The 72,089-nt window shown below is 42.7% G+C and overlaps 2 protein-coding genes across 4 annotated transcripts; both read right to left on the reverse strand.

The window, feature by feature from the left end:
- Positions 1-5,888: 5,888 nt before the first annotated feature.
- On the reverse strand, positions 5,889-8,612 carry LOC139553835 (akirin-2-like). 3 transcript variants are annotated; one of them, XM_071366565.1, is made up of 6 exons: positions 8,212-8,612; positions 7,891-8,089; positions 7,261-7,395; positions 6,821-6,970; positions 6,636-6,707; positions 5,889-6,472 (listed from the first exon to the last, which is right to left on the reverse strand). In XM_071366565.1, the coding sequence occupies exons 2-6, from the start codon at positions 8,063-8,065 to the stop codon at positions 6,462-6,464; spliced, it is 543 nt and encodes a 180-aa protein (XP_071222666.1). In that variant the 5' UTR covers positions 8,066-8,089; positions 8,212-8,612; the 3' UTR covers positions 5,889-6,461. The 3 variants fall into 3 exon arrangements, with proteins under 3 accessions (XP_071222666.1, XP_071222667.1, XP_071222665.1); XM_071366566.1 differs by having other exon boundaries at positions 8,334-8,561; XM_071366564.1 differs by having other exon boundaries at positions 7,891-8,580.
- Positions 8,613-12,597: 3,985 nt separating this feature from the next.
- Positions 12,598-15,490, reverse strand: LOC139553836 (cannabinoid receptor type 1A-like). Its single transcript, XM_071366567.1, has 2 exons — positions 15,295-15,490; positions 12,598-14,147 (listed from the first exon to the last, which is right to left on the reverse strand). Exon 2 carries the CDS (start codon positions 14,101-14,103, stop codon positions 12,706-12,708), a length of 1,398 nt encoding a protein of 465 aa, XP_071222668.1. The 5' UTR covers positions 14,104-14,147; positions 15,295-15,490; the 3' UTR covers positions 12,598-12,705.
- Between the last annotated feature and the right edge of the window lie 56,599 nt (positions 15,491-72,089).

Here is a 72,089-nt window from a genome sequence, read left to right on the forward strand (position 1 = left end):
TTTGTTTGCAATCCCAAGGGTCCCAGCTACAACATGAATGGTAATTTTGTTAGATAAAATCCTTTCCATCCCAAAATGTCAGTTTAGTTGGCGCCATCGATTTCAGTAATCCACTCGTTCAATATGCAGACAAAGGAGTCCAAAAACCTATTGCTAAACTTTGTCCAAACAAGTCAAACAACGTTTCTAATTATTCCTCAGGTACTCTAAAATGTAAAAAACTATAATATTTCATACAGAAAGTAGTATGTTCAATAGGAAAGCAAAATTAGTAAGTGCGCGCACTCTCCCTCGCGCGCCAAAAGACTGATATTGTTCCGGTGCTCTTCTCACCAAAACTCCAAATTCTTGCTTGTTTTTCAAAAAACAAGCCTGAAACCTTGAATAAAGACTGTTGACATCTAGTGGAAGCCATAGGAATTGCAATCTGGGAGACAGATTTACATAGTAACAATAGGTTTCCATTATAAGAGCCTGGGACCTAAAAAAAAAATAAGAATTCCGGCTGGTTTTTCTTCGGATTTTATTCTGCCATATCAATTCTGTTATAGTCTCAGACATTTTTTTTTTAACAGTTTTAGAAACTTCAAATTGTTTTCTATCCAATGCTACCAATTATATGCATATCCTGGCTTCTGGGCCTGAGTAACAGGCAGTTTCCTTTGGGCACGTCAGTCAGGCGGAAACTAGACTATCGCTAAGAAGTGTTAACAGTTGGTCCGCCATGCTATGTGTACACGTCCTGGTAATCTGTCTGGCCTGGCGGATTTGTGAATGTTGACCTTTTTAAAGGTTTTGTTCATATCGGCTACCTAGAGCGTTATCACACAGTCATCCAGAACAGCTAGTGCTCTCGTGCATGCTTCAGTGTTGCTTGCCTCGAAGCGAACATAAAGGCATCATAAAATTAGCTCGTTTGGTAGGCTCGTGTCATTCGGCAGCTCGCGTCTGGGTTTCCCTTTGTAGTCCTTAATAGTTTTCAAGCCCTGCAATGTCCGACGAGCGTCAGAGCCGGTGTAGTAGGATTCAATCTTAATCCTGTATTGGCGCTTTGCTTGTTTGATGGTTTGTTTGATGGTTCATCTCAGGGCATAGCGGGATTTCTTTTAAACGTCCGCATTACTCTTCCGCTCCTTGAAAGCGGCAGCTCTAGCCTTTAGCTCGATGTGGATGTTGCCTGTAATCCATGGCTTCTGGTTGGGGTATGTACGTACAGTCACTGTGGGGACAACGTCATTGATGCACTTATTGAAGAAGCCGATGACTGAGGTGGTGTATTCCTCAATGTCATTGGATGAATCCTAGAACATATTCCAGTCTGTGCTAGCAAAACAGTCCTGTAGTGTAGCATCCGCGTATTCTGACCACTTCCGTATTGAGCTAGTCACTGGTACTTCCTGCTTTAGTTTGTGCTTGTAAGCAGGAATCAGGAGGATAGAATTGTGGTCTGATTTGCCAAATGGAGGGCGGGGAGAGCTTTGTATGCATCTGGAATAAAGGTGGTCTAGGATTTTTTTCCACCTGGTTGCACATGTGACAAGTTAATTGCAGTTTCAAAGCTAATTTCCTGCAATTCTACACATTTTGCCATGGGGCAGAGAGAAAATATGCAGTTTTAAAGCAAATTTCCTGCAATTATACACATTTAGCCTTGTTCTTATGCTATATTAGTGACTCAAACATAACAATCAATGGGGGCCCCATGCCATTTTTTGGTGATTGTCAGTTCTCAAAAATGTTGTTCCATTTAAAAATAATTGCTCCATTATCTGTTCTACATATTTTATCTGGTTTTAGTCGTTTAAGTTTACACTGAAAACATTTTACCATCCCAAATATGTTTTCAACAATTAAATGTTGTTTTGCTTTGTCCCCTTTTCTTTAAAGAGCCACTGCACATGTCGATTGGCGTGTTTTTCTGTTGCTCATTAGAAAAAAACGAGATGTCAGTCTTGAAGGTGTGTTTCCTGACCGATTCTATGTTTGGTTAATGAGGTTTCACCTCAAATGTTATTGGTCACATACACATTTTTAGCAGATGTTATTGCGGGTGTAGTGAAATGCTTGTGTTCCTAGCTCTAACAGTGCAGTAGTATCTAACAATTCACAACAATACACACATCTAAAAGTAAAATAATGGAATTAAGAAATAATACGGTACCAGTCAAAAGTTTGGACACACCTACTCATTCAAGGGTTTTTCTTAATTTTGTCTATTTTCTACATCTACATTTTCTACATTGTAGAAGACATCAACACTATGAAATAACACATGGAATCATGTAGTAAACAAAAAGGTGTTTAACAAATCAAAATATTTGATATTCTTAAAAGTAGCCACCCTTTTCCTTGATGACAGCTTTGCACACTCTTGGCATTCTCTCAACCAGCTTCATGAGGTAGTTCCACATATGCTGAGCACTTGTTGGCTGCTTTTCCTTCACTCTGCGGTCCAACTCATCCTGAACCATCTCAATTGGGTTGAGGTTTGGTGATTGTGGATGCCAGGTCATCTGATGCAGTGCTCCATCACTCTCCTTCTTGGTCAAATAGCCCTTACACAGCCCAAAGGTGTGTTTTGGGGTCAATGTCCTGTTGAAAAACAAATTATAGTCCCACTAAGCGCAAACCAGATAGGATGGCGTATCGCTGCAGAATGCTGTGGTAGCCATGCTGGTTAAGTGTGCCTTGAATTCTAAATAAATCCCTGACAGTGTCACCAGCAAAGCACCATCACACCTCCATGCTTCACGGTGGGAGCCACACATGCAGAGATCATCTGTTCACCTACTCTGCGTCTCACAAAGACAAGGCCGTTGAACCAGAAATCTTAAATTTGGACTCATCAGACCAAAGGACAGATTTCCACCGGTCTAATGTCCACTGCTTGTGTTTCTTATTGGTGTTTTTTAGTAGTGGTTACTTTGCAGAAATTCGACCATGAAGGCCTGATTCACGCAGTCTCCTCTGAACAGTTGATGTTGAGATGTGTCTGTTACTTGAACTCCGTGAAATGTTTATTTGGGCTGCAATCTGAGGTGCAGTTAATTGCTGATTTCTGAGGCTGGTAACAAATGAACTTATCCTCTGCAGCAGAGGTAACTCTGGGTCTTCCTTTGCGGTGGCGGTCCTCATGAGAGCCAGTTTCATCATAGCGCTTGATGGTTTTTGCAACTGCACTTGAAGTTCTTGACATTTTCCAGATTGACTGACCTTCATGTCTTATAGTAATGATGGACTGTCGTTTCTCTTTGCTTATTTGAGCTGTTCTTGCCATAATATGGACTTGGTCTTTTACCAAATAGGGCTATCTTCTGTATACCACCCCTACCATGTCACAACACAACGGATTGGCTCAAACACATTAAGGAAAGAAATTCCACAAATGAACTATTAACAAGGCACACCTGTTAATTGGAATTCATTCCAGGTGACTGCCTCATGAAGCTGGTTGAGAGAATGCCAAGATTGTGCAAAGCTGACATCAAGGCAAAGGGTGGCTACATATAATAATCTCAAATATAAAATATATTTTGATCTGTTTAACACCTTTGGTTTACTACATGATTCCATATGTGTTATTTCATAGTTTTGATGTCTTCAATATTATTCTACAATGTAGAAAATTGTACAAATAAAGAAAAACCCTTGAATGAGTAGGTGTGTCCGAACTTTTGACCGATACTGTATATATTAGGACAAGCAATGTCGGAGTGGCATTGACTAAAATACAGTAGAATAGAATACAGTATATACATATGAGATGAGAAAAGTAGTATGTAAACATTATTAAAGTAACTAGTGTTACATTATTAAAGTGACCAGTGATTCCATTTCTATGTATATGTATATAGAGCAACAGCCTCTAAGGTGCAGGGTGGAGTGACCGGGTGGTAGCTGGCTAGTGTTGGCTATTTAAGTGTCTGATGACCTTGAGATAGAAGCTGTTTTTCAGTCTCTCGGTCCCAGCTTTGATGCACCTGTACTGACTTTGCCTTCTGGATAATGGCGAGGTGAACAGGCTGTGGCTCGGGTGAGGGATGTCCTTGATGATCTTTTTGGCCTTCCTGAGACATTAGGTTCTGTGGGTGTCCTGGAGGGAAGACAGTGTGCCACCGGTGATGCGTTGGGCAGACCGCACCACCCTCTGGAGAGCCCTGCAGTTGTGGGAAGTGCAGTTGCCTTAACAGTCTGTGATACAGCCTGACAGGATGCTCTCAATTGTGCATCTGTTAAAGTTCGTGAGGGCCTTAGAGGCCAAGACAAATTTCTTCAGCTTCCTGAGATTGAAGAGCCGCTGTTGCGCCTTCTTCACCACACTGTGTGGGTGGACCATTTCAGATGGTCAGTGATGTGTACGCTGAGGAACTTGAAGCTTTCCACCTTCTCCACTGCAGTCCCGTCGATGTGGATAGGGGCGTGCTCCCTCTGCTATTTCAAGTCAACAATCAGCTCCTTCATTTTGTTGACGTTGAGTGAGAGGTTATTTTCCTGTTACCACTCCGCCAGGGCCCTCACCTCCTCCCTGTAAGCTGTCTCGTCATTGTTGGTAATCAGGCCTACTACTGTTGTGTCGTCTGCAAACTTGATTATTGAGTTGGAGGCGTGCGTGGCCAAGGAGTCTTGGGTGAACAGGGAGTACAGGAGGGGGCTCAGCATGTACACTTGTGGGGTCCCTGTGTTGAGGATCAGCGAAGTGGGTGGTGTTGTTTTCTACCTTCACCACCTGGGGGCGGCCCATCAGGAAGTCCAGGATCCAGTTGCACAGGGCAGGGTTCAGACCCATTGCCCTCTAGCTTGGTGGGTACTATGGTGTTGAAGACTGAGCTATATTAAATTAACTGCATTCTTACGTAGGTATTCCTCTTGTCCAGATGGGTTAGGGTAGTGTGCAGTGCGATTGCATCGTCTGTGGATCTATTGGGGCGGTAAGCAAATTGCAGTGGGTCTAGGGTGTCAGGTAAGGTAGAGGTGATATTATCCTTACTAGCCTCTTAAAGCACTTCATGGTGACAGAAGTGAGTGCTACAGAGCAATAGTCATTTAGTTCAGTTACCTTTGCTTTCTTGGGTACAGGAACAATGGTGGACATATTGAAGCAAGTGGGGACAGCAGACTGGGATAGGGAGAGATTGAATATGTCTGTAAACACTCCAGCCAGATGGTCTGCGCATGCTCTGAGGACGCTGCTAGGGATGCCATCTGCCTGGCGAGGGTTAACACGCTTAAAATGTCTTAGGTTGGCCACTGAGAATGAGAACCCACAGACCTTGGGAGCAGGCCGCGTCAGTGGCACCGTGTTATCCTCAAAGCGGGCGAAGGGAACAAGACGTCAGTGTCTGACTCCCAGAATGAATTTAAGAGAACTCAATCTGTAATTAATTTTGACATTTTAGTAGCACAATTTTACATTAACTAAGGTGTTTGGTGCAGTATTTCTCAAGTAAAAAAAGTGTGCAACATGTTGTCTTATGTAAACAGTTGGAGCTGCTGTGCAGGTCTTTCATACTGTCTATGCTATTGGATAGAGAGCCATTAACACAACTGTTCACCCCATGTTAGTGGGCAAATAGACATCGTCAAATCAAAATCTAACCTTAATTTACCCGGTGTGGCGCACAGATGTTCCAAACTCCCGTTTTAGACGAGACTTTATGACCAAATGATCCTATTTACACGTAGTCTTTGGATCTAGAATAACGGTTTCTGATTAATTTCGAGGCCACGTTGGCCGTTTTCAAAGGCATTCATGGTTTTAAAGACAGTTGCACTTTAATTTGCAGTGGCGTCACAATTTAGCAGCGGCGGTGGGCCGTATAGGGGAAACACTGGTAGTACTTGACTTAGAGCATTACCCTGTTGTGACAGCATGAAACTTTGAAATCATAAGCCTTAAAACATTTTATTGTTTGCTTTTCCACTAAGTACATAGGTTTGAAAGTAATACCAGGAAAACAAAAATGATAAAATAAACATTTTGAGAGAAAAAAATAAAAATAAAATTTGTATGGGACTTTACAGTGTGACTGGTGCATCCGCATATTCTCTCCAAACTGTACTAACCTGCATCTTCCACTTGCTCATAGATTGACCAGCAAACCTTACATGGATTTCTACATTGCTTTATCATATATACATACATACATACATACATGTAACAAAGAAATAAAACGATGAATAAAGTTTGGAAATCCTTGTAAGAGTGAGGCCTTATCAATACAAGTACAGCAGGAGAAATGTAGGCCACTGGTAGAGGGCCTATACATTTACATTAGGAAGCACCTAGCTGCTTGCGAGGGAGAGTGATAACCACTGACAACGGCTTATAAACCTTTGCCCAAAGGAGAAATATGGCACAGTAAGAAAAGTTTCAATAAACCAAATGAATCTCTTGTGGTGATTTCCCAAGATTTAAACTCGATAGCTTGCAGCAACACGTCACCTGGCAGACTGGGACGCTTTCAGGAAACATCTGGTAAAGGGATAAAAATAGATAAAAACAGAAAAGCAGCCATGTTACCATAACCTTTAGAGGTTTTCCATTCAGGTGTAACGGTAGCCTTCTTGCATTCAACAATGGGATGGTACATGCACTGAGAATCTTATATTAAAAAGGAGAGAAAAATAAAACTCACAGCTTGCAGGTTGCTCTCCAAATCTTCGCATCAACTGGTCATGTGTAAACTTCACAAAAGTGTCATATTGTTCTGTAATAGAAACGTGGGAGGAAAGGGAAGGAGGGGTTTAATAAGTCTAACTGTAAAAATCACATACCATCTTATGTTGCACTTTCTGAATCCTGTATTTTGACAGTCCACACCTGCCAACTTGGAAGTCATGGTCTCCTCATATTCCTCCCGAACTTTATCTTCACGCTCCTTCAGTAGACGTTCACAAATAATTCCAACTTGTCTAAGAGTAAATAAGGGCTGTTCTTTCCTTGATGGAGAAGAACCTCCAGCCGATGTGCCTGCAGAGGACACGAGGTGAGAAATTAGGTCATTTGCATGTTGAGGGGGGAGGTCTAGTTCATCCTGCACTCTGGGTCTCCCCTCCTCACCAAGGTTTAGGGTCTGATCTGTTCAATTCCGGTCCTGGAGGGCCGAAACACTTCTGTTTTTTGTTTCTACCTGGTAGTTAATTGCACTCACCTGGTGTCCCAGGTCTGAATTAGTCCCTCAGAAGCAGAAGATGAAAACAAGAAGTGTTTTTGGCCACCGACATTGAACCTGGCTAGGCTAACAGTACACTACAACAAACCTGGCATACTGGATCCACCGAGAGGGGGTGGAGACTCTGGGGAGTAGCAACCCTCTGTCTGTTGGTAAACTCCATCGATGTGTTTTCTCTTCTGAATGCGCTTGTACTCCTGCTTGATGTTGTTCAGAATTTGCTCTTGAATGAGATAGTACACAGCATGAGTCAAAATCATTCAGGGTCGAAGTTAGTCAAACAACTTGTCACATCTAATGGAGGCCTCACGTTATAGTGCAATCCTTATAGCTCCTCTTATGGTGTGTAACACAAAAAGGGCCAAGATGACACCATGGGAAGATCTCACTTGCATACACCTAGCGTCCTCTCTCCTCAAAACCCATTGGATGAGAAAGTCTGCGGTTTCAGAGGTTGCAAGAAGTATGCAATTGACATCTTCCCAATGTCAACATGCTATGTCGACATCATGTTATCTTTTCAAGATAGTTACTCATGTTATTGCAGCATATCTACCTAACTATTGGCTAACATCTAGTGTGGTCTTGGAAAATAGTATGCTAAGTTAAGGGTTAGCTGGCAATGCAGAAAGCTAGCACACTGGCCTGGGTAGCTAACATTGGATGTATGGTACCAAATTGGGTTTATCCGGTAAATTAGTTAACTAACGTTAATTACCAGCTGATAGTCTTGACGACACCTCTCCAAATGGTGACGGCTCCATGCGAAGGTATTTCCGTGGGGATGAGGAGGATGATGGGGAAACCGGGATACACCTTCTCCTTTTAGGCGACGTCGGACTCATCAATGGATCAAACTCCATGGTTCTTTTCAGGGTCGCTCCACACGCCATTATTTTAATTTAAGGAGGGTCCAGCTACAAAGAACGAACGAGTAACAGTGTATAGTAGCTAATGCGAAACACAAAAGAAAATGGCTTTCGAGATAGGAAGGAGCTTATTATCCTGATTATGTCTTTTCAGCTAGCTGGCTAGTTACCTAGCTTTGCAACTTCGACAAGTCCAGGAAGGAGTCTTGCGACTGTTGTTGGCTAACGTACAGTAACGTTATTAGGTTAAGCTAGCGTTAGCCAACCAAATCAAATGAAAACAAATCCCCACCTTTCCGGGAAAAGTTGCCCTCCGTTCCTATCCGACGCTCGTGTATCTTTGACGTTTGTTTCACTTATATCTTACCTCTATTTTAATGTCCTTAGCTACGTTATAAATTCAGACGAAGCTATAACAACCTGCCTACCAGCTTGAAAGCCAGCTAGCTTCTTGTTTTTGATCTCCGAGCCGTCTGGTTCTAGGGTTGAAGACGTCAAAAAATTAGAGCTCATGCCGGTGGGCATGCGCTGATGATGGTGGGATTTGTAGTGCAGTCAAGACAGAATTGGTAGTTTGTGTGGTTCGGAATAACATTTCATCATTTTCGCTGCTATAATTTTTTGGTGCTGCCATGATTTTGCGCTGCTATATCTATATACATTAGCAGTAGGCCTGTTCTTCATTCACATTATTGTTACATTCTTGGAAATTAATGTATTATGTTAGCCTTTGCCACTTTATTTTGTTCTGCAAATGCATGGGCCCATAATGTAAAATTGATTGTTACACTTATACGTTTTTTGCCTTTTCTGTTACAGTTTTTTCACTTGGGGTAAAAATGTTGTGGTTTTTACCTTTCCAACCAGCCCCATCATACTATACTCTGATTCCACAAGAGGGCAGTACACAACACACGGCACATCGTCCCATGTGCCACTGCCACCTCTTTCTCCTCCTCCAGAGACTTAAAAACCTACCACCAAAGCCCATATCTGATATAAGGGAAAGGGGGATCCTAGTCAGTTGTACAATTGAATGCCTTCAATTGAAATGTGTCTTCCACATTTAACCCAACCCCTCTGAATCAGAGAGGTGCGGGGTTGCCTTAATCAACATCCACGTCTTCGGCGCCCGGGGAACAGTGGGTTAACTCATGGGCAGAACGACAGATTTGTACCTTGTCAGCTCGGGGTTATCCTACATGCCTTATGAGTATTGTGAAAATTTGACTTCATTCAGAAGCTTGGAAATCAAACCACACACAGATGTTTGAATGGGGAAACCACAATACCTTTCAATATAAATTATACATGCAATATTTGCTCATTTTAATCTTAGCAGCGACAACTGAAAAATTCCAATTCCTCTGGTTCTATACTTACTTAGAGATCTTCTGTTGATTTGACAGTTCTTGTTTGGTGAAACACTATATATACAAAAGTATGTGGACACCCTTTCAAATTAGTGGATTTGGCTATTTCAGCCACACCAGTTGCTGACAGGTGTATACAATCAAAGAGCTCAGTGATTTTCAACGTGGCACCATCACAGGATGCCACCTTTCTAACAAGTCAGTTTGTCAAATTTCTGCCCTGCTAGAGCTGCCCTGGTCAAGTCTAGGAGAAACAACGAGAAGTGGTAGGCCACACAAGCTCACAGAAGAGGACCACCAAGTGCTGAAGCGTGTAGCGTGTAAAAATCATCTGTCCCCTGTAAATTGTCTGTCCTCGGGTGAATCAGAAGCAACATCAGCACAATAACTGTTTGTCGGGAGTTTCATGAAATGGGTTTCCATGGCCGAGCAGCTCCACACACAAGCCTAAGATCACCATGCGCAAAGCGTTGGCTGGAGTGGTGTAACGCTCACCGCCATTGGACTCTGGAGCAGTGGAAACCCATTCTCGTTCTCTGGAGTGATGAATCATGCTTCACCATCTGACAGTTCAAAGGATGTATCTGGGTTTGGCGGATGCCAGGAGAACGCTACCTGCCCGAATGCATAGTGCCAGCTGTAAATGTTGGTGGAAGAGGAATAATGGTCTGGGGATGTTTTTCATGGTTCGGGCTAGGCCCCTAAGTTCCAGTGATGGGAAATCTTTACACTACAATAAAATTCTAGACGATTCTGTGCTTCCAACTTTGTGGCATCAGTTTGGGGAAGGCTCTTTCCTATTTCAGCAAGACAATGCCCCCATGCACAAATCGAGGTCCATACAGAAATGGTTTGTCGAGATCGGTGTGGAAGAGCTTGACTGGCCTGCACAAAGTCCTGACCTCAACCCCATCGAACACCTTTGGGATAAATTGTAACGCCAACTGCAAGCCAGGCCTAATCGCCCAACATCAGTGCCGACCTCACTAATGCTCTTATTGCTGAATGGAAGCAAGTCCCCTCAGGAATGTTCCAACATCTAGTGGAGGCTGTTATAGCAGCAGAGCCCCCCGACCAACTAAATATTAATACCCATGATTTTGGAATGAGATGTTCGAAGAGCAGTTGTCCACATACTTTTGGCAATGTAGTGTAGATGATGCCATTTTTGCTGTAAGTACAGCTGCAATAGAAGACAATGGCTATTGTTTTTCTATTGATGTGTTCAGATGAAAGCATTTGTACATACATTTCTTATTGCTAAATTAGTCTGGTCTTAAATAAGATGAGTAGCTACACAAATACAATATGTTTTTTCTCTCTCTGGAGATTCATGAGATAAGTTCACAAGGTGCTTTCCTGAATATTTTTATTTAATTAAAACAGAAATTAAGATGTTCATTCACAGAAAAATACTTAACATATATGAAGAGATGGAGGGGGGGGGGATGTATTTAATACATTACATGTCTTTAGGGTTGCTGTTCTTCTTTGGGGAAATCTGTCTCCCTGTTAGTTGAAATAATGTGAATCATTGAAAAGATGTACATTATCTACTCTTGTATGGAATAACATGACCCTCAATTATACATCATTCAAAAAATAAGGCAATCAAAACAGTTTCACAAAACATACTTTATGACAAGAGCTACAAACCATCACAATGTACTAATTTACAGTATAATTTACAGTGGAAAGAGCAGCCAATTTCACCTAGAAGCATTTTAACGGCTCAAACCATACAGTCAGGGCAGATCAGCATGACACTAAACACACAACTGTACAGTTTAACAATGCGTATTGTCACTATTTCCCTATCAAAATAAATTAATGAAGTGGTTCTGAAAACATTGAATTACGCTGAACAAAAATATAAATACAACATACAACAATTTCAAAGATATTACTAAGTTACAGGTCATATAAGTAAATCAGTCAATTGAAATAAATAAATTAGGCCCTAATCTATGGACTTCACATGACTGGGAATACAGATATGCATCTGTTGGTCACAGATGCTTTAAAAAAAAGGAAGGGGTGTGGATCCGAAAACCAGTCCGTATCTGCTTTGACCACCATTTGCCTCATGTAGAGCGACACATCTCCTTCGCGTAGAGTTTATCAGGCTGTTGATTGTGTCCTGTGGAATGTTGTCTCACTCCTCTTCAATGGCTGTGCGAAGTTGCTGGATATTGGCAGGAACTGGAACATGCTGTCGATCCAGAGCGTCCCAAACATGCTCAATGGGTGACATGTCTGGTGAGTATGCAGGCCATGGAAGAACTGGGACATTTTCAGCTTCCAGGAATTGTGTACAGATCCTTGCGACATGGGGCCGTGCATTATCATGCTGAAACATGAGGTGATGATGACTGGCATGACAATGGGCCTCAGGATCTCGTCACGGTATCTCTGTGCATTGAAATTGCCTTCGATAAAATGCCATTGTGTTCGTTGTCCGTAGCGTATGCCTGCCCATACCATAACCCCACCGCCACCATGGGGCACTCTGTTCACAACGTTGACATCAGCAAACCGCTCTCTCACACAACGCCATACATGCTGTCTGCCATCTGCCTGATAAAGTTGAAACCGGGATTCATCCGCGAAGAGCACACTTCTCCAGCGTGCCAGTGGCCATCAAAGAAGCCGGATGTGGTGGTCCTGGGCTTGCGTGGTTACACGTGGTCTGCGGTTGTGAGGCTGTTGGAAGTACTGCCAAATTCTCTAAAACAACGTTGGAGGCAGCTTACTGGCAACAGCTCTGGTGGACATTCCTGCAGTCAGAATGCCAATTGCACGCTTCCTCAAAACTTGAGACATCTGTGGCATTGTGTTGTGTGACAAAACTGCACATTTTAGAGTGGGCTTTTATTGTCGCCAGTACAAGGCGCACCTGTGTAATGATCATGCTGTTTAATCAGCTTCTTGATATGCCACACCTGTCAGGTGGATGGATTATCTTGGCAATGGAGAAATGCTTACTAACAGGGATGTACACAAATTTGTGCACAAAATTTGAGAGAAATAAGGTTTTTGTGTGTATGGAAAATGTCTGTGATTTTTATTTCAGCTCATGAAACATGGGGCCAACACTTTACATGTTGCATTTATATTTTTGTTCAGTATAATAATCAACATTATCTTATGCTACAGCTACATATACTTCAAAGCTCAATTTAAAGTTCATGGTTGGCAAAATTTCTGGGCAGCGCTAATTGGGGTAGTGTCTATTCTAGATAAATTCTTCACAGTCGATACCTTCACAGACACATGATAGCAGACAGCTTCTCAGACCATCTCTGCGGAGACCGACAGGGTGACTTTGGCCACTTTTACAGTGGTGTTTGCACAGCTAGCCGTGGATTTGTAGGCTGTGCCTTTGATGCTCCTGCTATGGCAATCGGACTCAGCGCTGTTGTCCAGTGGTTGAGAAGTTCCCCTGCACGTCCGGCAGATGTTAAGGAAGGCCCGGCGCAGGTCCTTACTCCTCAGTGCATAGATGACGGGGTTGACGGTGGAGTTCAGCAGGCAGAGCATGCTGCAGAAGGCAAAGACCGTCTTGATAAAGTTGTTCATCTTCCAGAAGAGGTCGTAGACCATGATGGCCAGCACAGGGCCCCAGCAGATGATGAGGACCACCAGGATCAGCACCAAGGTCTTGGCCAGGCGGATGTCCATGCGGGTCTGCTCAGGTCGCATGGTCTGCGCCTTGGTGCCGTCTGCCGTGTAGACAATGATGCTCTTCTGGGAGCTGCGGCTCATCATGCGCACAGTGTGGTGGTGGGCCTTCCACAGGATGAACATGTAGGCGTAGATGATGAACAGAAGCAGCACACTGGTCATCCCTATCCAGAACATCAGGTACTTCTCGTCGATGAGCGGGAAAATGTCTGAGCACACCGAGTTCAGTTGCTTACAGTTCCAGCCCAGTAGGGGGAGAATCGCAATGACGATGGAGATAGTCCACATCATGCAGAAGGCAATGACAGCCTTGTTCTTGGTGACGATCCGCTTGTAAGCCATCGGCCTGTGGATAGAGATATAGCGGTCGATGGCCGTGAGAAAGAGACTGCCCACAGAGGCAGTGAAAGAGGCGATAACTCCACTGAGTTTAAATAGAAACACATTGGGGCTGTCCTTCCGGTGCAGAACATGGAAGTCCAAGAAACTGTACACAAATATGACACTGCCCAGAAGGTCGGCTACAGCCAGGCTTCCTATGAAGTGGTATGAGGGCCGACAGCGCAGGATGTGGGAGTGGAGGATCACACACAATACGATAAGGTTCTCCAGCACTGTGAAGGTTCCCAGGGTGAGTGCCATGACCGCTACTACTAACTGCTGACTGGGGGTCAGAATCATGAAGCACTCCATGTCCACAATGTTCTCCCCGCATTGGAGAGAACCCCCGCCCTCCCATCGGGTCCCATTGCCAAGCATTTCAGAGAAGTTGGTCGGGTAAATGGAGTTGCCATTATAGATGAGCTCCTTGTCCCCAGGTACTTGTACAGGGAAGGAGTTACTAAGTGGGGCAGAGTGAGTCTTCTGTAAGTGGAATCCAGTCTTGGCGAAGCCAGAATCAATGGATGGGTCATCATAGCTCACATCGTTGGAGCCAAGATACTGCAAACCAGTAGTCATTGTTCGGAAAGTGGTGTCAGCTATTCCATCCAGAGCAGACTTCATGGCTACTCAGCTGACTGGTAAAGGATGTAGCATTAGATGCGTGTCTAGACAGAAAAGAGAGTTCAAGAACATTTTGAAATCGTTAATACTTTCTTTTATTTGGTCAGTTTAATTGTGACAGATGTGGGGGTAGGCAAATGTGTATGTATTTAACTGTGGGGGATTGTAACTGTGGGTGATATGGGAATGTTGCTGGGTGATATTATTGGCATCCCTGTACCAGCCAGCTGACTCTACAGCAGATGTGTCTCAGACAATAGTGAGAGAATTAACAGTCAATGACAAATGATTGAGACCCATATCTAACCTTCTGTGCTGCCCCCAGGACAAAAACATTGCATTAAGTAGCCAATGTAGGTCAATCTTTCCTATTAATTAAGGGGTAATACAGGATTAGGTTAAAACAATAAGGATTAAATGAATGATGCATCAAAGGAGGTAGTTATATTCTCTCAAGAGAAGAGTGAATTGATTTTGTAGAATCAATCTATAGATTTTTACATTAGTATTTTTTTCTCTCAGACTCTTATTATATGGCTCAGTTTATACACTGCCCCCATCCCCAATACAAGAGTAAATATTGGACTATAACTTGTGCCTTCCTGTAGTCTATTATACGTATGCTAAAATGTTTATCCTATTCTACTGAGCTATTTACTTTTTGTTCGTATTCTTATCTTTTATTATTTCTTATTGTTTTTGCATTGTCGAAAGGGAACCTGCAAGTAAGCATTTCGTTGGACGTTGTATACCATGCGTATCCCGTTCATACGACTAACGAAACGTAAAACACATAGATAAGCGGCACATAACCCTGCCATTTGATCATGAATAGGACTAGATCTGTACATTTCGTTAAGAAAAATTACAATAACCTACATATGTTTTTTATTAATAAAAACAAGTAGACTAATGAGAATATTTGATAAAACGTTGTCATGCAGATGTTTATAGATAAGCAAAAAATGTACTGGTAGTGATGTAGGCTATACAACAATGTGACGATGCCCCTTGTCCCATTTATGAATTAATAAAACAGACCAACAACAAGGAAGGTTATGGAGAGGCTGCAAGCAAGTAATTAGACTCGATAAACTCTCACTAAGGTTACAGCAAAATCAACAAAGAAATAGATTATGCATTAATGGAACATTTGCATTCCATTTGAGTAAAAAAAAAGAATGTTCTTACCTTCATATTCTTTGCACAAAGAATTTGCCTTGGTCCATTTGCCAGATTTAATTTATGACATAAAGACAAGAGGAAGTGTGTCCACTAATCCAATCTCAGGAATTGTATTATATTGATGTCAACAGTTGCTTTAATCAAAGTGTATCAAGTCGTTTTTAATTATTTTTAGCAGAGTGAATTTGTCACAATGAGCCTCGCATCCCTGTATAGTAACAGCGATGTGTCTGTCTGTCTGAGCTACGCAATTATTTTTTATAAGGATTCGCTTTGTGCGCTTCTGTGTCACGTGCGCCGAGGTGCCACAGCGCCTTGGACCAGTGTAGTGCGCTCGCGTCGCATCCTACATTCACACTCACTCAGTAACGAGACACTCCATCGTTTTGAACCCACACCCCATCATCATCGACCAGCTTGTTTCAGGAAACAATTATTCTATTCAATGTTAAAACACTATAATTTAATTCGTAGACGTATTTTCATTACTATTGTAGTTTAGACTCTCACTTAAACCTATAAGCAATTATGACCTCCTCCCAGCTTCCCAGGGTTAAGCTGTGTGTGTATGTATGATGTACGTATGTTATTGTATGCATGCAAATGTCACTGATGTGAGAGTATACCATTTATTTTGACTGGCAGAAATGCATGATGTCTAAATAGCCTGGAAGGAAAGGTAACCATTAATGGTTAAACAATATCCAGCCAATTTTATTATATTTAACCACATGTAGCATAGGATGTCTTGCCAGTGTATAGAAATAGTAGGAGCTGCAGAGGTGTCAAATGAAGGTGGGTGAGGTGTGTAGTGGGACAATAGCAGAGAATAGGCTATGTCTCTGGTAAATGGGTTACTTGAGTCAGCTGCCCATCATCATGTGCCCAATTCCGATTTAGGAAATGATGCCTTTCCTTATTCACGCCTTTCCTACAGACTTCTTAGTAGTTGGTATTCAGACTTACCTTATGAAGGTGCATAAAGGGTTTTGCAGGCGTGGTTTCCTTGGCGCTCTGAATCAATTTAATTCAACTGCTGAAAACCCTCCCACATGCTGGCCAACAGATTTATCCTTCAGTAGGGTTTTTAGTACATTTATCTTAAGCCATCCCTTTAAATATGGTGTACTTTTTAGTTTGAATTTTGAAGACTGACTGAATAGAATATATCAATGAAACAGGTTCAGAATATTAGGTAGGGATCAATGAAAGAAAGACATCTGTCTCCTTTTCAGCACCAATTTGTAGGTTTTAAAATACTCTGTAACCTTGTAGATTATTTAGGGTTAGGAAAGTATTTATGAATCATAAAAACTGGTTTGGAAAGCCTTTACGGTGGTTTGATTCACTTAGATTCACTTGTCACATTCAGTTATTTAACCCCCCATGGTAATGTTGGAAGATTAGTGTTCATAGAATTATAATAGACAGAATAGTGTAGGCTATACCCTCATATATTGCCTGCACTAACCATGGAACTGTGTGATGACACAGCCAAGTATTGTATTATGTGTCGGGTTGCGGCTTGGTCTGCGCTAGGCTCCATAACGATTTATTAATTAGCCTACATGTCTTTTTTTATATTATCAACTGTTACTAATGATCCTCAGCAACAACCACATGGCCGTGACTGCGTTTACAGAGGAGGCATATTCAGGTTAAAGAAACAATGGAATTAAATGGAATGATAATGTTGGCTATTCCAAATGAAGGGAACTAACAGTAAATTGGCCGTTGAAAATGTGTTGTTATTAGGCCTACTGATGGTCGATGCTGAGAGTGGCTAAAATGAATCATGATAGAAATAAGAAACAGAGACAGTCAGGGTAGCTTATAATTAAGACAATCCAGAGTGCCTATCCCTGCTAGTTAAAAGGCCAAACAATTTAATATCTGCATATGTCATTTCATAAACCTTACTGTGTTGATATGCTTCAGTTATGCTGCTATATGGATGGTTTCACAGTTGTCTCCAGCGATTATAAGGTAAATTATCTCAACAAGTGTCATTTATAATTTACATTTCCCTTATCCAAAAGGATTGCTCATTTACCTAGCTCTTATCCATAGGTCTTATCAAGTGGTAAAATGCAGTGCATGCAGAATGTTTTTCAGATACAATTAACACCAAAGTAGATGTTTTTTCCGCTTTATTCATGGTTTCCTCATGTGTAATGGTGGTGGAATTATGAGGGAATTAAGTCAAGGTCAGAATATGGTTTATCTGTAGACACACCTCCACCTCTGCTTCATTTATTCCATCTCCACCCAAAATGAATAGCATGCTATTCTCCTGCTTAAGTTCAAGGTCAGAATACGCATTGAGAGAAAAGTGCATAAAAAAAGGAATTCTATTCCATTTATGCACCCTTAACTCGGGTCGGAATCGGGCCCCATGTGGATTCAGTCTGAGGAGGACTTTGCAATGAAGAAGTCAATTAAGGAAATTAGAGTGACTCTGGCTCTACCATGGTCATACAGGTCCTGCTGGACCAGTCTATGTTTACACAGGGTTTTATGTATTTTGTTATGGTGGCTATTTTTGCTAGTATTATTTGTGTGTTTTGTGTGCCTTTTCTCACATTTCACCCATAAAAATAATGAAATAATATGTGAAGACTGGAGTAGTTCCTCTATGTGTTGCGCAGCTGCAAAATTACTTCCACCTCCATGCAACCCAAATACCCCCCGCACCAAATTACAAACATATTTTAGGGATAATAACATGCTATTTTGTGACCTCTCCAACACAGCAAAGGTGGAATTCAACACGTACTCTTGGACTGGCACATAAAATGTGTCCAAAGGCAACACTGTATTCAGATGCCAATGATAATGTAATCAAAACACTTTATCAGGTCCATTAAGTATCCTCTGTTCCATGTCTCTGTATTTTTAGACTGTAAAAGGTCAGGTGTTATGAATGTAGGAATGCATTAATTTATAGTTTCTGCTTGTCTTTTTTTGCTTCATGTATAAGCCTATTAGACATAGAGAAACAGTGGAGTAACAGTGTTGATGAAACGTGCTCTCTCCCGTCATATGAAACATTATGAGACACAACATGCCAGTCTTTCCATCTAGCTCAGTTATGGCCATCATTTGAGGTGTCATCAACAAAGAAAAAGCACCAAAATGCAGAGGGACTTCAAACAAACAGAGTGCTTTCTGTGATGCTCCCAAATTACAAAGGGCTCATACAGATGGCTGTCATGACAACAAGTGCCATTTCTTCAATAGAAAAGCTATCATACCACACAAATAGCCTCCGTTGTAGACATGGTTAGATGTGAGACGTTTGCTGTTTTTGATGTGTGCAAGTTCTGAGTGATCTGTGAGGTATTCATTTTCCATTGTTTTCCAGTGTTAGTGAGTGATATTGTATATTTGCAGGGGCACAACACTCTTTCCCGTCTCAGGTATTTCGTGGCTAGCCGTAAATTTGGCAGGTTGAAGTTTATTGGGATGAGCAGAGTACATTTGTTAGGTGAACGTTTATTGGGACGAACAGGGCCGGGCTCTAGCCTTTTGGTGGCCCTAAGAAAGATTTGGTTGGGGGGCCCCCCACCTCATGCCAAAACATTTCAGTGTTTTGACAGTTGAGAGAAAAATGTAATTTTTAAGTTAATTTCCTGCAATTCTACACATTTTGCCATGGGGAGGGGTAGAGAAAATATTGTAGTTTTAAAGCAATTTTCCAGCAATTCTACTCTTTTTGCCATGGGGCGGAGAGAAAACGTTGAAATTGTTTATCAGATTTCATGCAATTCTACACATTTTGCCATGAGGCAGAGAGAAAAAAATCTGCAGTTTTACAGCTAATTCTACCCATTTTTACATGGGGTAAAGAGACGTTTCCTGCAATTCTACACATTTTGTACTGACTTATGCCATGTTAATATGATAGCTGACTAACAAAATGTATGAGTTCCCTGGAGGTCGGGGCCCCTGGACACGTGCCCTGCAAGCCCGGTAGATATTCGGCCATGATTACTGCAAGTTTAGATAGTCTAGTCAGCTAACTACCAATCTAAAAATTGTTAGCTGACACAGCTTATTGAATGACTGACATAACAAGAGAAAAACTGCTGATGCACAGCCAAATATGGAAATTGCACCTGGTTACACCTCTAGCTGCCAGGGGCTCTGCAGCAGCCAGGGGGCCCTAAGCAACTGCTTATGTTGGTTATGCTTGGAACCGGCCCTGGGGATGAGTCTTGTCCTGGAGGCAGAACTGAAAGATTTCCATTAGATGGTCCAGCTGAAAATTGTAAAACTGCTTTTTAGTATTAATTTAAGATTAGGGTTAGGCATTAGGGTTAGCAATGTGGTTAGGGTTAGGTTTAAAATCAGGTTTTATGACTTGGTTTCTGTGCCAGCAAGTGACCACTCTGCAGAGCTGGCTCCAGAACAAGATTCACGAGTTATAACGTTAACCTGCATAATTTTCTTGGTCCATCTCAATGTACCTGCAGATATTTTCTGTCTTAAATGGATTATAGGGTGATAGAGCTGGAAATGTTTCCATTTATTATTAGTTATGAGAAAATGTTGACGTAAACATAAAAAAACACTTTATTGTCTTCATAGCCCAAATATGGATGCCTTAGGAGGACTGTTTCAAAGGACTCAATGGAGGATATAAAAGTCATCAATGTTGCCTCTGACACCCATTCTATGTATATCATTAGCTATCCTATTTGTATTGGGCTCATTTCCTTTGTACGACAATTGGAAACAGGCAGCACAGGACAAAAGATGATTGATGATTATTGCCATGAAAACGCTTGTCTTTAGCTAGTAGGCTAATGGTTCCAGTGGCAGGTTGCTTGTGGAAGGCCAGGGGACAAGGGGAGGAAAATAATCCTACCACTACATATCTGTACGATGAGAATGTCGACAGGGGACTGGGAGCTTCTATGCACAATATAAAAAAAAGCCCACAGCGAAACATTTATTATTAATTTTGTGGTCTCACATTACAATTAATCTCTCTGTGCACACCAAACAGATATTATCTCCCTGGGCTGACAGAAGAGGTGACAGAGACAGGCACAGTCTGTGGACGGTGATGTTCGGTCCTAAGCAGCGTGCACATCACGAGTTATGTTTCACCAGAGAATTGTTATCTTTGAGACATTTTGGCCAAATGAAAGCAAATGGGTAAACAATTTGGGTAAACAAGTTGGGCAAAGAAGTTGTTGAAACGATGGGGGTATACTTATCATATTGTAAAACAACTAATCAGCACTGTGTCTTAAATAACATCATTAACATCGTTTTCAGAGGGAGGAAGAGGAAGTAAGGAGGGAGAGGGAGGCAGAGGGAGTATTGAGGGAGAGGGAGGAGAGGGAGTAAGGAGGGAGAGGGAGGAGAGGGAGTAAGGAGGGAGAGGGAGGAGAGGGAGGAGGAAGGAGGGAGAGGGAGAAAGGGGGGAGGGGGGAGGAGAGGAGGAGGAAGATGGAGGAAGGGGGAGGAAGGAAAGGAGGAGGAAGATGGTGGAAGGAGGGAGGAACCCCCCTCGAGTTCGTGCCGTGGGCTATACTCGGCCTTGTCTCAGGGTAGTAAGTTGGTGGTTGAAGATATCCTTCAAGTGGGTGGGGTAATATCTTGCCTGGTTGGCCCTCTCCGGGGGTATCGTCGGACGGGGCCATAGTGTCTCCCGACCCCTCCTGTCTCAGCCTCCAGTATTTATGCTGCAATAGTTTATGTGTTCGGGGGGCTAGGGTCAGTCTGTTATATCTGGAGTATTTCTCCTGTCTTATCCGGTGTCCTGTGTGAATTTAAGTATGCTTCCTCTAATTCTCTCTCTCTCTTTCTCTCGGAGGACCTGAGCCCCAGTACCATGCCTCAGTCCACCTGGTCGTGCTGCTGCTCCAGTTTCAACTGTTCTGCCTGCGACTATGGAACCCTGACCTGTTCACCGGACGTGCTACCTTGTCCCGGACCTGCTGTTTTCGACTCTCTCTCTCTACCGCACCTGCTGTCTCTAACTCTGACATTTACTCCTGAGGTGCTGACCTGTTGCACCCTCTACAACCCCTGTGATTATTATTATTTGGCCCTGCTTGTCATCTATGAATGTTTGAACATCTTGGCCATGTACTGTTATAATCTCCACCCGACACAGCTAGAAGAGGACTGGCCACCCCCCAGAGCCTGGTTCCTCTCTAGGTTTCTTCCTAGGTTTTGGCCTTTCTATGGAGTTTTTCCCAGCCAGCGTGCTTCTACATCTGCATTGCTTGCTGTTTGGGGTTTTAGGGTTTCTGTATAGCACTTTGTGACATCGGCTGATGTAAAAAGGGCTTCATTAATACATTTGATTGATTGAGGGGGAGAGGAAGGAGAGGAGGAGGAAGAGGGAGGAAGGAGAGAGAGGAGGAATACTGTTAAATCTGTGACCTGTACCTAAGAAAAACATGTATTTTAGATTATGAGGTAATAATGATGCAATAATTACGAGCAATGGGTTGAATAAGCTAATTTCAAGGATCCAGCTAGCACTCATACATTTTTTCTGCCCTAAAACCTACGCATGATCGACCATCCAGTCTCATCATCCACTTCAGAGACCAATTATGTGACTCAACCTGAGCCACTGGCTTCATTAGGCTAATTAGAGGTGTTTGTCAGTCATGACCTACTTCTGTGGGCCCTGGACTGAACAACCAACTCTGGCTTTTCACTCAGAGCAGCATTCTGAGCCTGCTTTGTCTGATCAAATGAATGCCATTATGATAATAGTCATGACTTTGTGCAAACTGTAGTTCTATAAAGGCCATCATTGTAAATAAGAATTTGTTCTTAACTGACTTGCCTAGTTAAATAAAGGTTAAATATTCCTGGTTGATGTTTTCAGTAGCTATAAATGCATTACAAAGTTGAAATCACAGGGAGTTCTCTGTCAGTTGTTACACTCGACATAACACATAGGTATGGGGTATTCCTTGTCCCTACAGTTTGGCTGAAGTGACAGTATAGTCACCACGATATGCTTAAGAGTCGTGTCATTCCTAGGATTAATCTGAGCCTCCCAGAGGGTGCCGTAGAAACCCCCTGCGACATGGCACTACATCCGTTTCCTTATCCCTTTTTCCTATACCAGCAGAAGAGTACTATTGCTATTTAAGATAATTAGCTAAAGGATCATTGCTTTTCCTACATAGGTTAGTAGTCTATTTCTCTTGTCCCTCAGTAATGGAGAAGCCACATTTGCCTCAGAGAGGTAGAAATGGCACAAATGTTGTTACATGACAGCAGTGAGAAAGTGATTCTGTTATTAGTGTCATACTGTACAGCATTTCTGCTATCTCACATACCCTGAAGAACATCAGTAATCTACTCAGTGCATCGTTGTGTAAATCACCTCGTGTCATCATGAGGTGTCCCCAAATCACAACATTTTGACAGGTTATAACTGTACATCGGGGTAGTATGTGTAACAAGCAGAGTTGGGGTCAATTCCATTTCAATCCATTCATTCCAACCCTGGTAACAAGTGTGTAGCAGAAATATACTCTTTCCATCTTCATACAGTAACAAGCAAATTAATGCAACGTGACAATGTCATAGTAACACGAAGCGAGTGAAGACTTTCATCTGACTAAACTGCTCCCACTTACAATGTGTGATCAACGTCACACATGATCATTTTGTGGGAGTAATTTCTGTCTCAAGTGCTCCCTGCAGTTTTAGTTGGCATGTGACTTACATAACGATCAATACATTCACTGCCATCACTCTGTAAAACAGTGCTGTTTGATCCCACTTGATACAATTCATCATGGGGATCTCAGACAAAAAGGAGGCTTGAGGGTGTAAAAACATGTTCCTTGATGTGATACAATATAAAACTAGCGGGCAGGCTGATACTTTGCGAAAAAGTGGGGAAGATGACATGGAGTGTGGCGCAACGCCACAACATCGATGCATGCTAGGACTGAACCACCTGCTGAGCACTTTAATAAGGCGACTGCTCCAGCTATGACACATCGTATAATGAAACCTGATGCAGTGAATCACACAGAGATTTGTCTAGATTAGGAGGACAGGTATGTCCCTGAAAACCACCAATACAAACACCTGAAAATAGATTTCGATTTTTGATACATTTAAATGAAAAGCAAAAGAACTGGACTTTTCTTTCAACTTCCTGTAGACATTGTTGATGACCAACATTTGCAATATCTCCTTATTCTATATGAACGTTCTTTTCATCACTGGATGACAATAAACCTGCTGTTTATTATCTATGCATAGTCACTTTACCCCTACCTACATGTACATATTACCTCAATTACCTCGACTAACCTGTACCCCCACACATTGACTCTGTACCGGTACCCCCTGTACATAGCCTCGTTATTGTTACTCTTTTATATTTTTCTTTAGTTTATTTAGTAAATATTTTTCTTAACTCTTATTTTTCTTAAAACTGCATTGTTGATTAATAAAGGCTTGTAGTAAGCATTTCACGGTAAGGTCTACACCTGTTGTATTCGGCGCATGTGACATTTAATCTGATTTGCTTTTGATTTGATTTGATTTGGAGTAAAACCACATATTCAATTAATCTGAAATAACAATTTGCCCTCTACCTAGTAGATTATGTTTATTAGAAAGAGTTCATGTGAAACTTGGTGGAGTGGGATGGGATGGGTTTGGGTGAGGGTTTAAAGAGATGGAAACAGGTTTGGTCAGCAGCAGACATTTTAGTCATCTCGGGTCTCCAGACACTCTTGACTTAGATTTCTTGACTCCACAAAGCCCCACACTTTTCTTCTGCTGCTGCTTTTTCTTCTTCTCTGGGGCTGGAAGAGTCCATAGAAATGTTTGGCTTATTGATTCATGACATCAAAATGACCTATATGGTATTATCTGTTAAGTTGACAGATCAAGAAGTCCCACATTGTCAATTGTCTATGTCCGCATTCCTGGGCTTCTCAGCAATGGGCTGTAAACAGAGTAGATCTGAGGTAACTTTTATAAACAGCTGTTGCACTTGACACACTGGTAGAAGTTCTTTGCAGTACTTTGTGAGATATATATAGCCATAGAAGTGTGATGGTTATAGAAGCACCAGTATATACTTCAACTAGTGGTGATTTAATAGCGCCTCTTACCGTAGGGGAGGTGTCACGTCCTGACCATAGTTCTTATGTGTTTTGCTTGTTTAGTGTTGGTCAGGACGTGAGCTGGGTGGGCATTCTATGTTGTGTGTCTAGTTTGTCTGTTTCTGTGTTCAGCCTAATATGGTTCTCAATCAGAGGCAGCTGTCAATCGTTGTCCCTGATTGAGAATCATATATAGGTGGCTTGTTTTGTGTTGGGGATTGTGGGTGGTTGTCTTCTGTCTTTGTGTTCTGCACCAGATAGGACTGTCTCGATTTTCACATTTGTTATTTTGTATAGTGTTCACGTTATTGTCTCTTCTTTATTAAATCATGTTGAACACTAGCCGCGCTGCATTTTGGTCCTCTCCTTCACCCCAGGAAGAAAGCCGTTACAGGAGGGTGGGGTAAGTTGTCACCCCTTTTTTCTAGGCAACCACACAAGAATGAGAAGTTATATTACCAAGTTTTTATTGTCACGTGCACAGTGAAATAGCTATATACAGGGTCAGTTCCAGGGTCAGTAGCTATATACAGGGTCAGTTCCAGGGTCGTCATGCGATCGAGGGCAGTGCAGTTGCCATACCAAGCAGTGATAAAGCCAGTGATGATGCTCTCAATGGTGCAGCTGTATAACTTTCTGAGGATTTGAGGGCCTGGCATGCCAAATAGTGTCCCCCTGCCAAATAGTGTACCCCGCCGCGTCACAATGGGATTTGATGAGCTCTAGTTTCCAATGCCAGGGCTGTTGCTAGAACTTGCACAATTCTGACCGGTCTACGTAATGAACCAAAGCGTCCGTTGCTATGCTGATTGCTTGGCTCTATTTTACCTCGTAGCGGTCGTAGAGGACACAGGCAGTTCTAGTTCTAGTTCACCTCATAAGCGCTCGCTCAGGCAGCGCAAATGTAATACCTCAGAATCAAGAAGCTCTCAATGGTGCAGCTGTAGAACTTTGAGGATTTAAGGGCCCGTGTCAAAGTTTCTCAACCTCCTGAGGGGGAAGAGGCGCTATCGCGCCTTCTTCGCGACTGTGCGCATGTGTGTGGACAGCCCCATTGATGTGGATGGGGACTAAGCACACACCCCTGTGGAGCCCCCGTGTTGAGAGTCAGCATGGCGGAGGTAATGTTGCCTACCCTCACCACCTGGGGTCGGCCCTTTAGGAAGTCCAGGATCTAGCGGCAGAGGGAGGTATTCAGTCCCAGTGTCCCAAGCTTGGTGACGAGATTGGAGAGGACTATGATGTTGAATGCAGAGCTGTATTCAATGAACAGCGTTCTCACATAGGTATTCCTATTATGTAGGTGGGTGAGGGCAGTGTGGAGTGCAATTGAGATTGTATCGTCCATGGATCTGTTGAGACGGTATGCAAATTGGAGTGGGTCTAGGGTGTCTGTGATGATGTAGAATGTGTGTGCCATAACGAGTCTTTCAAAGCACTTAATGATTACAGATGTGAGTGCTACAGGGCGGTAGTCATTGTGGCAGGTAGCCTTAGAGTTCTTGGGAACAGGAATGTTTGTGGTCAGCTTGAGACATGGAGGTTACAGACTGGAACAAGGAGTGATTGAAAATGACCGTGACTATGCCTGCCAGGTGTTTTGCGCATGCTCTGAGAACGCGACCTGGAATATCGTCCGGCCCCGTGGCCTTACGAGTGTTGACCTGATTAAAAACCTTTCTCACGGCCTCAGAAAGTCAGCTCAACAAGTCCACTAGGTCAGCGGGGGCCCTCGTGTAGGGCTCGGTGTTGTTTTGTCAAAGCGTGCATAAAATGCACTGAGTTCGTCTGGTAGAGGCATCGTTGGGCGGATCACAGCTGGGTCTTCCTTTGTAATCTGTAATGGACTATAGCCTCTACCACATGCGGAGGGCGTTGGAGCCTGTGTAATAGGATTCATTCCACCGTGATCCTATATTGTCCTTTTGCTTGTCTGACGGCTCTTTGGAGGTCGTTGCTGGAATTCTTGTACTTGTTTGTGTCCTCAACCGTAGCTTCAGGGTTGGCTGCGATAGCCCTGTGTATGGTAGCCCTGTCCTTTAGTTTAGCGCCAACCTCTGTGTTCATCCAGGGCTTTTGATTGGGGAAGCAGTGAACCTTCACTGTGGGGACAACTTCGGTGATGCATTTCCTACTATAAGTGAGTGAGATGCATGGGAAGTTGCTCCAGACTGAGGACTCAGCTCTTAGCTAATAACCCCAGAGATGAGGCTCTGACAGCAAGGACAGTGATGAAGTGAGAGAGCCTCCCTGAGCTCCTGTCTAGGAGGTTGCTATATCCTCATCCAGCAGAACAGGAATGGCCTGGGTCTCATGATGTATCACCCTGAGTCAGGGTGAGACACCACTTCCTGCTTGTGTCAGACTTGACAGACAGTGTGAATGCTGGCAGTGGGGTGATATTGCTGGTCTGCTCAACCGAGCTGCATGATAACACATAACACTATGCCGAAAATCTCCACAATCCATTTGAGCAGACTGTCCATTCTTTGAATCAGCCAAGTTAAAGGAAAAATCCACCCAAAACCGTTAACATTCAAAATAGGTGAATCTTTCCTTTAATGTTTTTCTTCTACAGAGACAAATACTTCTCTCTCAGACATATTCTTCTGTGTTACACTTTGCAGACACCAATGGTTTTCCCAATGACTACACTCAGCTTATACACTGTCTCTGAGTCCCTCATGTACTGGAAGTGTATCACAGACTTTAGGCTAAACAGCAGATGACAGGAGATATACAACTGTAAACAGTAGCAGATTTCTGTGTAACCCAGACTCCTGAGAGCTTAGAGAGCGAGAGTGCTCCCGACAGGGCCTGAGCCCAGGGAGGAGACACAGTATTGTGGACATCGCTAGAGCCGACAGAGGTTGATGGAATGTTCTGAAACATGCTGTTAGAATCTCCTCCAGAGAGAAAGAGCTCTGAGCATACAGGACAGTGAGCAGAGAAATGGAGAGTGCCTTGAGTCTCTCTAGTTTCATGTTGGAGGGCAAACTATATGTGTCATGTAAGCGGAGAGGCACATCATATGAAATATCTAGCTATGTTGCCGCCACTGTACATCATAACCCAAACTAAAGCAAATCTAGTGCAATGCCAAGAAGTCCCTTGGAGTTGTTCAAACTGAGCTTACAGTTTTACCTGTCAGGTAATATACACTGAGTGTACAAAACATTACATAGACTGACCAGGTGAAAGCTATGATCCCTTATTGATTTCACTTGTTAAATCCGCTTCAATCGGTGTAAATGAAGGGGAGGAGACAGTTTTAAGAAGGATTTTTAAGCCTTGAGACAATTGAGACATGAATTGTGTATGTGTGCCATTCAGAGTGTACATGTACTGTATGTGCCTTTGAACGTGGTGTTAGTAAGTGCCAAGAGCACCGGTTTGTGTCAAGAACTGCAAAGCTGCTGGGTTTTTCACGCTCAACAGTTTCCCATGTGTATTAAGAATAGTCCACCACACAAAGGAAATCCAGCCAACAACTGTGAGGCATTGGAATCAACTTGGGCCAGCATCCCTGTGTAACGCTTTTGACACCTTGTAGAGTCCATGCCCCGACGAATTGAGGGTGTTCTGAGGGCAAAAAGGGTGTGGGGAGGGTGGGGGGGTGTGGGGGGTGCAACTTAATATTAGGAAAGTGTTCCTAATGTTTTGTAAACTCAGTGCATACACAGGTCACGACAGTTAATATAATTATCCAAACACACCCAGAGGGTTTGTGCATGTTGTAATTTTCTTTCACGCCTTGCAGGCCACTGATTCACAGGTTCAGATTTATTCATTAGCTCCACACCCAGCTGTAAGGTTGGAAAGATTGACTGCGAACCAAATGGCCTTGACTGGCATAATGTTAAAAAAGTAATTTTTACGTCCAATCACTTGCCCCTGTCTGCGGAATGAGTAGTTGTGAAATTGGATTCATTTTTAGCTTTTTACACCGTTTTCAGCAACTGAATATGAATAATTTAATGATTTTGTGTGTCATGTGGAAAAGGGGAAATTTGTCAGTCTAAAATGTAATCAATTTAATGACTTTGAAACCCCTTGAATGTACTAGTAATGCACAAAGAACAAAAGATATTGGGAGAGAGCAGAAGTTTTTAATTAACATGCCTTAATTTAGCTTTTGAAATCTGTTTCCCAATATATGACTTTTGCAGTGTTTTGGGCAGAAATGTGAACAGCAGAGCATAAACTCTGTCACTAGCAGTTGAGAGAGACATTCGATGAGCTGTGAGACACTTCTAAAACTTTGCCTGGTGTCTGATGAGGAATGAAAATTTACACTAGCATAGACAAAAACAGTTTGAACTTATAAAAAAGGCAACTGCTTGACCACCTATAGAAAACTATGACCTTTACCTACAGCTTTTTAATGTCATCTTTCATATCAAATATACATTTAGAAATAAAACATTATTTTACAAATTATGCATATGACAAAGAATTTTGTATCATAGCTCACCAGCGACAGAATAGGTCAAATTATAAACAAAGACTTACTAGAGACTTACTAACCATGCTGTTCCTTGCTGGGGGTCCTTCGGTATCTTCTTTCTGATGCAATGACCTGCCATATGACTATGGCAATGCATTATGGTCTGTCTGTTATACTGAATGACATTGTATGAAATCCCAATGTAGGGACAAAAGTTCTTGAAGCATTAAAATGTAATGTCACAATATTTGTTATATTGATGCAAACACCCACACAATTATGCCCAAGGGGTTGACTTGTCACACACTCATCTGTTTCACCTGTCTTTGTGATTGTCTCCACCCCCCTCCAGCTGTCGCCCATCTTCCCCATTATCCCCTGTGTATTTATACCTGTGTTTTCTGTCTGTTGGTGCCAGTTCGTCTTGTTCAAGTCAACTGGCGTTTTGTGTCTCAGCTCCTGCTTTTTCCAGTCTCTCTTTTCTCAACCTCCCAGTTTTGACCCTTGCCTGTCCTGACTCCGAGCCCGCATGCCTGACCACTGTACCTGTCCCTGCCGACTGGTACTTTTGCCCCCCTCTGGATTACCGATCTCTGCCTTACCCTGAGCCTGCCTGCCGTCCGCTACCGTTGCCCCACCTCTGGTTTTCTGATCCCTGCCTGCCTTGACCTGTCTTTTGCCTGCCACTGTTTGGAACATTAAACTATTGTTTATTCGATGTGGTCTGCATCTGAGTCTTCCCTTCATACCTGATAGCACAAACTGGCCATGACTGACCCAGCAGACCCGGGCCAGCTGCGCAACGCCATCTCCTCCTAAAGAGCCTCCATTGGCAGGCACGAGGAGTTTGTTTGTGGGCTGATGGAGAGGGTCCAAACGTTGGTTGAGCACCATGACCAGGCATTGGACATGCTGCTGGAGCAAATCTGCGGGTCGTCTGGGGGGCAGCCTGCCACGGTGGTAACCCCACCGCCCCTTAGCAACTCGGCGGTTAGCAGCATCGCCCCACTGGCCACTCCACCTTCCGGGAGCCCCAATTACCTCCTCTGGAATGCTTCAATGGAGAGCTGAGCACCTGCCGGGCGTTTTTAGCTCAGTGTGTCCTCATTTTCGAGCTTCAGCCCTCCTTCTCAGATTGCTCCAAAATAGCCTATCTCATCACGCTGATGTCTGGAAGGGGCTACCGCTGTATGGGAACAGCAGCCGTCCATATGCGTGAGCCAGGAGGGGTTCATGGGAGAGGTGAGGAAAGTTTTTGATGCCCCGTTCTCCGGGAGAGAAGCTGCCCGGAAGCTAATCCAGCTCCGGCAGGACTCCTGCACTGTGGCCGACTATGCGGTGGATTTCCGTATGTTGGCAGTGGAGAGTGCATGGAACCCGGAAGCACTGTTCGACATGTTCCTGCACAGCGTCTCGGAGGAGGTTAAGGAAGGGCTTACGGCTCGGGAGTTACCCAAGAATTTTGACTCCCTCATCGCTCTGACCATCCACATCGATGGGCGATTGTGGGAACGACAACTGGAGTTTATTTTATTTCCCCCGCGCTTCCAGGGATTCCACCTCGCCTCCGGGTCACCCAACACCACTTTCATCAACCAACGTGTGTCAGGGAATCACAGCGAGACTAGTTTCTGCTCATCAAGTTTCTGCTCATCAAGTTCCCCCAGATTCCCGTGGTTTTGTGAGTCTCCTAGCTCCAGCGACACAACTTATCAACTGGTCATGGGCTGGAGTCCGCTCTGCCTCACCCATTGTCTGAAGTCGGCGCAACCTGTCCCGGGACATCTTCCTGGGTCCTCGGAGGTGGTTCCGGATCTCTCCGCCGTTCCTGCAGAGTATCAGGATCTCTGGGAGGTGTTCAGCAAGTCCTGGGCCACTTCCCTTCTGCCGCACCACCCCTATGACTGCGGGATTGACCTTCTCCCTAGCACCACGCCGCCCAGGGGCGTCTGTACTTGCTGTTGGGACCTGAAACCAAGGCTATGGAGGACTACATTGGGGAATCCCTAGCTACTATATTTATCCATCCCTCTCCCGCTGGTGCAGGGTTCTTCTTGGAGAAGAAGGACAAGACCCTGCGCCCATGCATTGACTACCGGGGATTCAATGACATCATGGTAAACAACCGTTATCCGCTACCACTCATTTCCTCTGCCTTCGAGCCGCTCCAGGGGGCCACTGTGTTCTCCAAGCTGGATCTACGCAGCGCCTAGCACCTGGTGCAGATATGAGAGGGGGACGAGTAGAAGACCGCCTTCAACACAGCCAGAGGCCACTACGAATATCTGGTCATGCCCTTTGGCCTCACCAACGCCCCTGCCGTGTTCCAGTCTCTGGTGAATGACGTTCTCTGCGACATGCTGAACGGATTCATCTTCGTCTACTTTGACGACATCCTCGTCTTCTCCCGCTCCCCCCAAGAACACATGCTCCATGTCCGGCAGGCTCTCCAGCGCCTTCTGGAGAATCAGCTGTTCATTAAGGCGGAAAAGTACGAGTTCCATCGCTCCACCATTCCCTTTCTGGGCTACATCATCTCTGCTGGGAGCGTCAAGATGGATCCAGAGAAGGTCCAGGGTGCAGCTGCAACGCTTCTTGGGGTTCACCAACTTCTATTGACGCTTTTTCTGGGGTTACAGCACCCTGGCCGCCCCCGTCTGCCCTCACCTCTACCAAGGTTCTGTTTACATGGTTCATGGCCGCTGATCGGGCGTTCCGGGACCTTAAACACCGCTCACCACGGCTCCGATCCTGGTTCATCCGGACCCTTCCCGTCAGTTCGTGGTGGAAGCTGATGCTTCGGATGTCGGAATGGGGGCTGTTCTGTCCCAAAATTCTGCCCTGGACCTTAAAACTTCTTATGGCTGCATCCCGCTACCGGGATCGATATGACAACAGCCAGTGAAAGTGCAGGGCGCCAAATTCAAACAGAAATCTCATAATTAAAATTCCTCAAACATACATGTGTCTTATATCATTTTAAAGGTAATCTTGTTGTTAATCCCACCAAAGTGTCCGATTTCAAATATGCTTTTCAGCGAAAGCACTACAAACGATTATGTTAGGTCACCACCAAACCACAATAAGCACAGACATTTTTCCAGCGAAAGATAGCAGGCAGAAATAGAGATACAATTAATCACTAACCTTTTGATTATCTTCATCAGATGACACTCATAGGACTTCATGTTACACAATACATGCATGTTTTGTTTGATAAAGTTCATATTTACAACTAAAAATCAGAGTTTACATTGGCGCGTTACATACACTAGTTCCAAAAACATCAAGTGATTTTGCATAGCCACATCGTTTCAACAGATACTCATCATAAATGTAGATGATAATACAAGTTATACACATGGAATTATAGATATACCTCTCCTTAATGCAACCGCTGTGTCAGATTTCAAAAACTTTACGGAAAAAGCAAACCATGCAATAATCTGAGACGGCTCTCAGAACAATAGTCAAATTAGCCGCCATGTTGGAGTCAACAGAAACCAGAAATTACATGATACATTTTTCCTTACCTTTGATCTTCATCAGAATGCACTCCCAGGAATCCCAGGTCCATAATAAATGCTTGATTTGTTCGATAATGTCCGTTATTTATGTCCAATTAGCTAACAATTCCAAAGTCACGAAGCGCGTTCCCTAAAAGCTGACGAAATGTCCAAAAGTTCAGTAACAGTCAGTAGAAACATGTCAAACGATGTATTGAATCAATCTTTATAATGTTGTTAACATACATCTTGAATAACGTTCCAACCGGAGAATTACATTGACTTCAGATGAGCGATGGAACAGAGCTCCCTCTTATGTGAACGCGCATGTGAAAGCATGGTCAGGTCATGGCAGACTTGACTAATTCCTCTCTCATTCGGCCCCCCTTCACAGTAGAGGCATCAGACAAAGTTCTACATACTGTTGACATCTAGTGGAAGCCGTAGGAAGTGAAAACTCATTCATATCTCGCTGTGATTTCAATGGGATCTTGGTTGAAAATCGACCAGCCTAATAATTTCCACTTCCTGTTTGGATTTTTTCTCAGGTTTTTGCCTGCCATATGAGTTCTGTTATACTCACATACATAATTCAAACAGTTTTAGAAACTTCAGAGTGTTTTCTATCCAATATTAATAATACTATGCATATATTAGCAACTATGACTGAGGAGCAGGCCGTTTACTCTGGGCACCTTTCATCCAAGCTACTCAATACTACCCCTGCAACTGGTTCCACACACACATTATTGGATTATAGTCTTATTTTCTAATATTGGATTATAGTCTTATTATTCTAATACATTTCACACCGTTAAATATGTTTCAGGGTGGAATTCTTTAGTCATTACTTTAAACATATACATTCCTTTATCAATCCACCCTATGACTAAATATTACACACTGATACTTCAACCTTCATTTGAAATATAAAACTTACACAAAATCAAACAAAACCAATACATGTATTTACATCATATACTCATCAACGACTGTTCTAGGCCTATTTCCAAATATAACTCTTCTTTTTAGGATTTTCATTATAATCGTCATTAAATAAACAGTCTGTCTAAACATTGAAAATAGTCTCTTTTAATCCGGGCTCCTCAGGATCGAATTGGTCAACATCGTTCACCATGCCTGGCTGAATGTATCGTTCATCCCATTGGTCAGACTCTGGGATGGGCCCGTACCTCACCATCTGCTGAGTCACTGCATTCTCCAACGCCTTGCTCACCAAACCTCGGACACAAGGAATAAAACAACAACCACATAATACAAGCATACCCATACATGCAACAGCAGCCCCCAAAATGGTAGCAACTATTGTTTTCCATTTCCCAAACATCTCATCAAACCACCCCGTCACAGATGTGTCTATCATTCTACATACCCCGCCCTTTTCTGCCAATAACATATGGAGAGCTAACCTATTCTGCCAGGTCATGAGGGAGGTGGCGGATAATTGGTCAGAGATCCCCTTTCCTGCATCCCTGGTTTCATTCATGAATCTCTGTTGATTTATAATAGATATAGTTTATCCAATCCACATTCTTATTTATCGTAACCCACCAAAAAAAAGTAGTAGTGAACCCTTCCCCAATTTGATTCAACGCCTTGTATTCATCGGGTACTCCCCTAGGGATCCCTATGGAATCCATCCATATGGGGCTATCCTCATCTAGGACAAGACTTCTCTTATTTCTGTCCATTTTACTCACAACTGGCCTTTGATGACTAATCCTCACTGGTTGAACCAATAACACCGGGGCGAAAGTACCTACCCACTCTTTTGGTAGTGTCTGCCAATTGGAATGTGAGGCAGGTATCTTTACCATACTCATCAGCGCATGCCAGATACCTAATTTGTATGTCTCTCCGAGTTACATTTTGTATAGTTACTACTATTCCCAACATACATGAAGGAATATCCTTATTCCGTTGAACACCCCACCGTGCGCTCCATTTCCAGATATTAGTCTCATATTCCCTGCCCCATGTATGTTTAAACACCTGAGACCAGGAACACGTGGACACAGTTTTTTGATTAACCCCTATTTTATGTCACTCTTCCTTGGCTGTCCTTATATTTAGTAGTTTGTCTTTTGCTTCTCCACTATGGTAGAGATTCGGTACGATTTATGCCGACTGGTGATGGATCTGGATGCATTAGGAAGAATATTAGTACTATGATGCAGCTTAGGGTTCCCCATATTGCCAAAAACCGCCAACCCTCCTGCCTGTAGCCTATCTGCCAGGAACCACCCCATACTCACACCTCTAGGAGCACACACAGTGATGAAAGGTTGGGATAGGGGATCTTCGTTAAGGAGGTAACCCCTGAACCCTGTTGGTACTCGGTTCTTCTCCTAACTCTGTGTGTGATCAGCAGTGCTTGTATGTGTTCCTACCTTTTTGCAGTGGGTAACGTGGACCCAAGTGGCTCTCTCAGCTATTCTAACGACAAAGGCGGTGGTTAACAGAACCTGGTATGGGGCTTCCCAACGGGTCTGCTTTCAGTCTTTTCTCCTCAGGGATCCACACCCAGTCTCCTGGTTGGATTGAGTGAATCACCTTCTTCTGTAATTCACCTGTTGAACACAAAATCTTGGACATACGGGTATGGTTAACAAACAGTCTTCTGCTAGTATATCTTCAACTTCTATGTCTGCATGTTCTGGTCTCCCTAACTCTGGCATTCTATATGGTCTACCTGATTAGCTAAAATGTAATCCATTGTTAGATGTAATCCAAATGTAATCCATTAAAGAAATAGATCCTAGTAAACCAACTCTAGGGATAATATCTGGACCTAATGTTTTAGCTACCATAATCATGTCTGCCAAGTAAATTGGGAACGCTGCTACCCATTTAATATACTTATCTATTATTGTTAAACACCACTTCTTTCCCTCACTTCAGGATAGTTCAATGAAGTCCATTTCCAATTGTTGGAATGGATATTCTACCTTGATGATTATTCTGCGCACAAATAACACATCTGGAACAATTTATTTTAAAGTAATTTGTAATCCCGTATGCTACGAAGTGCTTTCTTATTATTTCCATCCTTCCCCCCTGTTGATACATGGCTCATTTGCAAACATGTTTTCACATTGTCATCATGGGGTATTCTGTGTAGATTGATGAAGATAACAATTTATTTAATACATTTTAGAATAAGGCTGTAATGTAACAAAATGTGGAAAAAGTCAATGGTTCTGAAAACTTTCCGAATGCACTGTGTATTTGCCACTGACCCTGAAATGTCTGAAAAGGTCTTTAATCGGGGTGAAAGTGTCTAAGTCAACCACAGTGGAAAACTGCTTAAATATAACATTGTATGGGAGTAGGGGGGAGCTTTGCTATGCTATGGGGGGGGGGGGGCTTTGCTATGCTATGGGGGAGCTTTGCTATGCTATGGGGGGGGGGGCTTTGCTATGCTATGGGGGGAGCTTTGCTATGCTATGGGGGGAGCTTTGCTATGCTATGGGGGGAGCTTTGCTATGCTATGGGGGGAGCTTTGCTATGCTATGGGGGGAGCTTTGCTATGCTATGGGGGGAGCTTTGCTCTGCTATCGGGGGAGCTTTGCTATGTATGTGTATATGTTCATGTTTTTTCCTGCAGTAGTGGATGGACTCAGATGTCCAGACTGGTAAATTTAATAGAATGAATGAATGATGATCCGAGTATTGTTAAAGGATACACCATAAAAGTAGTGCATTTTAATCCACATTTGGGAATTAAAGTTACTCTAGAAGAAGGAGCCTCCATGTTTTGGAATCGGAATCCAAACTACGAGTATGAATGAAAAAATTAGAGGAGCTGTGTAGAGTCGGTAAGGAGGTAGAACTATTTAGCCTATACGTACTCAGCCTACCGAACCTATACTGTAAGTCAAAGAGGTCATTTTTGTAAGGAGTGGGTGGAGGCAAGGGAACAGAGACTTGTGGCGACAGGGATACTTACCTCTCTTAGGCCACCAGCCGGTGAACACAGGCAGTGACACGATTGGGTGTAGAAGCAGACGTGGAATAAAGAGTTGTCTATAAGAGTTGTCAAAGTTACTTTAGGGTGTTTCCAGAGACAGGAAAGGACGTTCCAGAAACAAGCTGGAAACGACTCAGTGTCAGGAGAAAGTGAGAAAGTAACTAAAAGGTTGCTAAAGGAGGTGGACAAGTTAATTCCATCACAGACAATTTAGAATTTGAAGCTCAAGCACTTTATGGCGGAGTTTCAGGTGTCACAAAAGGCACGTCACTGTTCACGTCAAATTAAGAGTAGCTCCATTTCAAGAAGATATGTTGGGATTGGCTATGTTGTCAATTTCCCCTAAAGCATGGGTATGTTCTGAAGGTGTAATGGATTATCTAACATGAGTATGAAGGGTAGAGACACATTTGGATTCTAAATGGAAAAAAGTATGACTGTTGGGTGACTGACATTGGATTGTGGAAAATGGATAGGCATGGAGCCAGTAGTAATAGAAGGGTCCCCTCCAGATCCGGTGAAACGGTGCACCACTGGGAAGGATGCAGAGGCAGCAGTGGCTAGGGATGCGGCAGTACCAGTGGAAAGAGGGCTAGGGATGCGGCAGTACCAGTGGAAAGAGGGCTAGGGATGCGGCAGTACCAGTGGAAAGAGGGCTAGGGATGCGGCAGTACCAGTGGAAAGAGGGTTAGGGATGCGGCAGTACCAGTGGAAAGAGGGCTAGGGATGTGGCAGTACCAGTGGAAAGAGGGCTAGGGATGAGGCAGTACCAGTGGAAAGAGGGCTAGGGATGCGGCAGTACCAGTGGAAAGAGGGCTAGGGATGCGGCAGTACCAGTGGAAAGAGGGCTAGGGATGCGGGAGTACCAGTGGAAAGAGGGCTAGGGATGAGGCAGTACCAGTGGAAAGAGGGCTAGGGATGAGGCAGTACCAGTGGAAAGAGGGCTAGGGATGCGGCAGTACCAGTGGAAAGAGGGCTAGGGATGCGGCAGTACCAGTGGAAAGAGGGGTAGGGATGCGGCAGTACCAGTGGAAAGGGGGCTAGGGATGCGGCAGTACCAGTGGAAAGAGGGCTAGGGATGCGGCAGTACCAGTGGAAAGAGGGGTAGGGATGCGGCAGTACCAGTGGAAAGGGGGCTAGGGATGCGGCAGTACCAGTGGAAAGGGGGCTAGGGATGCGGCAGTACCAGTGGAAAGAGGGTTAGGGATGCGGCAGTACCAGTGGAAAGAGGGCTAGGGATGCGGCAGTACCAGTGGAAAGAGGGCTAGGGATGCGGCAGTACCAGTGGAAAGAGGGCTAGGGATGCGGCAGTACCAGTGGAAAGAGGGCTAGGGATGCGGCAGTACCAGTGGAAAGAGGGTTAGGGATGCGGCAGTACCAGTGGAAAGAGGGCTAAGGGTGTGGCAGTACCAGTGGAAAGAGGGCTAGAGATGTGGCAGTACCAGTGGAAAGAGGGCTAAGGATGTGGCAGTACCAGTGGAAAGAGGGCTAGGGATGTGGCAGTACCAGTGGAAAGAGGGCTAAGGATGTGGCAGTACCAGTGGAAAGAGGGCTAGGGATGTGGCAGTACCAGTGGAAAGAGGGTTAGGGTTAGTGCTAAAAGTAGTGCTAAAAGACTAGCACCAATTGTGGCCGATCCTTCCACCTTGCTTTCTGCCATCCCACCCGCTGCCTGCATTTTTTGTTGTTGTTGTTGTTGTCCTCCCTCATCTTAAACGGCCCTGACTTCCACTGTCAGTATACAGTATATGCATCTCATGCATTTCACATTCTAGTCAACTTAGCAAGGACCCAGCATGTAACCGCACGCAGATGGCATAAATGGGAAGTAGTGCTGAATGGGGAGCACCTTTCACATAGTAGTGGGGCTTAACCCAGCTACACTGATGCCCATGGAAGAGGAAGTGTGTATTTCACATGAGTGGAATTGGGTGGGTAGAGTGGGTTGCAAAGTACGAAGACACACGGGTACATTGCGGCCGAGTCAGAACAAAATCTGTTGCAGCAGTGTTGGTTGTCAACCACAGGGGAAAGGTGACATGGGTAGCTACAGTTGAAAAGAGGAATAGTAAATTAGACGTGGTATTAGTTTAGACAGTGATATGGAAAGAATCAAATGGAACAGACAGTTTGAAGAACAAAACCAGATTCTTACTTTTGTCTTGGCATAATGTGTTGGGGCTTTCGATTGGAAGAGGGTCAATCATTAACCACAGAGTTTCCGAAAGTTCTGAAACACCTCATGCTAAGGTTGATGAATCAAGGGATAGTGTGGGAGAAGGCTTATCTCGTCGAAGGTGGTATTCCACATGTGTCGTGCCATATAGAACAGTAACTAAGGGAGTGAGGTGGTCAGGGAAGGTTCTGGACAGCAACAGACCCCGGGTCTGGGGGTAAATAGCTTGCTGGGGAAATCAGGCGCTGAACACCATTATGCAGAGAGAATATGGTAATCAGAAAGTTCTGTTAGTGAAACATCACGAGGAAGAGGAATGATATGAGCAGATGAAAACCTACCTACAGGCGTGTTTAGGAACCACTCTGGTTTAATGAGACAGAGATCCGTCAGTACAAATGGCATAGTGGGGGAAGCACAGAACAGTCTTATGGTGTGTTAGCAGCAGATTCTGGTAGAACAAATGTAAGTTCAGTCTGTGGGGTTCCAAAAAACAAAAGCTTTAGTTTTAATTAGGACTGGAAAGAGTGAAATAAATGTGAAAAAGACAAAGACATGCTTAGCGCATTTAATGTAGAAGTCGGTTTTAAGAGTCACACCTCTCTGTAGTTAATACAGGGGATAAATTGCATTAGGGGAGGGGCTGTGACGTTAACAGTGTCGAAAGCACTATAAAGATAAGCTGAATGCCACTCATAGGAGAATAATGAAAGTAGTCGCAGAGATAGTATTACGGTGAGGGATTCACCAAGGAAGATACAACCCTTGACCATCTAGCCACAGACCCCTGTATACAGGAAGCCATGTCCCCAGAGGGGAAGTTGTCTGTGTTAGAGGCAGCTCATCTGCTGCAGGGTGCAATTAGTAAGCATGTAACTCAGAGTTTTGTATGATTAGACATTTTCTCAATGCCATTACTCTCTCCACCATTCCTGCTGGGATCAGCGTAATGCCCTAGACCTGAGTATGGGTAAATAATATCCACAAATACCAACTGTGGCCCAGCACAAGGGGTTGATAGAAGCCTTAGCTGGTAAGTAACTGTGAAGTGAATGGGAAACAGGCAGAGAATATCTGAAGACTTGATTCTAGACCTCTCTGTAGTAGCCCGAGTAGAACCCACAGCGGGGGACAAATTCGGAGCGGAAGCTATACTCACTGAGGTAGCATTCTGAGTGGCAACGGAAGGGGCAGCAGGTGTGGTCCCGAATGCTCTAGTGACAGATGCAGAGTATTCTGAATATGCAGCATGGGCAGCATGCCTGGCTTATCACTCAATGAAGGCCTTGATGCTAAAACGTGTATATAGTGCAGATTTGCCCCAAGACAAGGTGAAACTGATTAAGGCCACAGCTCTAGTGTACCGTGTGGTTATGGAGGTGAGGAGGATATGGCGTTGGAACACCTCCTGTAGACATGCAGCTTGAGGGTGAAGTCTGTGTACAAGCATGAGGAGGTATATAGAGGCTTTATTTTTGCAGACCCCAGCAGAAAGGATGCCAAAGGCATAGAGTCAGGTTGGAGAGAGAGTGGGGAGCGTCATGTTTTCAAACTTCACCTTCAATATGTACACGCATGCATTACTAATCATTGTTTTTGTGTTTTTTCTATTTTCTTCAGTATTTTGCTATCACACCCTCAGGACCGCGATTGAAGGATGAAGAGCGAGTCAGGAGCTCCATTTAAAATGTCAATGTCAACCGTATAAGAAAGTTTAAACAATAAGGAATTTAGTTTAAAATGGGTGACTGATAGATTGTAAATAATTGCTGTTTGTATGATTAATGGCTTTTGTGTGATTAATGAGAAGTAGAATGAGGCCTTAAGTCTCTGGGATGTTTTGCCTTAAAAAGTCTTTGTGAAAGTAGAGAAAATGGTTATGCTGTGTGGGTTTGAAGAAGTGTCTATGTACTCCCTGTGACCAGAGACACCCAACTGGTTATCTTGAACAACAGTAGAAGAAGGGGAAGAGGAAGGGATATTGAAACTATTGAAATGGTCTGAAAATGACTTAAATTGGGTAAAAGGGTCTAAGTTAACCACAGTAGAAAACTGCTGAAGTATAACATTGTATTGGAGTGGGGGAGCTTTGCTTAGATATGAGAGTGTTGCACCACTCGAGAGGTACGTAATTCAGCTACACTACTCAAGGAACGCGCATTACAGTTGTTGAGTCTTTTGGTATTAAACAATTGAACATCACTCTGAGTATTGACTCTTTTGTGGTAAATGAGTTTATTGCATATTGAACCAAACTTAGCAGTAAGAAACGATTTGTTTCCCCATGGTATTTTCTTTAACCTATTGTAAAACATGCATTCAGTTGTTTTGAATTGAAAAAGTGTGTCAGTTAACTTGTGACTTTTGTATGACTATCTATGTCACTATCTATGTCATACCAATCCAACAAATGTCTTCCTCAGATATTTGGGTAGGATTAATTTAGTTAATTTAATTAATTTGGTTAGTATTAAGAGGATTAATACTTCCTTGCAAAAACATACTAACTGTATACTACTGGGGCAGCAGGTAGCCTAGTGGTTAGAGCGTAGTAACCTGTTTCATAACCACATCTTTGATATTTTTTGTAGAAATCTATTCCATCTATTCTCATGCAGCTCAACCAGAGATGTCAGAGATTAAATACATTTTTATCAAACACAGAAATCTGTCAGGACCAAAGAGAGAAGGTGCTAGGGGAATCCTCATGGTTCTGGGGGTGGATTCATAGCCTCGCATCATAAACTCACATTCATAAGCATTTGTTTCCTACAGTTCAGCAATCCGATTACACTCTTGATATTTACAATATTCTGGCACATTGGACGCATCATAATACCCATAAAACCTGGTGGTCAAACACGAAAATGGTTCCAATAGTTTTTTCACTTCATTTTTCACATAGTGAATTTTACAAACACTTCAAACTAAGTATGTGTTTGGTGTGACATTTTGATAACCGTGTAATTCTCTCTCAGACAAGGTGAGGTTTATCAATATATTTAGCCTCAATTTACTCTAAAACATTTTAAAATGCTAATTAGCAACAGAACAAATTCGTTCAGGAAGCTCCTGCAAGTCATCTCTAGCCGACACTGTCAGTTACCGTTCACCATGGCAATCAGAGACCTGTGCCCAAACCATGATGAATCCATGTGCTGTATTGAAATGAATTGAATAAAGTGTTGAATTTCTTCCGTCCCCTTTCTCTGTCTTAGCTAGCCACTGACTATACTTTAGCTAGCTAATTAGCAGAGCAGTAGATCAAGCCTAGATACTAGCTTGTACAGTATGTCAACTTTGGTGTCTGTTTCAGATCTCATGGCATTTTTCAAGGATGAGCATAAGAGCATTAAAATGGGAGAAGACCACTATAAGTCTGGTCATGTGGAGAAGTGCAGCTATAGTGAGGGGCAACTTACCGATTTGGTCAGTGCCAGCAAGACGGATAAAGTTTATCCTGTGTCGGTGAGTGTAGCTATTAAGTTAAGTTAGAGCATCTTAGCAATACAATGTGTTCTATACTGCTGTCAACATTCAGAAAAGAGCCACTCAATTATATCATCATTAACCAGATTACCCCAGATACCAAACTTAGATAAGTGATAACTCAGTTCTAGAATGTTGTCATTGATGAGAATGAATACAACAATCTATTGACATTCAGAATTGTGTGTCAAGATTTAATTTTGTGACTTAATTTGTCCTTTTTTCCTGATTTTGGCGGTTCACAATATTGGCCATATGGATGTGGAATGAGAGTGGAGGAAGCCAGCCGTGCCCAACAAAATGCAGTCAGTGGAGGACTTGTACCCAGCCAAAGACTACAACGCTCTGTCCCGAGAGCACACAGACGATGTTCAGTGACTAATGAACTGTCTCCGGGGCAGGTTCAGTGGAATGGCATATTTCCTTGAACCTGAGCCAGAACAACTGCTACCCTCCCTGTCATCCCTGTCTGTACTGAACATTATTAAAAAACAAGAGCACCTGGGGCATGCAGGCATCCTGGCTGGCATGGCGCTGTCGGTGGAGCAGCAGGAGGCTAAATGTTGGACAGCACACCAACCCCAACTGACACACCATGAGGAGAGGAAGGTTGACGGCCAGCAATTATAAACCAGTGGTTAGGGCCAAGCGTGTTACTCCGCTTCTAAAAAGGGTCCTCAGATCATAGTCGTTGGATGGGGTGTTATCTATAAAGTGGGGCAAAGATTACAAAGAGAAGGGCATCAAGTCATTCAAAATGCCTACAGATATGGAAATGCAGGAGTCAGGCCTTTGGGTCACAGGGGCTGTGATCCTGGGTGCCTCACCGGATGGTCTGGTGGGCATCAAAGCACTGGTGGAGGTCAGGTGTCCCTATGGAGCAGGGGATATTACCATTGAAGAGGCAGTGAAGTCAAATGATTTCTATATCAAGGAGGGAGGGCTTCCGTGAAGACCATCCTTACCGGCACCAGGTCCAAGGTCAGCGCCACATCACTGGAAGGGACACCTGCTTCTTCATTGTGTGGACCACCAAAGCCTCCACCATCTCCCTCCAGCGTGACGACCTCTGACAGACTCATATTGCTCCTCCTGTCAGTACCTGTTTTCAGGCAAGCCAATGGTCCAAAATATTCCACATAGTTCATACACACACTATGCTCCTAGAATAGGTTATATTACATTCAAGTTTTGCTCAAAGTAATGGAGTTAATTAACGTAAGTTCAATCACAAAGGCTGATCTGAGTGCATCTCCTCACAGTTTCATTCAGTAGTACAACACAATTCACATTCCATTTTATCATGGGCACAGTGGGAATTTATATCTGTGATTAAATTATGTTTTACCTCCAGAGTGAGAGAGAGTGAGTACATCACTTCAAATCAGATCTCCTTGCTGAGGGTGGCATTGATAATGCACCGCTTCTCGTGGGGTGAGCCCGATGTTCCGCATGTCACGCCTCATGTCTAAAACATGGGGTAAAGGGGAAATGAAGTAAAAAATGAAGACGCATCTACAATTTCAATGTTTTACACAATATTGCATCATATTTAATGAGTTAATGACCTGTCCGTCCACAGGCTCGATGTGCTGTAGTCTCCACAACTGGACGTTCGAGCTCAGATCACACTGGCACAGGATGTCCATGCACCGGATGGCCTGTGGGATGCACTCCTGTTGTACTGAAAAACAAAGAGACATTTGGTAGGGTCAGTGGTAGGACTTTTTCAATGCTGTGACACCATCTTTATCTGGACAGAAAACACATAACACAAATCCACCTTGGACAATGTAACAAGTGGTTCCTCAACAACACCCAAACCTCCTTCCTCATTGTTCTTGTTTCCCAATCAACAGTTTGGATCTTCCTCTTCTGCCATGGTGAATGAACCACTTCAGGGCCATTTCTCTTTCCCACTGGAAGATGGCAGCTGCAGATCCGAATGTTATCACTGGGTTTCCGGTCCGCCCATCTGAAAGACAATAAAACAAAAACTTTTACTAGCTAGCTAAGTTGATTACTAAAACGTAACATCTATGTTCAAATACCATAACCGACAGACTTGACTCTAGTAACGGTAAAATAGACTGGGCTTTGGTCTATCTGCACATCTAAAATACTACTATGTGGGTGGAACATTTCTACTGGGATGGAGGAATTATCTGAAATGCTCAAATATATTGATCAGGACAGTCTAGGGTACTATTTGCTCGAAGAGGTGAAGTATTGCGACTGTACTTCTGATTAGAATTCTCAAGAGGAAAGTTAAAACCCTCAGCCGTGAGGTCACTGAGGATGACCAACAGTGATAGAGGGATTGTCTGAAAGGGACTGACATGCAGGTGTTGAACATAAGGATTTTGGGCACTGGCAAACAGAGCACAATTTCTATTGGCCCGGGTAACATTTAGGTTCTAAATCTGTGGCATGCGATGTTTGTAAAGACAACATTTCACTGCTGTGTTAGCCTAGTTTGGCAAATTGTTTACTAGCCCAATCTGAAAAGTACTTGCCTCAGGCTAGCTTAATTTTCATTCCTGCTGACATTTATAACTGACTTCACAGTTAATTTGATTAGTCATGTACAACAGATGCACTCGTGGAACAAAACCGTTTGTGTTTTGTTTAGGAAAACATTGAGCCCACAAGTCCTTAGTGAGCTAGCTAGCCAGCTAGTTAACGTTAGCTCATCACCCGCAAAACACCACTCTCAGTTACTCGGGTTGCTGGCCTTCTAGGCAGAGATCCTCTGTCAAGTGTTTGTGTTCTTTTGCCCATCTTAATCTTTCCTTTTATTGGCCAGTCTGAGATATGGCTTTTCATTGCAACTCTGCTTAGACGGCCAGCATCCCGGAGTCGCCTCTTCACTGTTGACGTTGAGACTGGTGTTTTGCAGATACAATTTAATGAAGCTACCAGTTGAGGACTTGTGAGGGGTCTGTTTCTCAAACTAGACACTTTAATGTACTTGTCCTCTTGCTCAGTTGTGCACCGGGGCCTCCCACTCCTCTTTCTATTCTGGTTAGGGCCAGTTTGCGCTGTTCTGTAAAGGGAGTAGTTCAGTGTTGTACGAGATCTTCAGTTTCTTGGCAATTTCTCGCATAGAATAGCCTTCATTTCTCAGAACAAGAATAGACTGACGAGTTTCATAAGAAAGAGTCTTTGTTTCTGGCCATTTTGAGCCTGTAATCGAACCCACAAATGCTGACGCTCCAGATACTCAACGAGTCTAAAGGCCAGTTTTATTGCAACAGTTTTCAGCAGTGCTAATGTAACAGTATAGGTTCCGTCCCTCTCCTCGCCCCTACCTGGGCTCGAACCAGGGACCCTCTGCACCCTCTGCACAACAACAGTCACCCACGAAGCACCGTTAGCCATCGCTCCACAAAAGCCGCAGCCCTTGCAGAGCAAGGGGAACAACTACTTCAAGGCCTCAGAGCGAGTGACGTCACTGATTGAAACGCTATTGCACCACCGCTAACTAGCTAGCCATTTCACATCGGTTACACTAACATAATTGCGAAAGTGTTTTCTAGTGATCAATTAGCCTTTTAAAATGATAAACTTGGATTAGCTAACACAACTTGCCATTGGAACACAGGAGTGATGGTTGCTGATAATGGGCCTCTGTACGACTATGTAGATATTCCATTAAAAAAATCAGCCGTTTCCAGCAACAATATTATTTAGATTAACAATATCTACACTGTATTTTTGATAAATTTGATGTTATTTTAATGGACAAAAAATGTGCTCTTCTTTCAAAAACAAGATCATTTCTAAGTGACCCCAAATTTCTTTACGGTAGTGTATACAGTTGAAGTCGGAGGTTTACATACACCTTAGCCAAATACATTTAAACTCAGTTTTTCACAATTCCTGACATTTAATCCTAGTAAAAATTCCCTGTCTTAGGTCAGTTAGGATCACCACTCTATTTTAAGAATGTGAAATGTCAGAATAATAGTAGAGAGAATGATTTATTACAGCTTTCATTTCTTTCATCACATTTCCAGTGGGTCAGAAGTTTACATACACTCAATTAGTATTTGTTAGCATTGCCTTTAAATTGTTTAACTTGGGTCAAACGTTTCGGGTAGCCTTCCACAAGCTTCCCACAATAAATTGGGTGAATTTTGGCCCATTCCTCCTGACAGAGCTGGTGTAACCGAGTCAGGTTTGTAGGCCTCCTTGCTCGCACATGCTTTTTCAGTTCTGCCCACAAAGTTTCTATGGGAATGAGGTTAGGGCTTTGTGATGGCCACTCCAATACATTGACTTTGTTATCCTTAAGCAATTTTGCCACAAGTTTGGAAGTATGCTTGGGGTCATTGTACATTTGGAAGACCCATTTGCAACCAAGCTTTAATTTCCTGACTGAGGTCTTAAGATGTTGCTTCAATATATCCACATAATTTTACCCCGTCATGATGCCATCTGTTTTGTGAAGTGCACCAGTCCCTCTTGCAGCAAAGCACGCCCACAACATGATGCTGTCACCCCCGTGCTTCACAGTTGGGATGGTGTTCTTTGGCTTGCAAGGACCCCCCTTCTTCCTCCTAACATTAAGATTGTCAATATGGCCAAAAAGTTATATTTTTGTTCCATCAGACCAGAGGACATTTCTCCAAAAAGTATGATCTTTGTCCCCATGTGCAGTTGCAAACCGTAGTCTGGCTTTTTTATGGCGGTTTTGGAGCAGTGGCTTCTTTCTTGCTGAGTGGCTTTTCAGGTTATGTCGATATAGGACTCGTTTAACTGTGGATATAGATACTTTTGTACCTGTTTCCTCCAGTATCTTCACAAGGTCCTTTGCTGCTGTTCTGGGATTGACTTGTACTTTTCGCACAAAAGTACGTTCACCTCTAGGAGACAGAACGCGTCTCCTTCCTGAGAGGTATGATGGCTGCGTGGTCCCATGGTGTTTATACTTGCGTACTATTGTTTGTACAGATGAACGTGGTACCTTCAGGTGTTTGGAAATTGCTCCCAAGGATGAACCAGACTTGGAGGTCTACACATTTTTCTGAGGTCTTGGCTGATTTCTTTAAATTTTCCCATGATGTCAAGCAAAGAGGCACTGAGTTTGAAGGTAGGCCTTGAAATAAATCCACAGGTACACCTCCAATTGACTCAAATGATGTCAATTGCCTATCAGAAGCTTCTAAAGCCATGACATGATTTTCTGGAATTTTCCAAGCTGTTTAAAGGCACAGTCAACTTAGCATATGTAAACTTCTGACCCATTGGAATTATGATACAGTGAATTATAAGATAAATAATCTGTCTGTAAACAATTGTTGGAAAAATAACTTGTGTCATGCACAAAGTAGATGTCCTAACCGACTTGCCAAAACTATAGTTTGTTAACAAGAAATGTATGAAGTGGTTGAAAAACAAGTTTTAATGACTCCAACCTAAGTGTTTGTAAACTTCCAACTTCAACTGTATATATATTATTTTTGGGGGGAGGTAAATACACTATGTGGACACCCCTTAAAATTTGTGTATTCGGCTATTTCAGCTTTACCCGTTGTTGCCAGGTGTGTAAAATTTAGCAAACAGCCATGCAATCTCCATAGACAAACATTGGCAGTAGAATGGCCTTACTGAAGAACTCAGTGACTTTCAACATGACACCGTCATAGGATGCCACCTTTCCAACAAGTCAGTTAGTCAAATTTCTGTCCTGCTAGAGCTGCCCCGGTCAACTATGAGTGCTGTTATTGTGAAGTTGAAACTTCTAGGAGCAAAGCAACAACTGCTGAGCCATGAAGTGATAGGCCACGCAAACGCACAGAATGGGACCGCCGAGTGCTGAATCGCATAGCGCGTAAAAATCAAATGTCCTCGGTTGTAACACTCACAACCGAGTTCCAAACTGCCTCTGGAAGCAACATCAGCACAAAAACTGTTCGTCTGGAGCTTCATGAAATGGGTTTCCATGGCCGAGCAGCCAAGCACACAAGCCTAAGATCATGTCAAGCGTCGGCTGGAGTGGTGTAAAGGAGCAGTGAATCACACTTCACCATCTGCCAGTCCGACTGACAAATATTGGTTTGGCAGATTCCAAAGGAATAATGGTCTAGGGCTGTTTTTCATGGTTTGGGCTAGGCCCCTTAGTTCCAGTGAAGGGAAATCTTAACACTACAGCATACAATGACATTCAAGATTGTATGAATGTGCTTCAATTTTTGTGGAAACAGTTTGGGGAAGGCCCTTTCCTGTTTCAGCATAACAATGCACCCGTGCACAAAGCGAGGTCCATACAGAAATATTTTGTCGAGATCGGTGTGGAAGAACTTGACTGGCCTGCACAGAGCCCTGACGTCAACTCCATTGAACACATTTGGGATGAATTGGAACGCCGACTGCGAGCCAGACATATTTGCCCAACATCAGTGCCCGACCTCACTAATGCCGCATCGCTGTTACAACATCTTGTTGAAAGCTCTCCATATTAATGCCCATGATCTTGGAATGAGATGTTCCATGAGCAGATGTCCACATACTTTTGATCATGTAGTGTATCTCTGAAGATTTCTAGCTGCCAAGTGATCTCTTATCAGCAAAATCTGCAGTGCTGGGATGGTTGTATCTTCCATATATTTAACATTCTATTAGTTGCAAGAATTTTGTATAATAATTTAAATAGAAAATCCCAGCATCGCTTTGTGTATCAGTTCATAAACCATGTGTCATGGAATCGGTACATCGAAAATCTCCTTACAACTATTTTGCGACCTGCATAGTGCAGCTGTCAAGTTTTTGGTCCCTAAATGAAACTGGTATACTTTTATTTGTCACAATTTTCTTTAGCCAACTTTGTTTTTTAATGCAGGGCCCATAGACAAGTTCCTTACCTTCTCCCTTTTCTTCAAGTGTGTATCTGTCACGACTTCTGCCGAAGTCGTTACCTCTCCTTGTTCGGGCGGTGCTCGGCGGTCGACGTCACCGGTCTTCTAGCCATCATTGATTCATTTTTCATTTTACATTGGTTTTGTCTTCCCACACACCTGGTTTCAATCCCATTCATTACCTGTTGTGTATTTAACCCTCTGTTTCCCCTCATGTCTTTGTCAGAGATTGTTTTATGTCAGTGTTGTTTCTGGTTGTATAGGTGCGCGACGGGTCCTCGTACCCATGTTTATTTTATGTATGTACATATTAGTGTTTGGAGCATGTTAAGTGGACATATATTAAAAGACTCCATTTACACTCCGTTTGACTCTCCTGCGCGTGACTTCCCTGCCACCTATACACACGACTCTGACAGTATCTTGGTTTTCATTTTAAAATAAGTGAATTGGAAACAAGGGCTATTACTGTACATTTCCATTCTTTACAAGGAACAGATGAACAGTACCTTGTGTCTCCTATACACATTGTTATTTTATGAATGTTTTTTTCAAAAAAAAATTTTTTTAAATAAAGGAGTGCATCAGGAGTGGAATTATCATTTAATTTCTCATCAGTTTCAGTGGTGGAGCACACTAATGTGGCATGCATGCATTCTTCTTAATTTTGCATTCACTGTTAGACCCATATTCTATTACGGCTAACTTCCAACGACTACTCTTTATATGTGCACTGTGTTCCTTTGACTCTTCTGTTAATTTCTGACTGTCATGGTAACATCACACACTTACAACGGAGGTGTCGCCATCAGGACACATCTTTGCCTGAGACCACAGCTCTTCCCTACTTGTGCAACGGCACTACGATGCTTTTATAAGTAATGGACAAAGCCTCTCTACTGATAGGCTTGGGTTGTTGGTCTCCTTGACAACAGGCTTCGCAGTTTTTCTCACCAGTGTCCCATGAGTCCCATGTCCTCAACTGCCTCAGAACATCAATCTGGTAGGGGGATGGAGGCTGGAGTGCTGTTGACTTTTTTAAAGCTAGAGAGATCCCTTCAATTTAAACCTAACCCTGCACCAATCTCAGCACCTAGGTCAGCTCCTAGCCCAGCACCGCTGATCAGCTCACTCCATGTAACCTAATTGTTTTCACGCTGAGCCTGAGACGAGAGTGATGAGAGTGAATTCTTTGACCTTTCTTGCCGTATATTTGAGCCTGGTCAAAAGACAAAGAAGGTAAAAATAAGTTCAAATCTTTTGTGGTGATTACCATCTCATCACATTATCCAATGTGTCTGTATAGCTGTCCTAGTGCTTTAGTAATTCAGACACTCTCACTGCTTCTATCCCTCTGACTCTAAGACTATATGTCCCCAATCAAACAACATCTAGACAAAGCAATTATCGAACCCCATTTTAAATTACATTTAGAGAGATTATGAGGAGGACTAAATACATTTGCACTAGCTTTGGAGGGCAAATCACCATAGCAACTTCCCCATGGCTCTTTGGCCATACTGTAACAGACACTCTGATACCCAACATGTCACATGCGCAAACCTCCCCAAGAGGCATATAGGCTACAGTACAGAGCTACAGCAGTCATTGGCTGAGGTAGTATTTGTATATATCCCTTGGGGCAATACCATGGCATTTCATGCAGATGACAACCCCAAGTACTACGTTTTGCCACCTCTGGTCTGTTGGCCCTCCCACCCCAACGGGAGGGCAGCTCCCACTTAGGCCAGTCAAAGCTCTTCTCTGTTCTGGCACCCCACTGGTGGAACCAGCTTCCCCCTGAAGCTAGCTAGGACAGCAGAGTCCCAGCCCATCTTCCAAAAACTTCTGAAACCCTACCTCTTCAAAGAGTATCAAAACATCTTAAATGTAACTAAATGTAATCGAAAATGTAATCTACATTCTGTAATCCCCGAAATATTTTTTTGTCATAAGAGGACCATAAACAATTAACTAGTAATGCTGTATACTCCAGGAAAGGGTAAAATCTCATCTTCCTGGTAAACATTGTTATAAATTGCTGAGGTGTGGTCACGTTTGAGGACAGAAGCTCAAATACACAGTACAAATATGACAAAATATGAAAATATGAAATATGTTAAGATTCATTCATTTCCTATTCAACAAAACGGTATGAATAAGGCTTGAAATGATGTATACATGTTTTTTCAAATAGTATAATCAACTTCTAAAATGACTAACTATAAGATATGACTCTTCTTATAAATAAAAAAAATACAAATTAGTATATTTTGTGTTAGAGACAACGTCGACTCTTCTTGGGTATCACGCTACATGCTTGGCACACCTGTATTTGGGGAGTTGCCCTCATTCTTCTTTGCAGATCCTCTCAAGCTCTGTCAGGTTGGATGGGGAGCATCGTTGCAAAGCTATTTTCAGGTCTCTCCAGAGATGTTCGATCGGGTTCAAGTCCGGGCTCTGGATGGGCCTCTTTGGCTGGGCTAGTCTTGTCCCGAAGCCACTCCTGCGTTGTATTGGCTGTGTGCTTAGGGTCGTTGTCCTGTTGGAAGGTGAACCTTCGCCCCCAGTCTGAGGTCCTGAGCGCTCTGGAACAGGTTTTCAACAAGGATCTTTCTGTACTTTGCTCCATTCATCTTTGCCTCAATCCTGACTAGTCTTCCTGTCCCTGCCACTGAAACACATGCCCACAGCATTATGCTGCCACCACCATGCTTCACAGTAGGGATGGTACCAGCCCATAAATCTAAATAAATCTAAATTATTTACACCTTAACTATGTGTGCTTAGGGTCGTTGTCCTGTTGGAAGGTGAACCTTCGCCCCAGTCTGAGGTCCTGAGCGCTCTGGAGCAGGTTTTCAACAAGGATCTCTCTGTACTTTGTTCCGTTCATCTTTGCCTCAATCCTGACTAGTCTTCCAGTCCCTGCCACTGAAAAACATGCCCACAGCCTTATGCTGCCACCACCATGCTTCACAGTAGGGATGGTACCAGCCCATAAATCTAAATAAATCTAAATTATTTACACCGTAACTATATTGAATCTCTTTAACTCCTATGTGTGTCCATGCCCAAGGTCAAGGGCCAAGGCTACCTCAGCCCAGAGTTCATTGTTAGGTTTTGATTGATTAATTGAACTGTCAAACAAGGACACCTGTTCCCAAAAGGAGGTCAGCATATTATACTTTTCATTAAAAGCCCAAATGCGACGTTGATGTCCTAATATATTATTTCAGTGTGGCCGCCTGGTCATTATCAGCCTGTCTTCCGACTGTTTGATGGGAGCTGTGATTTCAGATTGGGAGCCTTGTACGAGCTTTGCATATGTCATTGATGTACGAGCTTTGGTTCAGGCTGGCTGGGACAAAGTCAGTCTAATGTCACAGCAGGTAGACATCAAGATCTCCATCTGTGATCATAGGATATTAGAGTGGCTTGTCTTCCGCTCTAATGAGTGTCATTATTTCTCATCCACTGTTCCCTATCTGGTTTCAAAGAAGAGCAATACCCCTCAGTTCATCAAAGGAGGAGTTTTGTTGTCGTAGTTTGATGCTTTTAGGACATCATTTAATAGAAACATAGCCTATGCCGAGACCCCAACAACCGGATGTTCCGGTTTTCAGGGGAAATGGAACAGAGCCTGTGACGCCATTTCCGCTTTTGGATTTTAACAAGGCGACACCCCATCTTATCTCCTCCTCCACATTTACTGGATTGGTTGAATAGTGCAGAAGAGAACCTTCAAGGCTAGTATGTCGGGGATCTAGTTTCAGGCGTTTCGTTTACAGCTGCTATGTTAGGTTAATAGAAACACAATCTTTCCATGTTGTAGAACACTGATACATGAGGTTCTAAAGCTTACAAACATCTGAGTATGGGTGCAGACTCTGCAGAGGGATATAATGTTCGGATTCAGTACGGACATTGATGTCATCCCGTCAATGAGGTCATGCTCCCAAATACTGTATTAGAGACCAATATTGTGGACAGGGTTTGAGTTCATGTTGAACAGAACAACCATTATAGAAGAGGAAAGGGAAATAGTAAGATTTCTTAGAATTATGTATTTAAAGAATTGGGCAAACTTTTAGAATTTTGCATATCATTCTAATTTTAGACATTCTGTTACACAGTGTTTTACATTTTTTCCCCATATGGTCATATGGTCATATGTAAATAAGCGTTAACATGGCTGCCATATAATGTTGTAGTGTCATGTAAATGCATCATATTTGCTCATTCTAGACATTGGGTTTGTTACGACAGGTGTAAGTAAACATCGGCAAATATTTTTCAGGTGTTGCCAGTAACACAGTTACAGTCACAAACCCTTTTGATAACATAAGAACACTAACAAGCTCGGCTAGGGCGAGTAAAATGTTCAGAGTGAGGTGTTTTCTCATTTGTGTCTGGAAGTAGCTAGCAAGCTAGCAAATTTTAGCCAGTTAACTTGGCTGCTTGACTTATGAGGTCAGAACACTTGGCTTGGATTAACCCTACTCCTCAGCCAGAGCGTCTTTTGAGCGCTCTGAATGCCCCGGCAGCGTAATGTACTGAATTTACAAACTGACAATCTGAAAGTTCTGAATTTACCAATGCCCAGAGCTCACTCTGCGCACACTGACATTCCAGAGTGGATTTACGAACACACCCATTATATTCCCGTCTGTATGTTAATGGAGCCGTTGCCATATAATGTTGTAGTGTCATGTAGATGCATCATATTTGCTTTTTCTTAACATTCCATACCATGGCATAGTCCCAGTGGGTATTAGATAGAATGTTGCGGCCCTGCCCGTATGTGGGGAAAACAACCCATGGTTACCTAAATTACCCCACTGGCTCACAGCAAAAACCTGACCTTTTTCAAATGCAATTTTCTTGTTGTCTGTTCATTTTTAGTCAATTACAAAACGACATTTACGAAAAATCCAACATGTCTAAAGATTACTTTTCTGACATTGCCTGCTCCTGAGCGTTCTCACTACTTAGAAAAAGGTAGCCTAGTGGTTAGAGCATTGGGCCAATAATCAAAATGTTGCTAGATCGAATCCAAGAGCTGGCAAGAAAAAAATCTGTTGTTCTGCCCCTGAACAGGGCAGTTAACCCACTGTTCCTAGGCGGTCATTGTAAATAGGAATTTGGCACTATGCACTCTCCCACGCCAAATAGCCTGATGCCACAACACAGGGCTCTTATAGCAGTCCCTACGTAGGAGCATTCCGAACCGTAGGTCGGGATTTTTTTACCTGGTTACATGTACAACACAGCAAAAAAATTAAATAAAATAAAACAGCAGCTTTTCGGCATGTTTTATTATTTCTGTAAAACAAAATATATATATGCCTCTTTTACAATGTGGGTCAATAGGAAATAATGTTGGGTGGTAGCCTAGTGGATAAGAGGTTGGGTCAGTAACCAAAAGGTTGCTAGTTTGAATCCCGAGCTGACTAGGTGAAATCTGTCAATAAGCCCGTGAGCAAGGCACTTAATTCTAACTGCTCCTGTAAGTCGCTCTGGATAAGAGCATGTGTGAAATGTAAACTGACTGCAGGATGCACAAAGCACAATAGGCTCAATTTGAAAAACTGTTATTTCCATTTTCATCAGTCTGTGAATACAGGCCTGAGCTGAAGATAGTCGTGGTCATTTCCTCTGAAATTATTATCTGATTTTGCGATAGTAATCAAATCTGAGCATATTTGTGGAGTCTTTGTAAAGCAATAAATGCAGATATTTAGATTTTCTCCCTCCCAAAAAATCTTCATATTCAGAAATTCTCCTCTATCAATACTTCATGAACAATACTGTGAGAACACATTGTATTACTGATACCAGGAACAGGTGAATATGTAATCGTTTCATCATTTGTTCTGTCGTTCCATATGGGAATATAAAAAATTGAATCACACCCTACATATTATGTAAATATTTTACTTCTGAAGGACCTAATGTAACCCAATGTGTATGATGTATTGTGCATGAAATCCTCCAGAATGTATGTTAATGTTGTAATGTGAACAATGATGCATGGCTGATTAATTATTTTAAGCCAACTGCAGTAATTTAATTTACTACAGTGGGCTAAATCAGGGTCACACAGAGTCTTTCTTGGTAGTCTTAAACAAATCTACTTTGAAACCAGTGTATACACCTCAAACACATGGTTATGGGCTTACAAAAAAGAAGACACCTGGTTGGAGCCAGATAGCTGCCAAAAGTACTTAGGATCGTAAGAAAATCCCATGTGTGAAACATGAAACGTAACCATTAAATTAGATCTGTAAACGTACAAACCCTATGTTATGACTATGAATGAACATTTACACTTTTAATTCTTACTTTATGTCTCCCTTTACTCGGTTACAGATCTTTTTTATGCATACAAACTTTTGTCAGGAATGTGGCATCTGCAAAGGACATGAACCAAACTTGCTCACTCTTGATAGACTTAAAGGGGCAATCTGTAGTTGCTACATCCATTTTTGGACTTATAAATTATATATACAGTACCAGTCAAAAGTTTGGACACACCTACTCATTCAAGGGTTTTTCTTTATTTTTACTATTTTCTACAATGTAGAATGACATCAAAACTATGAAATAACACATATGGAATCATGTAGTATACAGAAAAGTGTTCAAATATCTAAATATATTTTTGATTATTCAAAGTAGCCATGTTTTGCCTTGATGACAGCTTTGCACACTCTTGGCATTCTCTCAACCAGCTTCATGAGAAATGCTTTTCCAACAGTCTTGAAGGAGTTCCCACATATGTTGTGCACTTGTTGGGTGCTTTTCCTTTTCCTTTCCACTCTGCGGTCCAACTCATCCCAAACCATCTCAATTGGGTTGTGGTTGGGTGATTGTGGAGGCCAGGTCATCTGATGCAGCACTCCATCACTCTCCTTGCCCAAATAGCCCTTACACAGCCTGGAGGTGTGTTTTGGGTCATTGTCCTGTTGAAAAACAAATGATAGTCCTACTAAGCGCAAACCAGATAGGATGGAGTATCGCTGCAGAATGCTGTGGTAGCCATGCTGGTTAAGTGTGCCTTCAATTTTAAATAAATCGCTGACAGTGTCACCAGTAAAGCACCCCCATGCCATCACACCTCCTCCTCCATGTTTCACGGTGGGAACCACACATGTGGAGATCATCCGTTCACCTACTCTGCGTCTCACAAAGACACGGCGGTTGGAACCAAAAATCTCAAATTTGGACTCATCAGACCAAAGGACAGATGTCCACTGGTCTAATGTCCATTGCTCGTGTTTCTTGGCCCAAGCAAGTCTCTTCTTCTTATTGGTGTCCTTTGGTAGTGGTTTCTTTGCAGCAATTCGACCATGAAGGCCTTTTTCACGCAGTCTCCTCTGAAGAGTTGATGTTGAGATGTGTCTGTTACTTGTGAAGCATTAATTTGTGCTGCAATTTCTGAGGTGCAGTTAACTCTAATGAAATCCTCTGCAGCAGAGGTAACTCTGGGTCTTCCTTTCCTGTGGCGGTCCTCATGAGAGTCAGTTTCATCATAGCCCTTGATAGTTTTTGAGAGTGCACTTGAAGAAACTTTCAAAGTTCTTGAAATTGTCCGGATTGACTGACCTTCATGTCTTAAAGTAATAATGGACTGTCATTTCAATTAGCTTATTTGAGCTGTTCTTGCCATAATATGGACTTGGTATTTTACCAAATAGGGCTATCTTCTGTATACCACCCCTACCTTGTCACAACACAACTGATTGGCTCAAACGCATTAAGAAGGAAAGAAATTCCACAAATTAACTTTTAACAAGGCACTCATGAAGCTGGTTGAGAGAATGCCAAGTGTGCAAAGCTGTCATCAAGACTACTTTGAAGAATCTAAATCTAAAATATATTTAGATTTGTTTAACACGTTTTTGGTTACTACATGATTCCATATGTGTTATTTCATAGTTTTAATGTCTTCACTATTATTCTACATTGTAGAAAATAGTGAAAATAAAGAAAAACCCTGGAATGAGTAGGTGTGTCCAAACTTTTGATTGGTACTATACAGTACATCAAAGAAGACTGAAATATAACAAAACCATTTGATATATAAACACTGGATTTGCAGCGTGTTTTGTTGTTGAAATAATGTTTATTAATAATATTAATAACATTCCACCCATGAGGACACTAGAGGACGATTTTGTCATTTGACTGCAGGAAAGGGGTCATGATTGGGTCAACTGCTATTAATATTGAGTTGTTCCTCTTAATTTTATATTCATGATAAAATATAAATGACACAGTCTTTTATGACTGTGTCATTTCAGTAGCACACATTGTAATTGAATCAAAGTAAATATTTGTAGGATACTCATACTTTTTCATAGTGTAGAAGCATTACAACATCGTATCAAACTAACAGACAAGGAAGGCAGCCAAAAGATCCAGTGAACACAAGTAACCGTGTGGATGTCACGCCCTGACCTTAGTTATCTTTGTTTTCTTTATTATTTTGGTTAGGTCAGGGTGTGACGAGGGTGGCATGTGTGGTTTTGTCTTGTCTAGGGGTTTTATATATCTATGGGGTTTTGGTATTGTATAGGGTTTATGTATGTCTAGGTGTGTGTGTGTGTGTGTAGTTAGTCTAGGCATATGTAGGTCTATGGTGGCCTAGATTGGTTCCCAATCAGAGGCAGCTGTTGATCGTTGTCTCTGATTGGGGATCCTATTTAGGTTGCCATTTTCCAGTTTAGTGTGTGGGTTATTGTCTATGGTTAGTTGCCTGTGTCTGCACTTGGTTTGTATAGTTTATTTAGTGTTTCTTCGTTAATAAATAGAAGAATGTATTCACATCACTCTGCGCTTTGGTCTCCTCCATTTACATTTAAGTCATTTAGCAGACGCTCTTATCCAGCGACTTACAAATTGGTGCATTCACCTTATGATATCCAGTGGAACAACCACTTTACAATAGTGCATCTAACTCTTTTAAGGGGGGGGGTTAGAAGGATTACTTTATCCTATCCTAGGTATTCCTTAAAGAGGTGGGGTTTCAGGTGTTTCAGGTCCTCCATTCAACGACCGTGACAGTGGACATGGTCTCTGATGTATTTGTAACAACAGATATGGGCAATTCAACCGTAACAAACTAACGGTCCCGTGTGGCTCAGTTGGTAGAGCATGGCGCTTGCAACGCCAGGGTTGTGGGTTCATTCCCCACGGGGGGACCAGGATGAATATGTATGAACTTTCCAATTTCTAAGTCGCTCTGGATAAGAGCGTCAGCTAAATGACTTAAATGTAAATGTAAATGTAACAGAGTGATACTGAGACTCAGATTATTAATTCTTTAATTCTTTAAAATGTATGTCAAACAAATCAATTATTGAATACAACTCCATGCACAAGGACTACTTATATCAATTTCCACAGAAAATGTTACAAAAATACATTTACTTGAAGAACAGTGTAGATGCAAGTTTGATAACAGAATGATGGAACTAACAGCACAAACCATCATTCTGTTACCAAATTTTGCATCTGCACTGTTCTTCAAGTAAATGTGTTTTTGTAATGTTTTTCAGTGGACATTGTTAAAAGTAGTCCTTGTGTATGGAGTAGTATGGATTGTTTAACTTTGCAATCAGTGATTTTTGTTTGGCATACTCAGCATCATTCCATTATCCTGGAATTCCCATATTCAAATTTGTCAGGACTTGATTTAAATGCACAACAGGTCATGATGAAACCCTTTGAGGAAAGAATACTAACTATGTGCATTATTCAAGGGGACTGAATCGAAGGAAGCTGTGGCCAATCACATTAGCTCATCAACACCAAGGGCAAGGAAGATTCCTCACACTTCCCATGGGAGAGTTACCAATTATCACTCTAGTTGAGGTGAGTGAGTGAGGGAGTGAGTGCATGCATGCGTGAATGTGTGTCTGCGTGACTGTGTGTTTGTCACTCTGTGAAGTTAGAAATCCCCAGATGGTCGGAAGCAATTATTTTTTTTATAAATCAGACAACATTTTCAACATACTACTTTAAGATGAAATGAAACCTCATGTCATCTGTGGGTCAGAGAGCCTGTTTATGCTCGTATCCTCAAAGTGGCTGCGACCAGTCATCACTGAGGTAGTGGATGATACTGTTTGTGACCGTAACGTTAGCAGGTTAGCGTTTTTTCGTTATGAATATTGTTCTGGAGGCAGCTCTGCAGAGTGGTCACTAGCTGGCATAAAATCAGATTTTAAACCTAACCTTAACCACACTGCTAACCTTACGCCTAACCCTAACATTAAGTTAAGGCCAAAAAGCAAATCTTTGTTTTCATGCATTTTTACAATTTAGCCAATTTTGACAGTGCAGCTGGCCTATCCAAGGGGAAATCGCTCAGTTCTGTCCCTAGGACACAACTCATGACAATAAACGTGATCGAGTTCACCGGAGGACAGTGGCAGTACCATCTGATCCACGTCCCCTCCTTTATCCTCCAGCTCATGCCTGCTACACTAAACCACAGGTGGATCCATTTCATAGCAATTTTATATCCACCACTGTGAGGAGGAATACACTAGGCTTCTCAGTATTTGTGATACTGATATTTGTGATACCGATATGTGTCTTTATACATGACAGGTGCACTCCAGTCCTTCCCTCATCACCAGACCATGTTTTATTTATACCGCTTTTCAAAAAGCTGTTATGAGCCATCATCTCAACAACGAATGCACCTGAGAAGCCCTGTGATGATGAATCTATCTGTGCCTCTGAAGTAAAATGATCTCTCCTCCTTACATAGTAATAAGTCACCTGCTGTAATTCAAAGGTCATGGCAAAGTACCATGTCAACTGGTGAATAATGATACAGTTATGTGGCAACGGCATCATCATGATGAAAATAGCAATGGAGGGAAGAGAACAGATAGGAGAGAAAAGTAGTAGATCTGAACACCTTTCTCCTCCCCTTACCAAGAGGGGGACATATCCAACCAAGACGTTTCCATTGGGGAATACACTGCAACCGTAGCTCATGTAACTGTGACGTCTTTGTGAATACACATACAGGGTTCAGACAGTGTTTGAACTTTCAAGCCAGGTGAAGACATTCTAGTGGTAATACGCTCTCACTGAGAGGCACTGTAGATCCTGTAGGTGTTTGTAAAGACGCCATTGAACTGTGTGACCTCCAACAATACTGACACTTTGTTTTGTGGACTAGAGGTTTGATTCTGGGGACAGACAGACGGACTGACAGACATGCGGACAGACGGGCAATCTAGACCAGTTCCATTCTTATTGCTGGTATTTTTGTAGCATTGGATGCATCTGTTTGAGAAATGTAAACCTTTCCTCCTCTGGATTTTTTTCTCTCCTCATGATCAGGATGTAGTTGTGCCTGCATTGCACTCAAACTATGATGGTAAAACTACAATGTCACGTTACCCTCTCAACAGACTTAAGCACAACATGCGGTTCAACTCATTGTGGTAACCATTTCTAGTATGATTATCTGGACTTCTACACTCACCCTGCTGATAGGCTACTCTGCTGTAGGAGGGAGAGCTTACACTTTCCTGTTCAGCGAGACTCTGAACAAAGGCTGACATTATTGAGACTGGCAGCAGCCTTTTCTGTGGTGTCACAAAGAAACAGTCTGCCCTAACAGTGGTATATCGGGAGTAGCTGGGCAGTTGTATGGGCTCCCTGTGTGAAGCCTGAGAATCTCAATCCACTGCCTGACAGAACTGAAGAAGGCAGAAGAATAAGACCCCCTTGCATAATTTTAATTGAGGAGAGAAATGCATTATGATATTGCTTTGTATAACAATGGTGCCAAGGAGCTTTTGGAGGGAAAATGTGTGTTCTAGCTAGCATTTTTATAGTGTATTATGTATTGAAAATATCCCTTATAGACAAAGAAGTAAGTGGACAATATTTTGTAAAAGGGTTTGTCCTTTGGTCTACATAAAACCAGGACCATGAGAGAATCCCAACCAAAATCCTCCTAGATCTACAGGGAAGAAGATGTTCGTATCCAAGGCGACAATGTTTTCGCCACTATGGGAATGCTGTGATTGTGTGTGCAGTGGTGTGACATAATTGTAAGGAAGGGCTGACAAGCTGCATGCAAACAGATACACTCAAGAGGCCCTGAGGCCTCTCCTCCAATTAACAGAGCTCTTGTTGTGGGCTGCAGGGCCTGAGGAGCAGTGCATGCTGGGGTGTGCTCTTTGTTTCATAGTGCTAATGAGATCCCATCTCTCCAGGAATCATGAGAGAATGACAGTTCACCTCAGCCGACTGGAGCCTCATGTTTTAAAACGGGCTGACCACTACTGTCTGAGTATGTCACTGAGGACATCACTGTCCTGGCTGAGGTTGTGCACACACACAGACGCTCCCGCAGGCACACGCAGGCACACACATCAGTAATGGGATTGATGCCCGTTACTGATGGACTACACTGATTGAGTCATCATGTCAAAAGTTACTTGAAATATTGAACATAGGAAATGTCTCTATGTTTCTGCGAGAGAAAACCTTTGGGATTTGGCAAGGATTTTATTTGGCCATCATTCAGACTGGCATTCATATATGGAAACTGTTTGGTATTTGGTATTTTTTAAAATTTTATTAGGATCCCCATTAGCTGTTGCGAAAGCAGCAGCTACTCTTCCTGAGGTCCACAAAGAACATGAAACGTGACATAATACAGAACATTAATTGACAAGAACAGCTCAAGGACAGAACTGCATCAACTGTATGACAACACTTTTGATACTCTCAGGGCAGACATGAAAGGGTATGAAGTACTAACTAGGAAATCATGTGAAATGAAACAGCTGTCCACAAACTAAATCAGTGATTTAGAAGATAGGAAAGCAAAAGGGTAATTTCCACCATGTTACTTAATTTACACACAATAGAGAGGGATAGCTGTGGTGTGTAAAGTAAGCTGAGTGACAGACTATGTCAGAGAGAAATTCTGGTGACAGCTTGGTCTGCGCTGTCCAGCAACATCTCCTCCTGTGGTGGACAAAGACCCCAATTAACCCCCCCAACTCCTACAAGTCACCCTCTCTATATACACACACTCACACACGCAGAGTGTGCGCACGCATACACAGCGCACCGATTCATACTCTCTCTAACACACACACAGCACACACGTGCACACACACACACACACACACACACACACACACACACACACACACACGCACTTGAGTCCTGTGTAGTAGCGTGACAGCTGTAGGGCCGTGTCTTTATTAATTTGGCACTAATTGAGCTCGTTCCGCTGGTTCAGACGTTGCTCGCAGTTGTCTCGCCCTATCCCAAGGTACCTCATTGTTTGCTGCTTGAGTGTTGTAGTATTCGAGTGGCCATGAAAAAAGTCTCTCGACATTTGACAATGGAGGAGGCAATAATTTATTCCTTCCTTTTATTAACACTAATATTGTCAGTTTGAATGTCATTATTAATTCAAGGGGAGAGACAAATTCTGTACTGTCTTTTTTACTAAATGGATTCTGTAATAATTGCTTCAAAACCTTCATCTATAAAATAATGGATTTTAAGTGCGTGTGGGGCATTGAGAATGTAATAACGATGGTGGAGCTTGTTGCATTGACACAAAAATATTACTTTGGGTCCCTCTAGTGTAGTGAGAGTGAAAAAGAAAGACATATGATTGCTTTCGTTATTTTTTATATTAAATAAAGTTGATGAACTTCACTTGATCCCGTTTAGCCTAGATATGTGAAATTGCAATAAAGCCATTCAAAACAGTCTCAACTTTGCTTAAGACCAAATATAGACTAAGACACATGCTTTTCAGGCTTCAATTCTTTCTCCCAATCAAGTCCATTTCACAATGATTCAAATATTGCCTTCCTCAAATAACTCACTTTGAAAACTGGAATTTTTGCCAGCACAAAAATACTAGCTTGCTGGACTGCTAGCTAAATAGATGATGACACTAGGCTCTCAATCACGTGAAAAATGAATGCAGTTGAAACACAGTATTGAACTCTGCATAGACAAAATTCAAGACAAGCTGTTCATTCTATTCAAATCAAAGTTTATTTGTCGCGTGCGCTGAATACAACAGGTGTAGACTTTACAGTGAAATGCTTACTTAAAGGCTCTAACCAACAGTGCAAAAAATGTATTAGGTGAACAATAGGTAAGTAAAGAAATAAAACAACAGTAAAAAGACAGTGAAAAATAACAGTAGCGAGGATATATACAGTAGCGAGGCTATAACAGTAGCGAGGCTACATACAGGCACCGGTTAGTCGGGCTGATTGAGGTAGTATGTACATGTAGATATGGTTAAAGTGACTATGCATATATGATAAACAGAGAGTAGCAGCAGTGTAAAAGAGGTGTTGGGGGGGCACACAATGCAAATAGTCCGGGTAGCCATTTGATTACCTGTTGAGGAATCTGATGGCTTGGGGGTAAAAACTGTTGAGAAGCCTTTTTGTCCTAGACTTGGCACTCCGGTACCGCTTGCCATGCGGTAGCAGAGAGAACAGTCTATGACTGGGGTGGCCGGAGTCTTTGACAATTTTTAGGGCCTTCCTCTGACACCACCTGGTGTAGAGGTCCTGGATGGCAGGCAGCTTAGCCCCAGTGATGTACTGGGCCGTACGCACTACCCTCTGTAGTGCCTTGCGGTCGGAGGCCGAGCAATTGCCGTACCAGGCAGTGATGCAACCAGTCAGGATGCTCTCGATGTTGCAGCTGTAGAACCTTTTGAGTATCTGAGGACCCACACCAAATCTTTTTAGTTTCCTAAGGGGGAATAGGCTTTGTCGTGCCCTCTTCACGACTGTCTTGGTGTATTTGGACCATTCTAGTTTGTTGGTGATGTGGACAACAAGGAACTTGAAGCTCTCAACCTGCGTGCTCAGTCCTCCTTTTCCTGTAGTCCACAATCATCTCCTTAGTCTTGGTTACGTTGAGGTATAGGTTGTTATTCTGGCACCACCCGGCCAGGTCTCTGACCTCCTCCCTGTAGGTTGTCTCGTCATTGTCGGTGATCAGGCCTACCACTGTTGTGTCGTCTGCAAACTTAATGATGATGTTGGAGTCGTGCCTGGCCATGCAGTCGTGGGTGAACAGGGAGTACAGGAGGGGACTGAGCACGCACACCTGGGGGGCTCCAGTGTTGAGGATCAGCATGGCAGATGTGTTGCTACCTACCCTCACTACCTGGGGGCGGCCCGTCAGGAAGTCCAGGATCCAGTTGCAGAGGGAGGTGTTTAGGCCTTTCAAATCTAAGCCATATGGGTCTGCCCAGAGTTGGAGAAAAACAGTCACATGAGTTTTTCTCTGATGATAACTTATGGGACGTTAAAAGTCAAACTGCCTACCGCATTTTCAGTTACAGAATGTGTGCTTCTTAATTATGCAAGTATGATGCATTGCCAGGTTTTGGCCATGCATGTTGACAAACCCTCATATACAAAGTCGGTGTGGCTGCTACACTTGTTCTGACACCATTTGAAAGTAGTCAACTGGGTGGGGATTCCTATGAGTTGGGAGAAATCAGCCAATGAAGAAGAAGAAAATGTACTACTTTAAAATGGAGATAGCCTCAATGGGAGCCTTTTGTGCTCCCGAGTGACGCAGTGGTCTAAGGCTCTGCATCTCAGTGCTAGAGGCGTCACTACAGAACCTGGTTCGATTCCAGGCTGTATCACAACCGGCCATGATTGGGAGTCCTATAGGGCGGCACACAATTGGCCCAGCGTCGTCCGGGTTAAGGTTTGGCCGGGGTAGGCCGTCATTGTAAATAAAAAAATAACTGACTTGCATAGTTAAATAAAGGTTAAATAAAATAAATAAAATGGCGCTGCCCATTCTGTCACAGACGCTATAATGGCACAGATACAAAGGTGAGTCCTCTATCAATCTCTATGGAAGAGAGCTGTGGACTCTCCTCTCTGTGTAAAGGTAGCCTACATTCTGCCTGCATTGAGTGCAGACTGGGCAGTTCTAAAGCATGTTGTGCCACAACATAAGATCTGATTCAGAGGGGTTGGGTTAAATGCGGAAGACACATTTCGGTTTAATGCATTCAGCTGTGCAACTGACTAGGTATCCTCTTTCCCCTTTCCCCTTTCCCATATAATATAGCCAGGTCTCTATGTCTCTCTTTGTCCACTTACTAAATTATCATGCATGGATAATGTCACTCTTTGTCATTTGAATAAATAGATAAACAAAACCATTTATCAATACCATGTAGGTGACAATACTTGGGACACCCAGCAGAAGAGGATGGAGGAGGGAAGGTCGACCTCATTCTGACTGGGCCGTTTGAAGACATGGGTGTTGTCTTCATGGCTCACTCCACTCAACAGGATGTTGTCTTTATGGCTCACTCCACTCAACATGATGTTGTCTTCATGGCTCACTTTGCTCAACAGGATGTTGTCTTCATGGCTCACTCCACTCAACATGATGTTGTCTTCATGGCTCACTTTGCTCAACAGGATGTTGTCTTCATGGCTCACTCCACTCAACATGATGTTGTCTTCATGGCTCACTTTGCTCAACAGGATGTTGTCTTCATGGCTCACTCCACTCAACATGATGTTGTCTTCATGGCTCACTTTGCTCAACAGGATGTTGTCTTCATGGCTCACTTCACTCAACAGGATGTTGTCTTTATGGCTTACTCCGCTCAACAGGATGTTGTCTTTATGGCTCACTCCGCTCAACAGGATGTTGTCTTCATGGCTCACCCCGCTCAACAGGATGTTGTCTTCATGGCTCTCTCCGCTCAACAGGATGTTGTCTCCATGCCTCACCCCGTTCAACGGGATGTTTTATTCATGCCCTGTGTATCCATAACAGAGTAAGACTCAGTTTCCGCCGTCTGTATCCAATTCAGGTCAACAACATTGTAATTGACTGTAATATGTGTCAACTTTGGTTCACTTTTGGTTAATCTATTCTCAGTGTGACAGTGAAGTACCATGGGAAGGCGTCTCATGCTGCAGCCTACTCCTGGGACAGGTTTAATGCCCTGGATGCAGCCGTGCTGGCGTACGACAGGCTGTCTGTTTTGAGGCAGCAGATAAAGCCAGACTGGAGATTCCATGGTAAGTACTAAATGAGCGGTTCATGGACATTAGATACTGAGTTAATTTTATAGTGTAAATAGATTATCTTAAGATAAATACACTCATTGTAAGGATAAGTAATTCTGGTAAATGAATAAAATGTCATGTAAAATGTCATTCACCCCTACATCCGCTTTGATTAGGCTAGTACTTTTATAGTTTGGCATTGTGTTGATGTTGATGATATTGATGGTTCCATGTACTGCAACAAGCTTGTAGAACACACTACCATACTTGACTGATCCACAGTCTCTGTGTACACCTCTTCCTTACCAGACTCGAACATGCAGTTGGTTTCTTCTCTGTCTTCTTCTACAGGCATCATCGGACATGGAGTGAAGCCCAACATCATCAGGGCTTGAGTTTGAGGAGGTGCCAAGCCCTTTCTCAGGTAGCAAAAATGAAATAATAATAATTGTAGAGATGTAAAGTGATAGATAACAGAGTAGTCATGATATTACTGGCGACAAGCACTTGTCTACGTGATCTTGTCTATGTAGTCTTGTCTACGTAACATAGTCTTGTCTATGTAGTCTTGTCTACGTAACATAGTCTTGTCTATGTAGTCTTGTCTACGTAACATAGTCTTGTCTATGTAGTCTTGTCTATGTGGTCTTGTCTATGTGGTCTTGTCTACGTAACATAGTCTTGTCTATGTAGTCTTGTCTATGTGGTCTTGTCTATGTGGTCTTGTCTACGTAACATAGTCTTGTCTATGTAGTCTTGTCTATGTAGTCTTGTCTATGTAGTCGTGTCTATGTAGTCGTGTCTATGTAGTCGTGTCTACGTAGTCGTGTCTATGTAGTCTTGTCTATGTAACATAGTCTTGTCGATGTAGTCTTGTCTATGTGGTCTTGTCTATGTAGTCTTGTCTATGTAGTCTTGTCTATGTAGTCTTATCTACGTAATAGTCTTGTCTATGTAGTCTTGTCTATGTAGTCGTGTCTACGTAGTCTTGTCTATGTGGTCTTGTCTACGTAGTCTTGTCTATGTAGTCGTGTCTACGTAACATACTTTGGGACACTCTCTCCTCTGCTCTCATCCTTCTAGACCTATCGGCTGCCTTTGATACTGTGAACCATCAGATCCTCCTCTCCACCCTCTCCGAGCTGGGCATCTCCGGCGCGGCCCACGCTTGGATTGCGTCCTACCTGACAGGTCGCTCCTACCAGGTGGCGTGGCGAGAATCTGTCTCCGCACCACGTGCTCTCACCACTGGTGTCCCCCAGGGCTCTGTTCTAGGCCCTCTCCTATTCTCGCTATACACCAAGTCACTTGGCTCTGTCATATCCTCACATGGTCTCTCCTATCATTGCTATGCAGACGACACACAATTAATCTTCTCCTTTCCCCCCTCTGATAACCAGGTGGTGAATCGCATCTCTGCATGTCTGGCAGACATATCAGTGTGGATGACGGATCACCACCTCAAGCTGAACCTCGGCAAGACGGAGCTGCTCTTCCTCCCGGGGAAGGACTGCCCGTTCCATGATCTCGCCATCACGGTTGACAACTCCATTGTGTCCTCCTCCCAGAGTGCTAAGAACCTTGGCGTGATCCTGGACAACACCCTGTCGTTCTCAACTAACATCAAGGCGGTGACCCGTTCCTGTAGGTTCATGCTCTACAACATTCGCAGAGTACGACCCTGCCTCACGCAGGAAGCGGCGCAGGTCCTAATCCAGGCACTTGTCATCTCCCGTCTGGATTACTGCAACTCGCTGTTGGCTGGGCTCCCTGCCTGTGCCATTAAACCCCTACAACTCATCCAGAACGCCGCAGCCCGTCTGGTGTTCAACTTTCCCAAGTTCTCTCACGTCACCCCGCTCCTCCGCTCTCTCCACTGGCTTCCAGTTGAAGCTCGCATCCGCTACAAGACCATGGTGCTTGCCTACGGAGCTGTGAGGGGAACGGCACCTCCGTACCTTCAGGCTCTGATCAGGCCCTACACCCAAACAAGGGCACTGCGTTCATCCACCTCTGGCCTGCTCGCCTCCCTACCTCTGAGGAAGTACAGTTCCCGCTCAGCCCAGTCAAAACTGTTCGCTGCTCTGGCACCCCAATGGTGGAACAAACTCCCTCACGACGCCAGGTCAGCGGAGTCAATCACCACCTTCCGGAGACACCTGAAACCCCACCTCTTTAAGGAATACCTAGGATAGGATAAAGTAATCCTTCTAACCCCCCCCCCCCCTTAAAAGAGTTAGATGCACTATTGTAAAGTGGTTGTTCCACTGGATATCATAAGGTGAATGCACCAATTTGTAAGTCGCTCTGGATAAGAGCGTCTGCTAAATGACTTAAATGTAAATGTAATAGTCTTGTCTATGTAGTCTTGTCTATGTAGTCTTGTCTATGTAGTCTTGTCTATGTAGTCTTGTCTATGTAGTCTTGTCTATGTAGTGTTGTCTATGTAGTCTTGTCTACGTAGTCTTGTCTATGTAGTCTTGTCTATGTAGTCTTGTCTATGTAACGTGGTCTTGTCTATGTAGTCTTGTCTATGTAGTCTTGTCTATGTAGTCTTGTCTATGTAGTCTTGTCTATGTAGTCTTGTCTAAGTAACATAGTCTTGTCTACGTAGTCTTGTCTATGTAGTTGTGTCTACGTAACATAGTCTTGTCTATGTAGTCTTGTCTATGTAGTCTTGTCTATGTAGTCTTGTCTATGTAGTCTTGTCTATGTAGTCTTGTCTATGTAGTCTTGTCTATGTAGTATTGTCTACGTAACAGTCTTGTCTATGTAGTCTTGTCTATGTAGTCTTGTCTATGTAGTCGTGTCTACGTAACATGGTCTTGTCTATGTAGTCTTGTCTATGTAGTCTTGTCTATGTAGTCGTGTCTATGTAGTCGTGTCTATGTAGTCTTGTCTATGTAGTCTTGTCTACGTAGTCTTGTCTATGTAGTCTTGTCTATGTAACGTAGTCATGTCTATGTAGTCGTGTCTACGTAACATAGTCTTGTCTACGTAGTCTTGTCTACGTAGCCTTGTCTATGTAGTCTTGTCTATGTAACATGGTCTTGTCTATGGGGTCTTGTCTATGGGGTCTTGTCTATGGGGTCTTGTCTATGTGGTCTTGTCTATGTGGTCTTGTGTACGTAACATAGTCTTGTCTATGTAGTCTTGTCTATTTGGTCTTGTCTATGTAGTATTGTCTACGTAGTCTTGTCTATGTAACGTAGTCTTGTCCATGTAATCTTGTCTATGGGGTCTTGTCTATGTAGTCTTGTCTACGTAGTCTTGTCTATGTAACGTAGTCATGTCTACGTAGTCTTGTATATGTAGTCGTGTCTACGTAACATAGTCTTGTCTATGTAGTCTTGTCTATGTAGTCTTGTCTACGTAGTCTTGTCTACGTAGTCTTGTCTACGTAGTCTTGTCTATGTAGTCTTGTCTATGGGGTCTTGTCTATGGGGTCTTGTCTATGGGGTCTTGTCTATGGGGTCTTGTCTACGTAACATAGTCTTGTCTATGTAGTCTTGTCTATGTAGTTTTGTCTATGTAGTTTTGTCTATGTAACGTAGTCTTGTCCATGTAATCTTGTCTACGTAGTCTTGTCTATGTAACGTAGTCTTGTCCATGTAATCTTGTCTATTTGGTCTTGTCTATGTAGTCTTGTCTATAAAATCTATGTCTTGGCAGGTTCCACTGACTTTGGAAATGTGCCATTTGTTGTCCCTGGGATCCACCCTTTCTTTTACATGGCTCTGATGCACTGACCCTACGCTATAAACTTCAGGCGAAGTTTCTAATGAGACACTACACCATTGCAATTACATGTCTTAACTATGCAGGAGGCTGGTTCAACATGTGTTCTTCCATTTCAGATTCAATGACTTTCTCTTTCTCAGAAAACATGACATTAGCTAAACGTTTTTAACAAGGGTCAGTCATAACATAGCTTTCCAAAGGTGTGACCGTGTGAGTGATCATACTAATATAACTTGTAAAAAGAAGGGGTGCTTTGGGACACGCTCTCTCCTAGTAAGACAATAATATATCCATCCTGTTTGGAGACAACAATATTCAGTAGTCATATGAGAGGTTATCTAATAGGTTATTTATTCAAACGCATCAAAGTGGAAAAATACTAAAACCTAAAACAACTACTACAGTGAATCTCAAAGTCTCAGCATATAATAGACAATATGAGCTTCAAAATTATGAAGCAGCTGTACTCTGTCTTTGTGATCACCTCACATCTCGTATGTTTCACCGTGACAATAGTATCAAATTAGTGAAAAAGATTGTGATTTGGCTTCAAATAACCTAAATGTAGTACTGTAGTAGTCACTAGTAGTGAATTGTTATGTATTACTGTAACATGTAGTTGTGCTATTGTCAAGTGCACAATGAAAAAGTGACAAAGTTGCTTAGCAACAAACTAGTAGAAGCAACAATACATAACATCCAAATAGTGTGTTCATATGATATTACAAAATTGCAAGTACGAAAATAAAATTCTAGATATCACTGGAAATTACAGATTTAGAGTTTAACAGAGGTTAGCATTCTCCTGGGCACTAGCTCTAGTCATAGTCATGCCAAGTTAACTAATAGTCATAGTCATGCCAAGTTAACTAATAGTCATAGTCATGCCAAGTTAACTAATAGTCATGCCAAGTTAACTAATAGTCATGCCAAGTTAACTAATAGTCGTAGTCATGCCAAGTTAACTAATAGTCATAGTCATGCCAAGTTAACTAATAGTCGTAGTCATGCCAAGTTAACTAATAGTCATGCCAAGTTAACTAATAGTCATAGTCATGCCAAGTTAACTAATAGTCGTAGTCATGCCAAGTTAACTAATAGTCATAGTCATGCCAAGTTAACTAATAGTTATAGCCATGCCAAGTTAACTAATAGTCATGCCAAGTTAACTAATAGTCGTAGTCATGCCAAGTTAACTAATAGTCATGCCAAGTTAACTAATAGTCGTAGTCATGCCAAGTTAACTAATAGTCATAGTCATGCCACGTTAACTAATAGTCATAGTCATGCCAAGTTAACTAATAGTCATGCCAAGTTAACTAATAGTCATAGTCATGCCAAGTTAACTAATAGTCATAGTCATGCCAAGTTAACTAATAGTCATAGTCATGCCAAGTTAACTAATAGTCATAGTCATGCCAAGTTAACTAATAGTCATAGTCATGCCAAGTTAACTAATAGTCATGCCAAGTTAACTAATAGTCATGCCAAGTTAACTAATAGTCGTAGTCATGCCAAGTTAACTAATAGTCATGCCAAGTTAACTAATAGTCATAGTCATGCCAAGTTAACTAATAGTCGTAGTCATGCCAAGTTAACTAATAGTCATGCCAAGTTAACTAATAGTCATAGTCATGCCAAGTTAACTAATAGTCGTAGTCATGCCAAGTTAACTAATAGTCATGCCAAGTTAACTAATAGTCGTAGTCATGCCAAGTTAACTAATAGTCATGCCAAGTTAACTAATAGTCGTAGTCATGCCAAGTTAACAAATAGTCGTAGTCATGCCAAGTTAACTAATAGTCATAGTTATGCCAAGTTAACTAATAGTCGTAGTCATGCCAAGTTAACTAATAGTCATGCCAAGTTAACTAATAGTCATAGTCATGCCAAGTTAACTAATAGTCGTAGTCATGCCAAGTTAACAAATAGTCGTAGTCATGCCATGTTAACTAATAGTCATGCCAAGTTAACTAATAGTCGTAGTCATGCCAAGTTAACTAATAGTCATAGTCATGCCAAGTTAACTAATAGTCGTAGTCATGCCAAGTTAACTAGTAGTCATGCCAAGTTAACTAATAGTCATAGTCATGCCAAGTTAACTAATAGTCATAGTCATGCCAAGTTAACTAATAGTCATGCCAAGTTAACTAATAGTTGTAGTCATGCCAAGTTAACTAATAGTCGTAGTCATGTCAAGTTAACTAATAGTCGTCATGCCAAGTTAACTAGTAGTCATGCCAAGTTAACTAATAGTCATAGTCATGCCAAGTTAACTAATAGTCATAGTCATGCCAAGTTAACTAATAGTCGTAGTCATGCCAAGTTAACTAGTAGTCATGCCAAGTTAACTAATAGTCATAGTCATGCCAAGTTAACTAATAGTCATAG

This window comes from Salvelinus alpinus, chromosome 25 (genome assembly GCF_045679555.1).
Source record: "Salvelinus alpinus chromosome 25, SLU_Salpinus.1, whole genome shotgun sequence".
NCBI lineage: Eukaryota > Metazoa > Chordata > Actinopteri > Salmoniformes > Salmonidae > Salvelinus > Salvelinus alpinus.

What these genes read in the sequence shown, in the direction of transcription:
- LOC139553835 (XM_071366565.1), bottom strand. Translation starts at nt 8,065, where the DNA reads ATGGCGTGTGGAGCGACCCTGAAAAGAACCATGGAGTTTGATCCATTG. An exon ending in CGGTGGATCCAGTATGCCAG is followed by an intron (nt 6,971 to 7,260) that starts GTTTGTTGTAGT and finishes TGTCCTCTGCAG; the next exon opens with GCACATCGGCTGGAGGTTCT. An exon ending in CATGACTTCCAAGTTGGCAG is followed by an intron (nt 6,708 to 6,820) that starts GTGTGGACTGTC and finishes TTTCTATTACAG; the next exon opens with AACAATATGACACTTTTGTG.
- LOC139553836 (XM_071366567.1), bottom strand. Translation starts at nt 14,103, where the DNA reads ATGAAGTCTGCTCTGGATGGAATAGCTGACACCACTTTCCGAACAATG.